Raw genomic sequence first — 69,538 nt, 5'->3', positions numbered from 1 at the left:
TGCCAAATCTAATTGTCTAAGGTATAAAAAAGGTTGAGAAACAATAAGCTCATCAAAAGGTGGTGTCTGGATATCCCAAATATGTAGGGCACATGTTTCATATTGAAATTTAAATGTCAAATTTATTTGATATTATCTTAAAAAAAAAAAAAGATTGATAAATCAATTAAATTAATTTTGAAATTGTAATTATATATATAATATGTAATGGTTGACTCTTAGCGAACGACAACTATATCATAAACCACATCTTTGATGGTTGTGAGAATTTATTTCAGATATTAACATAACCACGAATAGATTTTACTAGTTTTGTTAGGTAGGTGACACCATCAAGTATTTAGTACCATCGTTTACTTAAGTGAAGTGATATAATTAGTTGTTCATTCTTTTTTTGAAAATTGTAAAGCTCAACCCTATTTTTTGCATGAGAGAGTACTGTTGTAAAATTGAATATTGAATGAGACACAACATAATTATTAAATCAATAAATCAAACGTTGAAATGCATTTTTTTCATTAAAAGCAATCATTTAGTATTATTATATTATAATTAATTAATTAAAATTTAACATTGTGTAAATTTTATAAAAAAAAATTTATGTAGATTTCACATTTTTCAATGGTAAATTTTTATATAACTTTTTAATTATGATTGATTAATTATAAGATTATAATAAAAAAATTGTAAATGATTTTTTTATTATTATTCTTAATGAATAATGACCAATAATTCTTAATAAATATTAGATTTGATAATTTCAAACACGATACGATGATATAATATGAAAATAACACGGTTTAAATTTTTAGTAAAAATCATAAATAAGTTTAATAAAACAAAAAAACATATATTTTATCTTTTTAATATTAATAGGAATTATAATATATATTTTTTATATAAAATATAATATAATTATATAAATTATTAATATTTTATATAAAAAGAGAGATGGATTGGAGAGAGAGAGAGAGGAAATGAAACAAACTCCCGTGATTAACACTCAAAAGATCTATTTGGACTAATTATGTCGTAATTCAAAGAGGTTTGGCCCACAATCACAAGACATGGATTAATGAATGCCATCACAACTTCGTCAACAACACAGCAGAAGCCCAACCGGCCATTTATGTCTAGGAATAAAATCGTTTACCTACCTTTTTTTCCTCTAAAAAAAAAAAAAAAACAAAAATTTTGAGCGAACGAATGACATGACTGATCAACCCCTGGATTTCCATCATAAAAACCAATAAGGAAAAGATTTAAAAGAAATCCAAAAATCATCATTTTCGTTGATTTCGAATAAATTTTAATAGACACGAACCTATATCACGACATATATAAAGTCCCAATCATAAAATGGCATAGAGTGTCCATCATGTTTAATTGTATGATTTAGTAGATTTTTGTTTGTTGCAATTAGATGGAAAACATCTTTCAAGTGAAAAATGTCAATTGATTCAAAATGTTTTTAATTATGTTTCAAAATTTCCATCAAATTTGACCTTTAAAGAGATGTTCAAGAAAATCACACATAACATGTTGGTTTTTTTTTTTTGTAAATTGGTGCATGTGATGTAAGAACATTAAAGGGCAAGTAATTATCCTTATGATAATCCTTTATTCACATATATATATATCTTATAGTAGTTACCATTATCAAATTTTATTTGCATAAAATCATGTTTGATGACCTATTTTATTTTGATGTCGAATTATTTTCATTACATTAGAGTCTCATTTGATCCGAAAAAATATTATAATAATTTTTTAAGTTCAAATATGATTTTAATATTATCATGTTTTGACTGCTTTCGATTTGATCTTAACTTAAAAGAAAAATATTTTTAATCGAATGATTATTAAAATTAAATAATTTTTTTTATAAAAAATTTTTTAGTTGCACATATATATTTAATAATTAGTTTAATAATCAATTGGGATAATATAATTTTAATTTGGGTTTAATTATAGTAAGAAGACGGCCAGCAAATTGGCAGCTAGTTTTTTTTTTTTTTTTTTTCTGGACATTAGCTTTTGCAATGGGAAAGGTAGATACAGAGAAAAAATGTGACCAAAAAAGAAAAAGACAAATCTAGCAAATTTAGTTAATTTGTCGAAAAAGTTTCCTTAGAATTCGTGAAAAAGTTGATTGCCACCAAACTGAGGGCAATTTCGTCAAGTAAATATAAGAAAAGGGTAGTTCCGTTATTTTGATGGAAAACGCGGGGGTGAGAGTTAAGTTGCGGTCTGTTTTTTGGAAGCCCAAGATTCGTGGACGCAGATCGGCATAGGGATTTGAGATTTGATTTGCTAAGTCGAAAACAAAAAGGTGTACGGACATTCCTGGATTTCTAAGTCGAATTTACTAGATTAGGCTTCAGATGGTTTCGAATGACCTCTATAATCCTCTATCAATACCACGACGATATGTCGTCATTCATCATCCACTTTCTCGTAAAATAACAACTACGCGATTCCAATGAGCTTTCACTCTTTTCTTCTTTTTATTTATTTATATTTTATTTTTTATAATTCATGTATTTCATAATTTTTTTATATTTGTAATTGTCCAAAATAAATTTTAATGGTTGAAATTAAAATTTTATCATTTTACTAACATATATATTTTTTAATTTTAATTATAAGAATATTCAATTATAATTCATAATTTTATAAAAAAATTATCATTTAATCTAATATGATTATATTTTTTTTAATTTTGAGAAGAAAATACATCAAGTGCTAAATTTAACAAGTTAATTATATTTTGCTGGTTAAACCCAATATAAGATTGCACTTTGATATGTGAGATGTTAATTAGTTGAATTTTAATTTAACATAATGAAAGTAAAATTATTTACCTAAGAATTTATGGGATTATCAATTTACTATTAATTAATTTTCGATTAAAATCTCTATTATTTTCTCTTTTCGATAATAGGATCAAAATCGAGAGCTGACATAAATAGTAAAAGTGAATGCTTGATGCATTACTATTTAAGTTTGAATTATTTTACAGTTAGTTATTTGTTAATAAGTGATTTGTAAATTTAAAAAATTTATAAGTAAAAATTCAATAAATCCGTAATTTTTAATTAAATCGATGATTTATCTTGATCTTAAATATGAAGTAATTTTTTTTGCTTTTAAACTTTTTTGGATAACAAAAATTAGGGTCAAAATTTAATGCACTGAAAAAATGAAAATTAGACAGCAAGGTTACTTCAGCTGCTTCAACTAATTTGTCATTTATATCCTAATGAAAATTGTTTTTTAATTTTATTCCTTGAAATTAAGGTAAGATTTTCGAGAAATTCATATATTTAAAATATTAAAAAAATTTAATTCAAATATATAATTATTTGTTATATTTTGACAACCATGTCATTAATATTTATTTATTTATTTTTACTCATAATCTCAAAATAGACAATCATTTATATAAATAATTAAATCATCACTCATGAAGTATCAAATAAAATCAATAAAAAACATATTTCATTAATTTGAGTATCAAAATACATTATAAAATCTTAATTTCAGTATTTATCTTTTTTCTAACAGATTCGAAAGATTTATTAATTTAATTCACAACAAGTTTTACTCTCATCAAATTTAGAAATACTTCGAAAATATGTATTCTTGATTTGTTTAAAAATTGAATTCATTTTTTTAAAATATAGACAAATAATAGTCACCAAACAAAAACATTTAATGGCAAGATTTTATAAAGAGACAGCTATCAAATTGCAATTTTGATTATGGCGACTTGTTTGATGTTGATTTGTATAAATCAAGCCCCACCTACTTGTTTTAATTTGGTGAATGAATTAATGGACAAATTTCCATATATTTGAACCACTTTAATTTCATTTTTCTCTATAAAAAATTCTCTTCAATCTTTTTCTTGGCCTGCAAAACTGTCTTTCACAAATTTGGCAATTCTGTTTCACATCTTTTTCCGGGAAACTTCACGTGGAAATAACTTTAGCAAAGTCATTGTGGATTATATATCAAATTATTAAGGACCTCAATGATTTGTTAGGACTAAATAGTATATTGATTTTAATTACTACTATAATTTTACAATAATAATAATAAAAAAAACAACCCAGATCAATGAATCAGGACTTAAATGATAAAAGTAAAATAAAATTTAGGTAAAGATCAAAATTAATGTCAAAAGTCATGGTTAAATCAATCGTTTATCATGCACTTTTTACAAGGAAAAAAAAAAAGGCCAACACAAAGTGATTAATTTGAATTTGGTAATTTACTGAAAATTTATTTGTAAATTATGCTATAATGTTATAAATTTATAAATTAAGCTAACCTAAAGTCTCTTATTTTTTAATAAAATTTAATTTAATTGATTCATATAATTATTTATAAAAAATAATATTTAAAAATTTTAAAATTTAAATTAATTTTTTCGGATAAATCTAAAATTATATTTTTACGTAAATTTAATGTATATAAAATTTCACTTTTAAAATATTCTCTACAAAAATCAAAATTTAATTAAGGAGAAAAAGCAATTCTTCATCCTTAGGAGCTGAACTAATTTAATTAAATTGTTTAGGACATAGTAGTTACTAATTATGTAAAGTGATGTAACTCAATTGTCCTGACAATAGCCCAATTTTCATGGCATCTACCATATATTTTGAGTCCTTTTCCTCAGGCACATCCTTTTGATGAAAGTTGAAAAATGAAATCATTGAAATGTGACCCAAAAAATCAAAGATTACCCACAAAAAAAGAAAGAAAATCAATCCGAGTCAATCAAACTTTGGTGGAACATGTGGGTTTCACCGTGCATATAAAACCTTGGTGGGACCCTAAACATTAAGGTAGCTAAATCTTCCCACAAGTTAAGACATTAGAAAGCTTCACACATTTTCCATGAAAATGACAAATGCAAAAGTATTTAAAGGGACCACAATTAGGATTAAGGTCTAACCTATGACAAAATATGAATAAAAATTTTATATTTGATATATTATCCGTATATAAATTTTATATATTATTAATAAATCGGATGATAATATTTTATTAATAAATAAATATACAAAAATTTTATATTTTTAAAAAATTTAATTATTAATAAAATGATATGATCTGATTTGTTGATAACATATAAAATTTATATATTGATATTTATTAAATATAATCATGAAAAAGTTGTAAAATAGGATCTTTAAAATCATTGCAATTTACAAACTTAATTGACTCGCAACCCATTGTATTCGTTTGTTGTTGATATATAAAGTTTTTATTTCTTGATTAATAGGTTGATGATGACTGGCCACATTTATCACATCCCATCTGTCCTTGAATTGTTATGGCAACCAACCACGTAATTGATTGGAAGAAAAACAACTCAACCCTTTATTCTCAACGAGAAAACTTAAGTTAGAATTCTTTAGGTGTAGATTATGAATTAAAAAAAAGATTTAATAAAAATTTTAATAAAAAATTTAAATCGATAAATTGATAAAATTTATTGTAAACATTAATAATATGTAAAAAATTATTTATAATTTAAATTTGATAACAAATTTTAATGATAAAATTTATATCAATTTTTTTACTAAAAATATTTATTTAAAAAATCAAAATTTATTAAAATTTTTTTAAATTTTACACACTTGATCTATATAACAAAAATTTTCAATCTATCACTTTTGATTTTTATTTTTTATTTAATAATTTATAGTAAAAAAATTTATGAACTTTATGAATTTCACCTAAAAATTTTCATTTAAATCTTTTTTTATTCCTATTACCTCTTATATATATATATATATATATTTGAAACTATTATGATTTAATTTTTGAAATACATTGTAATTTAATTGTATTTCTAATGATTTAATAGATTTATTTCTTAGATACATTGACAGAATTACTATGTTATCAAACTTTCCCTTCTTCATGATCATTAAAATATTGAAGAATTTTTTTTTTCAAAAAACAATTGAAGACCAATCATCCATGATTATGGTTTAAATACAAATGAATTTGTACTCTATATCTCTTTAAAGGCGGTGTTGGTGACCTGGTATATATCCACAATTTATTTATTAATACTATATAGTAATTTTTGGTCCAAATATTTATAAAAAAATTTGAAAGAAAATGGCATTAATTATCACTTGCAATTTGGATTAATTATCAATTGCAACGACAATTCATACCCTAAGAAGAACCAAGAAATTGTGTTAAACAAAAGTCAAATAGACAACTTTTTTTCTTAAAAAAGTTAATAAAGAAAAACTCTGTAATATATATATATATATATATATATATATATATAATAGAAAACACTTATTGAATAGGTGTATTTTTGTCATTATATTTATCTTACGAATGACAACGAATTTAGTCAGAAAAGATTTTTGTTCACCTCGAATCTGACCTAACTTTATACCTTTAATACCCAAACACATCTCAACTCAACTCATTTTATTTTTTTTTAAATATATGAACTAATCAAATCCGATATTATATAAAATTGTATTTGACTTTAAAATTAATAATATATAATTTTTAATATAAAAATATTATTTTTTAATATAAATATAAATAATATTAAATAAATAATTAAAAAATATATGAGGTCGAGTCAGGACATAGTGGGTTTACAAAAAATTAAACTCTAACCTGATCTCAAATTTTAAAACTATTATCCGACTTAAAATTTAATTTTAAAAAAAATTGATATTAGACATCAAGTCAAGTCAAAATCCTTCGAGTTGGGGGGTTGGGTTGACATATCTAATTTTTCTCCTCCATTAAGCACGTTAACTTATCTCGAAAAAATTTGTATAAGAAATTCATTTTTGGACAAATTATTTAATATAATTTGTATAAATTATAAATATATATAATATTTGAGATTCAATCTTCAAGGCTTCGCAAAATTCTTCTCCTTTATCTTCTAGATTACGAAATCCTTTTTGTATAAAAAAATTATTAAATCAAGGGGCTAGAGAAAAAAAAAGTCAGTGAAATATTTGAAAATATTTCAAACTCCTTTTAACATTGATCTTATAGTCAAAGACCAAACCTAATAAAGAGTTGAAGCTTCCATACTTCATTCTTTTATTTGTGGTTTTGATGAGCAAAATTTCATGTAAATTAGAACAATGTTCTTGTAATTTTGAACACCAAACATTAACATTGAAATATCTGTTTAATCCTTTATGCGACACATTATTATTTTACATATAAAATCTACATATTTGTGTCATCATATAAACAATTTTATTTACCCTTAACGATCTTATGGTAAATCACTCAAATTTGACATTTGGCATACCATTTGTTTTCTTATATATTACTTATTTTTCATATATACAATCTAAATTTGACCAATTCTTCAATTCCTCAAATTATATCTAACGTATTATATTTTATTGAAATTTATATTTGTGATAAATATCAATAAAAAATTATCGAGAAAATTTAAATTTATATGAATTTTTTATTTTTTATATGTATTAATATTATTATACGTAAAAAATATATATTTTAATTTTAAATTTATTAAATATTATATAACTTAATTAAATTACGTTTTCAATGTGAAATCATAGTTATATTTAGAACCACTTAAATGAAAAAAAAATCCAAGAAATAATCAAAGAGTTTTTGTTTTTGCAAACATTCTAGAGATTGAGTCTCTCTTTTATTGGCCACATCCCATGATAATATGAAAGATGTCCTGCAAACGCGCCACGTGTTAGGACTACAACTCTTAAAATTTTTTATTTAAATAATAATAAGTCTCAATAAGTAGTAAAATTAGTTAAATAATACCCACAAACTAGCCTTCCGCTGTTAAGAGGATCCAACCAATCAAAATCAACAACAACTACAATGTACGGTCGTAATCCTAATCGAAATAAACCTATTCTCGTAATTATGTCTCATTCTGAAGGCCATTTATTTAATCTCCTAAAGTTCAAGAAACCTCATCCTTCGCAAAATGTCAGAGTGCCCCACTTCTTGTCTGCTGTATTAACCAATTAATCACTGCTTAAAAAGGGAAATCTTCAAATGTAATTAGCGTTAATTAATTACCAACACTCATTTGATGAGCACTTTTTGTTTTTCATAAAAGAGTAAATTTAATAATTTAATATTGGTGTAATGTTTATTTCAAACTAAATACGGGTAAAATATAAAAATATTATATTATAATTTATATCGATATATTAAATATAAATATTATTTTATTTTATTAAATTTATTTATAATTTTTATTAAAATTTTAAATTATATCATTTTTTAATTTATTATATATTTTTGTTTTGTATTATTATATTATATTTAAAGTTACCATGTTTATCAAATATGTCACAATTTGATCATTAGTAAATATATTACATACGATAAAATTTGAACTCGAATTTATTAAATATTATATTTTAAAATTAATTATATGAATTAATTAAATTAAATGTATTAAAATATTTTGTTCCATCTTTTCAAACTTTCTTGTCATACTAATATTAAATGTTAAATTTTTTGTTTTAGTAACTAAGGGTGAGAACAAAATTAAGAAAACTGAAAACCGAATGGAAACTATAGTTTGTTTTGGTTCAGATTGATTTTTTTAATCAATTCGAATATTAAATATATTATGTTTGAATCGAATTTTGAATCGAAAGGTGAAAAATTAAAAAAAATTAATTTATATATTTTTTAGTTTTTATATATTTAATTTTTATAAAATAAAAATAATAATTTTATATTAAAATTTATTTAAATATATTAAAATTATATATATTAAAAAAATAAAAAATAAATAAACTGAATAAAATTGAATCGATAAAATTCGATTAGATTTGAAAACATTAAACTGAATTTGATCTAATAGAAGCTGTTCTTGATAAATTAAATTAATAAAATAATTAATTTTTATACATAAAATAAAAATATTTATTCTTTTAAACATTTCAATTTGCTTTTTTCTTCTTTTAACTTGTAATAAGATGCATTTATGTTTGTTTGACTGTAATAGATAGTTGAATTCAACCGCAACGCGAATACAAACAACATTAACGTTGCGGTTGTAATTAAAAATCTAGATTACGATGTTTTAATCTTAAATTAAGGTTTAACAAAGAACGGGTATTTTTGCTAAATATCTGAACCAAAATCAAGGGAGATGGAGAGAATCTAGAAATGCCCATTTATTTAGTTCCTTAAAAACCAAAGGAAAAAAGAAAAAATATAAAATATCTTGAGAAATAAAAGAAATGTGAAGAAAACCAGAGAATAAAAAGAGACCGGATGTTGACAAATTTCATGTCACTGTTCATAGAAGAAGGTCGTTTGTTTGTGTGAAGATTTCTTATCTGGGATCTCTCTCTCTTTCTTTCTCTCTCTAACACCACCCCAAAGCAAAGCAACAGACGTTTGCTTTTTCTTCTCAACCTTCTCTCTCTATAAACGAAAATAAAAATTACAACTTTAACAATATTGTATTGTTTTTTTTGAGAGAGAGAGAGAGAGGGAGAAAAGAGTGGCCCAGTAGATCGAAATCTCCTGCTTTTTGTTCTTCGACCTGATGATGATCTAAGCTCCTTTAATGGTGTTACAAAAGCACCCACTTGGTTGTTTTGGCTGTATTTGTTACTGTAATTTTTTTTTGTTGTTGTAAAGCTTTAGTTTTTGTTGATACCCTGGGGAGGTTTGGGAGCTGTGAATTATCTATGATGGGGAAGTATAGCAACTAAATCCATGGGAGAATCTTCAAGGAGAGGTGATTAGAGGATGTGGGTCTGAGGTAAAATTGTGTTCCTTTTCACTTTCTGGTAATTTGACTTATAGATAATTTATTTTATTTATTATCTTATGATTTGGTTAACTAGATTTTCTTTTCTTTTCTTTATTTATTTTTTTAGTTTGATAAATTCTGCGGTTATAGTGGCTTTGTAATCGAGTTAATTAAACCAATAATCTTAACTGGAGTTTTTTTTTTTTTTTTGCCTCATTTATTTTTGATTTTTTCTTTTAGCTTATACTTTGTGGTTTCTGGACTGAGGTTGATGTTAAGTTTGATTTGATGGATGATCATAGGTTTTGTAATGAAATGTTCAGCTGTTAATATTTGCTAATATGTCATATTAATTTAGGTATTATTTATGAGGGATCTATTCTATTAATTTTTCTTACCAATCTAGCATCAAATTGTCCCATTTCTTCATAAATGGATTTTGCTTTCTTGATCATAGGGTTCCTAACTTTCCTGCTTTATCGGCTCCTTTTTCTGCAAAATTCTATCTTTATCTGGAAATTTTCAACATGTATGAAGTAGGTGTGGTGATTAATTGATGATGTTGTGGCTTACATTATACTTCTAAATTTTGGTTTTATGTGTCTGCTTTTGGTGGCATTAGTTAAGAATTTTTGATATGCTATTTTGCTATAGATGATAGGGCACAATTTTTTTACATTTTAGCTTAAACAATGCATAGGAACCTTTTAGCGTATGGAGACATTCTACCAAAAAAAAAAAGTTGTGATGATTCCTTGGTTTAATGGGTATCTTTACAGAATTATTGCTCCTAGCTTCTTAGTTGATGAGACTGCTGTTATGGCACACACCATTTAAAGAGCGAATAGCATCAATGAGGGTTGTTGTCTTCAATATTGTGATTTTCTGGTAGCAAGGCAAAACTCAGCCATATTTGGTGACTGTGTCCTTTATTCTTGTGATGGTTTCTGTATTCCCTGGAGTTGCTGTTGAATTCACACTTCAACCTGGAATATGACCTGGACCTTCAACTATATGACATGTTAAAATTTGTTCAATATTACTAGTCATTTTTATGCGAAATATAAATGGATCATTCAATAATTTTTGTTGCTTTAGCAAGTTAGTTTTTTTCTTCAGGTTGCAACTATTGTGATTATTCAATTATCCTTGAAGTTTTTTATTTTTTAAATTATTTTTGTCAAGTCACTGACAGTGAAGCAGTCAACTGATTTTTTTCTCTTTGAAGTTAAAGGTGGTTTGAAGTTCCTGCTTCTTGGCTTTCTCCTTTCTTGCTGCAATTAGATTTTGTCAATGAAATAATCCATGGTATATGCTTTATTCATGAATTTTTGCGTAGGGTGGTTTTAGAGAAATTGATATTATGACACCAAATGTCCCTTTATCTTTCTTTAAACTCTTTGGTACCTGGGATAAATCATAAATCATGAATATTTGCGTAGGGTAGGTTTGAACAATGTTTGAATCTAAAACAATCTTTCTTTAAACAGGCAACATCTTGAGTTGATCCCTTGTCACGACTACCATAATCAATGCCACCCTTTGTAGGCTTCTTGTAGATGTTATAGTATTTGATCGTGTGTCACCTTAACATCCTGGAAACCTGAGGTTTATGTTGATTCCACTGGTGCATGCAAATGACTAATAATTGCTTGTGATTCATGTTATTTTTGTTTTTTTGGGGTTCAGGCAGGATAGGATCCCTGGATTAGCAGTGTAAAGGTGCCCTCTTTTGTTCCAATGACTATCTTCCAAGGTTTTTAACAAAATGCATCTTTGTTAGAGAAATTTTCTCACATTTTTAAAAATTCTTTTATACTTAGAGAATTTATAGAAAATTTTACTCTTTTGATATATATATGTGTAACCATCATCTACGGTTTGTCTGGTTTGATTAATAATGTGAATGGATAACATTGCAAGTAATTTCCTTAGGCGAATAACTATTAAGATTTGTGTAGTTATGATTGTTTATCTTATGTCAAATTACTTAGACTTGTTTATTGATTCAGGAATGGGAATAAAAGTGCAGCCTAAAAGTTTTCTGCCTGGATATTACTCAATGAGGGATCTCGATGACGATTCTAACAGTTGTAGCTGGCCACTTTATTATGGAGATAAATCCTTGACAAATGGTCAGTATTACAAGAGCTTTTCCCCAGGGGCCTTTGCAGATACATATCCTGGGTTTGACAAGGACATATTGAAGCGAACAATGCTTCAGCATGAGGCAATATTTAAGAATCAGGTAATGAGGTCTCTACTGTTTGTATGCCTGTATTTAATTTAGCTTTATATGGTCTTCACCTGGCATGTTTCAATGAAGTTGATTGTTGCTTGTTTATATACCCCACTTTGTTTTGTAGATAGTTAAGAATCTGAGTTCTCTGTCTTTATCCAGGTGTCCGAGCTTCATCGTTTGTACAGAATACAAAGGGACTTGATGGATGAAATAAAAAAGAAAGAATTACAAAAAAATTGGATCCCTATTGAGCCATCTTTGTCATCAAGCCCGTTAGCCTCACAAATTACAACTGAAGATGCTCACAAATGGCATATTCGCAGCTTCCCTGTGGGTAGCTCTGTTTGTGCTAGACCATCAATATCTGGTGTTGAACATAGTCATTCTCCCTTAAGTTCTGTGAAGGGAAGTAGCGGCCAAGCTGGTCCCTTTCTGTCGCAAAATGGAGTTAATTCAAAGGATGTTGAGGTGCTAGATTGCCGACCCACAAAAGTGAGAAGGAAAATGTTTGATCTTCAACTGCCGGCCGATGAGTACATTGATACTGAAGAAGCAGAGCGGTCAAGTTGTCTGCCAAATGGAAATGGGAAAATTGGGCCTACAAGTGGTGCGAAGCAATTTCATGGTGATGTAGGGAAGACTGGTTGCCTAGGTGATGCTTCAAGATCCAATTCATGTTTGAGGGGAAAAAATAGCTTGGCTGACTTGAATGAGCCTGTTCAGATTGAAGAAACCAATGGTTCTCTATATTCTGACTTTCTAGGCCACGGCCCCTATCATGGAGGCCATGAACTGCTTGCTAAACCAAAGAAAGAGCTTCTTGATTTGCCAAAAGACATTTCTGCGAATTCACATCACCAAAGTGATAATAGGTCCATAAATAATATACATGTGAAGAACAATGGAAATGCTAGAGGATTCTTTTCCCATGTGCTTGAAGCAGGTAATGCTCATTTGTGAACTACTGAACTTGCATTATTTCCTTTTTTTTAAAATTCTTTTCATTTGCTACCTGTCAGGTCTTGTATTATATTCTTTGGCTTTGGCTGATTGGCATTAGTCTAGTTTCTTTGCCACATCTTGTCCAGATGATAATGGATAACAACATTTTTATTTTTATGATTGAGTGTGCTTGTAGTCAGTGGACAAAATAAATTATGTGGTGTTGTCTCTTTTTTTTTTTTTGGCACTAGACAAAAAAAAACTGATATTTGGACTGTCCTATCGTAATTTTACATGTAGTTTTGATTATTCTCATGTGAATATTATCTTGGTTTGCAGGGCATGGTAAAAGCAACTTAAAATCTATTTCTCAAGGTTTTCAGCCAGAGAAGTTGCCTGTATCTTCTCAGCAAGTACAGGTTCTTTTTGACAAGGGTCATGATCCTCCAACATTTTCGCTAACTGATCAAAGCAAGGCAGATCTCTCAAGAGAGAGAATGCTTCACAGTTTAGAAGTTTCTGAAAGTAGGGAAATATTATCCAATATCGGCCATCCAGAGTCAACCATGACTTCCAATGTACCTAGTTTGAATCCATTTGCTTTTTGTGATCCTATAAAGCCATGGTCTCATTCAGTTTCTTCTTGGGAAAAACCTTCTAGTAGCTTAAGCCACAAGTCAATGTCAGTTAAGACTCACCCAATTTTGAATTCATCTGGTTCTTTTAGTAAGAGTTCTGTGATAGCACCCCAGAGCAATGGGAGTTTTGGAGAGAAGTGGCAGATGAGTAGCAATTCTAGACTTAACCCAGGTTTTGAAAGTGAATTGCCCAATCGAAATGGTTTTGATTATGGATCCTCATCGGGGTCCAAGGAACCTGCAATTCGATTTCCTTCCACCAGTTATGATTATCTGAACTGTAGTAATGATAGTAAGGGGGTCTTTGAGCACTTCACCATTCATGGTTCAACTGACCCCTACAACTGCAGAAATAGTGCTGATATGAAGTTTACAAGTGATGTGAATTTGAATGCTGTGCTTTCAAAGAGTTCATCTAATGAGCCAGTTTTGCAACAAGGTCCTCAAATAGATGGAGGAAGAAAGCATGAGGACAATCTTCCAGGGCTGCCATGGCTACGAGCCAAGCCCGCTTATAAGAATGAGGCCACTAGTGCAGGTAGGGATTTGAATGTTGGAGAGTTGAGCTTCTCTCAGTCTTCTCCAAAGCAGTCAACCAATAAAAATGAGACTGGTAATGGTTTCAGTCAAATATTTACACAGAATGTGAAGTCAGATTCATTCTCCAATAATGTCAATGCCAGCAGGAGTGAAATAAGTGAATGCCTGCACAATAAAAAGATTCTAGGGATTCCCATTTTTGAAAAGCAGTATGCTTCTAAGAATGAGTCTTCTTTTACCTCCCCATATGCATCTGTTCCTCAACCATCTGAAGGTGAAGCAGAAAATAAGGGGAGAAATAGGTTACTTGATATTAACTTACCTTGTGATATGACTGTTCCTGACGAGATTCAAGACATTGTTGCAGAGAATTCTGCCCTAGAGAAGGAAGCAGACACAAAGTTATCTAGTTTGAGACATCAAATTGACTTGAACTCCTGTGTTGATGAGGATGAAGGTTCTTTTGTACCCTCTGTTCTGAGCACCAGCATGAAGATGACTGGAGGGATAGATTTGGAAGCTCCACTTGTTCCTGAGCTTGAGGATGTCATTCATGGAGAAGAATTACTTGAAAAGGCGTGTGAATTACCTTTGCAATCAGCACAAAGCAAAGATGACTGCCTGCAGGATGAACTTATCAAGAGTGCAGCTGAGGCAATAGTTGCCATCTCATCATCTGGTCAGTACAGCCTTTTGGATGATGTAAATTGCAATTCATCTGAAACTTCTCAGATAGATCCCTTTAATTGGTTTGTCGAGACAATTTCATCTTTTTGCGAGGATCTTGAGATCCAGCTCGGGCATCTTTTGAGAGGTAAAGCTGGGGATCAAGATGAATCTTCCTCAGAAGAGATTGATTACTTTGAATCAATGATTTTGAAATTAGCAGAAATGAAGGAAGAGGATTATATGCCCAAGCCTCTGGTTCCTGAAAACTTTAAAGTGGAGGAAACAGGAACTACCTCTTCGTTAACAACTCGAACGCGAAAGGGCCAGGGAAGGCGAGGAAGGCAGCGGAGGGACTTCCAAAGGGACATCCTTCCAGGCCTTGCTTCCCTATCAAGACATGAGGTAACAGAAGATCTTCAGACATTTGGAGGGCTTATGAGAGCAATGGGACATTCGTGGCATTCAGGATTAATGAGAAGAAACTTAACCAGAAGTGGGTCTGGCAGGGGGAGGCGACGGTCAGTAACTAGCTCATCTCCTTCTTTGGTAGCCGCCACAACTTGCACGCCATTGACGCAGCAGCTTAATAATATTGAAGTGGGGCTGGAGGATAGAAGCCTTACCGGATGGGGGAAGACAACTAGACGGCCTCGCAGGCAAAGATGTCCCGCAGGTAATCCTCCATCTCTTGCATTAACCTAATTACCAAAACAGGCTTTAATGAATTAATTGAGGAGTACTATAGAGGGAACTAGGTCATTGTTGCTTCATGTCTTCGATAAGTGAGGTTATCATGATCCGTGGGGATTGCCTTTGTACATTTCTTATCTTGAAATTTGGCTACACTTGATTGTCTGTCTTTGAGTGGTTACGGACAACTTGTATTATCCATAAATAATGTTGCATGATTTCTTCCAAGCTTGTGAATTTAGTGAAACCATGAGAGCTCTCCCCGTGTTTTAGGGCTGATTCTAACAATGCCTGTACTTGCGGTTGTTGCCTTGTCTGGTTAATATTTTGCTAAATGTCTGGAAATGTAATACTATTACACACAATGCATATAAAACCAGATTGGGATCCAGAAACACAAGTTACAAGCTTCCTTTTACCGTGACAATGTAACCTATGCAAAGGCAAATGGAAAATGTATACATCCACTTTTAATAATGTAACGGCCGACGTGACCGTTATGGTTATGACCAGGATGGAATGCCTCAACAATTCGTTCAAGAAGACGATAACAACTGAGAAGATAAAGAGGGAACTAAAATTTCAAGTCATTATATATCAACAGTCTTAGAAATGTTGGATTCCCGGGCAATTTGACAATGAGATGTTCACAGGGAATGAAAAAGGTGAAAACCCAAAAACAAATAAATTCCTAACTTTAGGATTTGGGGTGGATTTATCGGTTGAGAAAAAATAAAATTTGATAATTTAAAATATAATATGATAATACGACATGAATATAATATAAAAATAATAAAATTTAAAAATTTAGCAATAATCATATATAAGATTAATAAAATAAAAATTTTTTATATTTTTTGTATTAATATGAATTATAATATATAATTTTTGTATAAAATATAATATAAATATTTTAATATTTTATATGATAAAAATATATAAATTGTCAAATAAAAAAAATGAAGAAAACAAATAGTATGTTTTATGTGAAGGTTACAAAAGAAAAAAGAAAGGACAAGCCTGACTAAACCAGGTGGGCTGGAATGAAATTATATATATATATATATATATATATATATTTATAGATTCTTCTAAGTTTACACAAAAAGAGGATATAATGTGTGGCTTGTCTGTTGTAATGTTTGGCTCCGAATTCCAATGCAGCAGTTGGGCTGTCTTATTGCAGAAACATGGGCATGACTTTCAGCTAAAACTTGTCCCACATGTTGTTTCTTTTAGTTGCACCACCACTCAACTCTCAACCCAACATTTTTTGATGTTTCTGTCTTGAAATATTTTTCAAATCCCATTTTTCTAAAAAAAAAAAAAAGAGAGAAAGAGGGAAAGAGAGTGGAGATCACGCGAGGAAAGGGAGCGTGGAGAGGGAATGGAGAAGATCTAACTTTTGTTCCCACCTTATGACAGCAGAAAGCAGAAGCGTCCCAGTCATTGTCTGACTTGATTTGTCGTACAATCTCTGTGGTCATAGTCAAAATACCCATTGCTTGCCTAACCTTTAGATACTCTCTGACCCAATCATTCTTCACCTATCAATTTCAATATAATTTTTTATTATATTTTATCACCTAAGTCTCAGTGCTACTCTTCCCATGATGTCATGGTTACGGTACGTGATTTGTATAGCATTTTTTTTTAATTTTCATATTTTGTATTATATTTATTTTTTTTATATTTAATAGATATATTTAAATTTATTTATATTTAGTAAATATTTAATGAATATAAATAATTTTCGTATTTTAATTTTTTGAAAAAGTAAAAATTAAAATTTGTTTTTTTTTTTAATTTTGTATATTTATATAATTTTTTATAAATATATATTAAAAATATTTTTAAATAAAATATATTAAATTAAATTAAATTTTTATATTTTTAATAAAAATTTTATTTACTAAATATATATAAATAAATAAAAGATATAGATATAAATATGAGACAAATATTATATTACTTATTCTTATACTCAATAAAAAATTTAAAATTATACTCATTTTCATCTTTAAAATTTAATACTTATCCTTATTTTCATTAGAGCAAAAATCGAATTTTCCATCGATATGGATAAAGTTGATATATTTATTATTTATTTATTTATTTATTATTTTTATTTTCAGGTTTTACTTACTTTCTATTTATAATTTGGCCTCTCGTATTTTCTTTTATTTATTTTTTTCAAAGAAAGGTACCATTTTTTAGATTAATATTTGAGAAATTATTTTATTTATACTATAATTTTTGCTCTATGATCATGATTAATAAGGTAATACACGCTTTTTGTGATATATTAAAAAATAAAAAATATAACAATCTCTTAAATCTGATTGTGAAATTAAAAAATTTATATTATCAGTGTATAAAAATATATAAAAATATAAACTTTTAATATTTATATATAATTAGTAGACATTTTTAAATTTCAAGAGTAATATAAAAAATGCTTTTACATAATTTAATTATTATATTAATTTATCAACTTTTCAAAATATAACTAACAAAACAAAAAATCAATTCTTTAAAATTCTTCTTATAAAATTAAAAAAATTTCTTTCACAATAAGATAATAATAGATCCACTTGTTTGTTTATTACTTCTTTATCATTAAACCCTTTCTAGTTTTTAACTTTGTTTATTGGTCTGATCATGACCATGACCAATAATGATTTTCTAAAGCATAAGCTGACTTTAACTATGGGGGATCCACAAACAAATTTGATAAACAAAATCATGTCCAATAATCTAGTACTTCCAAACATTATATTATTATTAAAATTTCCTTTGTCTTTATCAAATGGCAGTGCATAAGAGTTGTTTAAATTTGACCTTATTTTTTGATTCTTTATTCTTTTTATACTTCATTTTTAGTGTCATAGACTATATTTAAAGATCATAGTGGGTAGTCGACTCATAAATTTGGCTTAACTTTAACACAAACTCATAATAAATTCTATTAATTAATTCGATTTTGGTAACGAGAGCTATAATTATATTATTTAAAGTTATCATATTACGTAAATTATTATTTTGATTTATTAATGTTAATTTTATTTATACCCAATGAAAAATCGAATGAGAATTGAGACGAATATTAAATTATAGGTATAGGAATAGAGATAAATATAATTATAAAAATTTTATTGGATACAGAGATGATGACGAATAATATAATATTTATCTCATACCTAGACTCTATATATATATATTTAGTTAATAAACTTATTATTAAATAATATAAATTATTATTTTAGATTAATTACAATTAATATATTTTTATTGAAAAATATATATTAATATATATTTATAAAAAAATCTAAATATATAAGATAAAAATAAAAAAATATATTTTTTTATTTTTATCTTTTTAAAAAGATATTGATATGAGAATTACCCATACTCATTAAATCCATATAGGGATAGAGATAGGAATAAAGTTAAAATACTTGTTGGGTATGAGTATGAGTATGAAAATAGAAATGTGTATAAAATAAAATTCTAGAGATAAGGTTGGAGAATACTTTACCTTTTCTATACTCTAATCATTGACATCCCTATTTTGATGGATTGAAATTCATCAAATTAATTATTAGTTATTATATTTAACATAAAATATTATTATAAAATAATAATTTAACTAATATTACTTGTGAGTAAAATTCTAATTTTACTCTCTAATTACCTATATGCATAAAAATAAAAAAAGAAAAAAGCTTAAACCCATTAAAATTATTTTTTCTTTAATTTTTACTTTCATTTATACTCTATAAATATTAAAAATTGAAAAAAAAAAAAAACGAAAAGGATTCCAATTGCTGCTAAAGGGCAAAAGAGGAAACATAAACTGGATTGCGTGTCCGACCAAACATACCTTTACACCGACAAAATGGTGTCAAAGACAATCCTTTTGAGAGAAACAAATAAATTGCGTAAGTCTCGGAGTTACTTTGAAAAGAACAACCGAATCATTACTGAAAAAACCAAACCACGTTACAAAATGGCGGGATGGTTTAACCAGAAAGCTTTAAACTTGAATAAAAATGGTGATAAAGCTTCTCACTCAAGTTTTCAGTTTCTCTTAACAAGAGAAAATCTTAACCTTCAATGGATGTCTTTCTTACACTAATGACAACCCTTCGATGGATATGTCTCAAGCTTCAGTGCAATTAATTTCTTCAAACCCGTGTTTTGCTCTCCTGGGTTTCTGCAAAAATATCGATTCTCTCAAGAAAGTCCACTCCTTGTTCATAATAAATGGCCTCAAAGGCGATCTTTTATGCGACACCAAATTGGTTTAGCCTGTATGGATCATATGGCCATGTTTAATCTCATCCTTGAATCCGTCGAAATCAATAATAGTTCATCCTTATCCTCGTATGCTTTCACTATAAATAACTATAATGTTACTATAGCAGGAACCGTAATCAGTGAGTGGTGAAAACCAATTCATGCCAGAAAATTTCTGATTTCAGTAAAAGGTTTAATGGATGATATCTCCAACTGATCAGAAAGTATCATTTTTACTCTAGGAAAGGCAAAAAGAAGGAAAGAGATATACTATGGCTATAATACATGAAATCAGTGTCATACGCTTGCTTCATGGTTGTTCTGGCAAGGAATGTGATGTTTCTCCGGAGACACCAATGATACGTTTGAAGCAAACTGCTATGGACATCAGGCCTCATTTGTTCATGCAATGCGTCCACCTTCATCACCTTCTGGATCAAGGGGAATTTCATGCCGGGGCCTGTTGTACTTTTCACGCAACTGCTTGATAGGAATGAAATCTCCAGCTGCATCCATCCCGTAAAATAGAAAAGAAACATAGGGATGATCGAACCTTCTCTGCACATGGATATCAGAAGTCAGATTGAGTCAAAGAGGATAAATCAAGTATCTCGTTTCATAATTACATTCCACTCACCAAGTCTGGTTGCTCTGGGGCTAAAAGATTCTCCTCAGGAACTGCAGCACAGAAAAACATGTATTGAGTTCACCAGTGCAGTAGCCAGACGACTTGCAAAAAATTACTAAAATACAAACATCTGTCATAAATTTTGCTTTTAGAGGTAAGAACTAAGCGAAAAGACTGAAGAGAACTGCAGTTCCAAATGCTGATGTGATCAAATTAAAAAGCGATGACAATGGATATAATACCAATACTGAAATGGTTTACCATATGTCACTAGTAGATTGGGGTCTGCATATACATCAACCAAGACCTGGTGAACAACAGAGAACCTCATTAGAAATATATGATTAAATTGACCCCCACCCTGCTCTCCCTCTTTCAGTGGCAGATGATAATCTCCCTCATTAGAAATATTACATTGCAGAATTGCCTACAGTGTCTTGACCTTAAACCGCTTGAAAGCATGTTCTTCCTTCTCACCATAATTTATGAGGTTCTTATTTAGTTGACTATGTAAGAAATAATGTGAATAATAATATTGACTTTTTTTTTTACTGAAACATTTAAACAAAGGTTCTTTCATTTTTCTGTTTTCATTTTGAAAAAAAAAATCCTCCTGCTATTAAAAGAATACATCACGTGAATATTAATTGTGGATATCAAATACATCCTCAAATGCTGGAATGACCTCAGTAAGGGCACTATCCACTCACAGACCCCAAAGGAAATAGGCTTTCCACGGGGATGATTGTAGCAAAGGCTAACTGGTTATGTGATTATTAGTCAAAAAAGAAAAGCAATGAAGGCCATGTGTATAAGCTCCAAAATTTGGATGATCATCGACTAGGATATAGGCAAGGGAAGTTAGGTCATTATAGAGTTTGATATATCTCTTCCTTGTGCAGTATAATCTAAAGGAAGCACACCTATGACCTGCTTGGATTTTGCTGATCCAAATGTTTATGGTTTCTGTACAGAAATTATGTATACATTACGTTCTATAGGTTTCTGTGTCATATTAATGTGGTCACAACAAAGCAAAAAGAAGTCCATTGCAAAATGAAAGAGGCTTCACGGAAGAGGAGCAGATCAAAGGTCATCCATTAGGTTCCTTGCATTAAATGAACAAATGTAATAACCAATATATAAAATATAAGGAAGATTATACCAACCCACTCCAGAAGAAATACAAAAGTAGTACTAATCAAACCTGATAAAATGGCTGACTAGGACCGCTAGACAACTTTTCAACCTGTGCAGCTTCCATCCATGAACTTGATTCACAACACACTGGATCCATCCCACAAACTACGGCTCGATAACCTGAATAAGATAAACAGGCAGGGGAAGACAGTAAAAAAGAGGACAAGAACCTCATATTAGTGCTTGTCACTGGAAATCCAGACAGATGTAAGGCTCTACAGTGTTGTCCTCCCTTCCGTTCATCCCATCTCTCTCACTCTCTCTGTCTTTACAAATAAGAGGTGGGGGGGGGGGGGGACTGAACGAGTACAAAAGCAGTAGCATATTGCTATCATGAGAAACAGTATCAATTTACAGAGTGAAACAGGAATTATTTAATGAAAAAGGCAAAGAAGTCAATTCCCAGTACTACCATCTGCATTTTATGGTAGCATTCACGGAGGATGAAGGACAAGAACAACAAAAAGGAGGAAAAAGAAAAGAAGGTCGAAATAATGTAGTGGAAATCATATTTACCAAAAATTTTATGCTGAACTTTCTGTCCCAAACGAAATGCATATTGTGCATTTTCATGTGCCAATGCTTTTGCAGATGCAGCCAAAGATTCTGCCTCGAGTTTGGAAATGTCATTCCGTAATTGAGCTGCCAAAGCATAATTCTCATTCTCAATTGCATTCTGCAGTTCTGCGCTGCAATGAAACAAATAGAATCAATAGTCCAAAGGACCCCAAATGAATCAAGAGAATAAATCATAAAGAAAATCAGTCAACAGTAACACTTTCTCTCAAAACTCAATTATCTGCACTCCAAAATGTGCATAAGATAAGTGTAGGACTCACCGTAGACGCACAAGACTTATAGCCTTATCTTGGGCTTCACTCTTTGATGATAAACCTCTTTTTGCATCTTGCTGCTTAAGGATTTCTGCTTCAACCTTCAGAGCAAAATACTTGTTAATAAACACGCTGCATACGCATTTGCCAACTCTATTCATCATGAAGAAACTTGGATGCACATGATGGCAATCGAGGATACATAAATTCATGATGTTATGATATTGTCACATGAAGGTTCTATAAAATTGATCCTCTGCAGCAACCATACAGTTTCTTAAGTCAATTATAGTACACAAAGAACTGATGCATGCAGTGGGCAAAAATAAAAGTAAAAGATTCTGCCAAACCAATAATTTCTTTAACAGTTGATCGCCATGCTTAAAAAAGAATCCAGCAATTTGTTATAGAGATAAGATGTGGGATCTCTAACCTCAGTAAGCTTGCTTCTAAGTTGCTGTGCAATTTCATATTCTTCCAAATTCAAAGCACGCTGCAAATCCACAAAACACAACATAAGTGGGAACACCTGTCCATGTAATAAAAAGGTAAAAAGCCATATCCTAGATAAAAGGAAGCTGTCATCAAACCTGTACTTGAGTAGCCAAATCTAGCTGGAAAAAGAAAATCAGTATATCCTCATTAGCAGTCTCACTACGCTCTGAGCTTGCATCCAACGCCTGATCACCTCCTCTAAATGGCCACCCGGCTTTAACCCCCAAATTCCTTTTCTTTAACAAATTGGGTTTGCCATTAAAGTAAAAACTTGGTACATACCCATGCCAGAGAGCTTGTATACCAATCCCAGATTTCATATGGGCTTTTCCAGTTATCTCAAAATGCCTCCTTCCCACTACCTCTGTTCCATAAACAGCCGTGTTTCCGGAGGTTGTTAAGGCACTACTCCATGAAAGGGTCTGCACCATTTTTCTTTTCCAGGAAAAAGAATTTTCCTTTTTTTGATGGAAAAAATAAAATTCCTTATTTAATTTCGTCCTCACGAAATTAAGATTCTCATCTTATGAAAAAAGAGAGTACATTAGTTTCAGGCTTTCACAGAGTGGATGGAGCGAGAGAGGTAGGAAATGGCAAAAATTAAAATTAAAGAGGAAATAAAGGAAAATATCAAAATTTAGATGGGTCAAAAATCAAAACCATATGCAATCTGGATGAGGGGATTGCGTATGTTATTCAACGTAGTCCTGACACGTGGAATGTTTGTGGGTCGATAGGGCCGTAGCCTACTTGGGCCCAGTCCTATCGTATCTGTTTTTTTTGCTTGCGGCGTTAGTTTTCTCTGTCGTTTCTCCCTTTGCAGTGAGCACTGCACCCCCGAAAGGCGAAGGCATCGCCGAAAAACATAAGACGATAGCCTGGCGTGTAAATAATTCATCAGTAGTCATAAATTATTTAGGTTTAACTCCCATAAAATTCATATTTAATATGGTACTTGTCAAGTAAATTTTGAAATCGCGTAATTTAATTTATCGAATAAATTAAATTTAAATTTTTAAATATTTAATTTAAGTAATTCATAAATCTAAAATTTTAAATTTTAATATATTTTTATTATTTTAATTAAAAAATTATTATTTTACTTTAATTTTAATATATTTTTATTATTTTAATTAAAAAATTATTATTTTACTTTTATATATATTGGAATTTGAATTTAAATATATGATCAAATTTAAAATTAAATATAAAAATTAAACTTATTTTTATTAAACAATTTTAATTGAATAAATTTGATTGACTTGATTTTTATTTTAAATTGAATTCAAATTTAAAATTTAAAATTTAAAATTTAATTTAATTTAAATCAAATTTCGAACAATAATTTTTAAACAAATTTGAAATTGCCATTATATCATAATTAAATTCAAATTTAAAAATTAAAAATTAATTTAATTTAAACCAGATTTCGAACAATAATTTTGAAACAAATCTGAAATTCCCGTTATATCGATTTCAATTTCAAAACCTTAACGGGAGTCTGAACTCTCACGAGCATTCAAATCAAATTTTATTTCGATTTAAACGTGTTAATGACTCGGTGAACTTTGCAGAGCAAATGTATGCGCTTGTGAGAAAGAGAAAGACATCGTTACAGAGTCAACAGCACAGTTCGACTAGAAGCTCAGATCACCCAGAAATATTATTAATAAATATTTAAGATGATACCAGAGAAATAAAATTACTTTCCCCATCATAAAACAAACATACCCTTGCTCAATAAATTAAGAATAGCTATTTCTACACCATGAGCAACCACCAAATAAAACCCCCATCTGCTTACAAAATACGGTTGATGCGAAATCAAACCAAGAATCAATGGCTTTTATCAATTGATGGAACCATATATTTTATTTCTACGGTCGATGATATACGTATTTCGTCCTGGGATCCACAATAAGACCCTTTCCACCATTCACTTCTAAATCGTGCCTGCAATAATCATATCAACAAACAGGTTAGTCATGAAAACAGTTGAACAATCCAATTGCATCCTTGACACGGTTGTTAGGATTAAATAATTATAACACCGCAGAAGAATGCCCCTTGCCTATAGGTTAGAAATGATGGCATGTTTTGTTTGAAATAATAAAAAGATTAAACTAGATCACTCAACTGAAACACAAAATCGGGAATGGTCAACTGCTCACGAGGAACGTATCTGAATAGCTGCAGAAGCCTATCGAAATATACCACTTTCTTCCACACCTGTAGGGAAATTCCAAGAACATCGAGTTACATCAAGATTCCTGAACAGTAAAATGATTCTTCAATGAGAAATAATTGAGACATACCACATTGTCCACGAACATTTGCAGAGCAAAAATTGCAGCTTTCAAGTGTAAGGTAGGATGAAGAACATATATTGCCTGTACAGCACAAGAAAGAGGATCAAGAAACTACAACTGTATATGAAAGTTCAAATTTGACGGAATATTTATTGCTGCGTACTTGCAGATTACGTTGGTGCTTCCGACCAAGTATTTGTTGTAATCTTCTCATCCATCCTAAGTCTGGTTGGCTGGTTATTCCAGAAACAAAAAAAAAAAAAATGTAACATGAGCAGGGAACAAAAAGAAAATTCACACTCAAATTGACTGTTCTGGAAATGCATCAATACAAAGACAGCATAATGGTGCTGTACCAAGACTGGTTTGTATTAATTATAACAGAAATTTCCAAATCTAGATTCTATTTTCCAAAGACAAAGGCATAACCTTTTGTTTGTTTTCATTACTTCTTTGATCATGCAATTGCTTATGAACGCTCATCTGTTATTTCTGTAAGTGTCTGGGAATTGCTCTAATATCATAAAATTTTATATGAAATTTCAGAGAATGACTCGTATGAGAAACTTGAAGATTAACCAGCCATCATAAATGTCAAGGAAATTATTAAAATCACATGCAGTTATACAGCAAGTTCAAATTTTCAATAGCATCACACGGTTTCTTACCCCCAATAGTGGTTGGCTTCCTATCTGTTCTAATATATGTTAATCTTTGATGATCAGATCAAAATCAACGATCCCACCAGGAAGAGCATCATAGCCAATAGCTATGCTACTGATATCACAAAGGAAATGGGCATCCAGAATTCATTGTTTAAAATGTGATGGTTATGAGCTAATAACAAATAACTGAAAATAATGTTATCAGAAAAAACAGGTCAAAAAGCTTTCAGCTAAAGAATTTAGACATTTAACCAAACCCACCATGGTAAATTCCTTAAAGTGCATCAAATTAAACCAAAATTCTCATAACCATACAATACTTACATTTGTAAAGAAGCTGCAGAGTGAAAGTATACAATAGTATAAGGCTTTTTTATCAAGGGTTCAAATTCCTGAAATTAATAATCAAAAAATGATTTCAGCTCAAAAGCCATTTTTCAATAAAAGAATAGTGTTAAGTGTCCATAACCACAAAGCTTTTCCCAAAATCAAGCAGTTTAAATGATGAGTAGTCAATGAGACTATGTCTGGAAACTTTATAGGTCCAATTGAAGCAACTAGTAAGCTAATACCTTTACAACATAGAGAACAAAACGTTCAAGCTCAAGACATCGCAGCAGAAAATGTGCTCCAACAACAACCATAACAGGGCGACCTTCACTGTCCACTCCCCCGCGGTAACTGACATAATACAAATAAAACTAACTAAACATTATACTCAGTCTCAGACCAGGACCAATATAAAAAATATATGAAATTGATGAGTTCCATAGTATAAATAAAACATGGTCCCACGTATAGTTAGTAAAGCCAACAAATAAAAATGGGACATTAAGAAAAAAGGCAGGGGAAAGTAAACAGTCTGAATATTCAGCGGTTTGTTTATTATCATAAGTGCTTCCAGTAACATTGATTGTGAAGAACACAAGTTATTAAATGAAAACGTAAAAGTTTAATCAATCCCACAAATAATAACATATAATAAAGAGGAATGCTAACTCAAGATGGAAAAAATGAAAAGAGATCTGCGTGATACACTTACACAATTTTCATCTCAGCAATTTCAGAAAGATTAAGAGAATTTGCCTTAGTGAGGTATCTGGAGTGAAGTGAGTATTCTTCAGCAGCAGATAATGGAGGCCCACCAAGGTCACCAAATCCAAACATCTTAGCACAATTCCAACCACCTTGTGCTTGAGCAGTTTTTTCCCATTGTTCCTGCCGTTTCTGATCTGGATCTTTGATCAAGGACATGAAAGCGGGATCCAAATATGTATCCAGATAACTTGAGTTCCTGAAAGGATAGCAATCATCCAATAAGGTCATTCAATGACTTGAAATTCAAATACGCCGTGATCATTTATCATAATAAATAAGAAACACGATAATTGGAAGAGAATAAATAAAAGGTGCCATGGAAAACTCAGAGAAGTAAGTTTGTTACACTTCCAGGCTATGGAATAAAAACTACTCTGGTTATAGGTTAAACTCACTATCACGAGGAAATGGTTGAAAGAAATCCAAAGCAAAGTGCAGCTTTATTACACCATGAAAACTACTTAGTTAATTGGATATATTAACCAATTAACTTTTTGGGAAAAAGAGCATATGAAACCAACATATGCACAAGGTTGTGATATAGATACACCTAATTTCCAAATATTTGCACATAATAATACATTTTTGGATCAATCTATAATCAAGAAGAGAATATAAAAACGTAGGGAAATATAAAAGATTTTTCTCATGAAATAGTGTTAACTGACCTTCGTACCAAACCTACATCACTAACAGGGAGTTCGACTGGAGCTTGGGGAGGCTTTGGGGTTGTCTTTTTGGGCAATGGCTTTATTCTGATTTTACGCTCATCAATGATAGTCTCACCATTCTCATCCCCAACATCAGCAGGAAGCTTAAATATGGCCACCTCCTCCTCATGCTTATCTCGAGGAAAGTAAAGAGGAAGCAATCTACAATTTACAATATTAAATGAGAAGACACCTTAAGTCCATAACATTTATTTTAAGCAAAAGAAAAATAACCATCAAATAAAGCAAGCCATCTTTGCAAGGTAGCAGAATCGAATAATAATAGTATAATACCTCTTATAGATCTCAGTATCAGATGATGTGCTAGTACAGAAAACAACAGCAGTGATTTTATCTTTCTGCTTTTCAAGGAATCGCCGAACGGTCCCTGAAGAACAGGAAAAAGTTTGAACCCAGAAACATTCGACCTCCAAAACAGTTTCAATAACATATTAATATGAAACACAGGCATGTAAATGAAACACAGAGTTTTTTTAAGAGCTTTAGCCCTTGTAGAAACCATGCATCAGTGACGAAAATATCATGTATGTCAATTAAAAGAATTTTTAAAAAGTAATGAAGATTCCACAAAAGTCAATGGCTCCAACCACATTATACTTCCCAAGCACATGAAAGAGTCAACTTAGGAAAATTAGAGGCACAACTGGCATCAATCCAGTGCACATATTCAAAATATAACATCTTGTACTATTATTTTTCTTGTTCATTTGATAAGAAAAGCATTTCAAAATTTCCTTGAATTTTTATTCACCACTTTTTGGAATAACAGCATCATATAATGAAATAAAAATTGCAAAATGTAATACCAAAAAAAAATTACTTTGGAATTCCAGATATTTACTTCGGAAAACATCAACAGAATCAGACAAAGAGCTGTAACACGTAGGAAAATTTCTCACTTATAGCCACATGTGCTGCTGGTTCACGGGGATAGTTTTTAGCCTCTGTGTATATACAGCCCATAGCAATACTGCATTCATACATGTCAAGGATATTAAATATCTTACTCCATAAAACAACAGAATAGATGAACAAATTCAAGAAATACATTATATAGCATCCGCAATACACAAACCTCCTAAGACCATTGTCAATGAGAAGTTCAAGGCAAGATCGATAGCTATGACTCAAAGCATTCTCTGCAGCAGTATGATATTTCACTGCATACTTGGGACCAACAGTATGGATAACTCTCCTAACAATATGATACATAAACCATCAGTTTTCAATCGTGACAAAATTTCATGACTAAAATTTAACCTATAACAGTTTTGCTGCAAACTGAATCAAATGTAATACTTAAATTCCAAATTGAAAAATATACCAAGCAAGTTAGTATGGCTGCTCAAATGCGAGCTCTGAACCACAGCTCATGCAGCATGATCACAAAACTGACCCATGCATGATCAAAACAAAATAATGACATCATGCTATAAATGATGAACTAAAGAAAAACAAAGGCATGTGAAAATATTATGTGGGAAAGTGTCACATTTCGTATTTATACACAAATGCATTATCAGTCTGATTTCTTGAGAACGTCATTGAAGTGCAGCAGATGCAAATGTCTGATAATATCCTTGTAAAAACATCATCTTATACACTCTCAAGTTGTACAAGAATGTGGGCATACACACCTAGCAGGAAGATCATATGCATTAGTAACCTTGGCCATCCCTGTTCTGCATCCACCCTATCCATAAAAGCCACATTAAGTCATTCTTGCTTCAGGTTTACTTATTCCCAAGAACTTGCTTCAGAATCACAAAGCTTGTCATACACTAAAGAATAGATTAGAACAGAATTATCATAATGGTGCATCATATCATGAAGTGCATCCATGGAAACACTTCCCATATCATTTCTTCCTGATTAATATTTAGCATACCAGTGTTGCACATTCTTCTGCAAGACCAGGTCCAGCTGCTGCATGCAAACCTTGACTACTGTTTGCTTCATCCAAGTTCTGCAACCAAGCATGCAAAGAACGTATCAGAATATTTACATCTTTAACTAATCAAATGTTGGGTGAGGAACTTTGATCCTTAAAGGGATCAATGCACATGCAGGTCAATTTTGCATATCTAAGTGATAATGAATCAAGCCTCCTTAAAAAGCAATCCTTTTTTTAAAAAATTATTTCTCAATCATCATGTAGCAATTCAGTACAATTCCATGTTGCTAACAGACTTTTTCTCATCATTTCGCTTCCATATTGGCTTCACCATATAACATACATGCGTCAGTGCAAAAATGCAAGGTTCTCGAAATCCAAGGTTAAAGCAATGCATGTTCTTCAAAATATTTTGCATCTTAACGGATGATAGGATAGGGAAAACCTAGTGCTTACCTCATTTGCAGAATTAACAACAGCATCAACCTCAAGGTTCCACGGCTGTCCCCTCCACAAGTATATCTTTGAGTTTATTTCATGATCAACAGGAAACCTCGATACCATCCCATTGATACTACTCTCCTCCCCAGGAGACGTTAAAGGGTCAGGGAAATACGAATTTGAAAATGAAGGATCTTCATTCTCATACTCCAAAGACGACCTATACTCCACATCATTCCATCGTGGGACTTGATCCAAGGTCACAACAGAGTCCACATTGTCGGTTGGGACTCCCCCTCTGGTTGTGACTGTAGACACTGTCCGATACATTGTAAAAGCTCCCAATCAGAGTCCCTAACAGTAGCGAACCCATAGTCCTTTAGGAGCTCAAAATTTAACAACCCAAAAGAAGCAATGAACTATATGATGGAAAAAAAAAAGGGTAATTCAAACGATCCCCACCTGAAAATAACAAATTTATCACAACAAAACCTATATTTTGATTAAAAAAAAAGAGAGCTTTATCAATGATCATCGAAAAATCACCAACACCCACCTTTCAAAAAACCCCCAATTATCGAAACATCCTCATTTGAAACCATGAAAAAACAGGAATAAGCAAGACATCCGCGATTCCTTATCCGAAATTAAATAAATTTTAATAAAAAACAGCAACAACTACCAAATTAAAGCTAAAAAATTAAGCAATTTCGCGTTGGAAAACCTAAACTCGGAAATTTTCGTATAAAATTAAACAATTGACCAGGTCCAAACCAAATTAAAATTTGAAGAAACCAATCACAACTTAGAATTCGATTCATGTAAATAGAAACGTACCTGAAATTGAGAAACTGGGGAATCAAAATTGATTTTTAATTTAATTTGGGGTTTTGGTTTTATTTATTTATTTATTTATGTCGAAATTACAACTATTTTTGCAGGGCCGATTACCTAGCAGTAGCTGAGCTCGTTTTGGGAAGAAATGGATTTGAGTGAAAAAGAAACAAAATTTTTCTTTGTCTTTTTGTATTAGTTTGTCTCTTGATGTCAGTGGCCCTCTAATTTTCGATATATTCCGTTTAAGTCCCTTCCTTTTATAATTCTATACTATGAAGTTCTCTTTTTTTTTTTTTTTGTATACTTGAGGATGTATGAATCTCGGTATATTCCGTTTAAGTCCCTTCCATTTATAATCATTGCTATGAAGTTCAAGTTTGTTTGATACTCGAGGATGTAAGAATTTCGTGTAAGTATCGTGAAATAAAATTTGATCCTATTAATGATATTAAATTCAAGTGACTGAAATTAATAGTTCAATATTCAATTGTATGTCATATGCTTATGATGCTATGAAGTTCAATATCCTTAAACTTCATGCATAAAAACAATTTGGTGGCCGACAAATAATTTAGAATGTTTATACTCTTATATTTTATAGTCATAAGTTCGATATAAACATAATCCACGTATGAATTTGTACAAATTTTGTATTTATGGTATAATATTTGATTAATTAGCATTGTTTTGTTGTCTTTTGGTTGGGATTACAAGCATAAAAAAGCTTATTCAAGAACTATTTCTTTCCATTGGAATGGAAAACTTGAAGCTAAACATGCTCACAAAAGATTGAGACAAGCAGTTAGTCAATCATGACCATTTCAATTCAAGTATGATTTTCAAACTTTCATCTGCCCTCAATGTCATACCAATTGTTTGATTTATGGATTTGAGAAATGAGGAATTTTGTTTAGACCAAAATCAGTAAAATGGCTGTCTTGCATGTTTGACTAAGCAAGTATGATATGAAAATCCTCCATTCATTTTGCTCCAGCCTTTTCCTTCAACATTGCAATGAACTTTTCTTTGTCTTCAGGAGACATTGCCTCTACTGAACAATCCCCTACTCCCCATTCCGCTCCACGTATGCAGTACTTGTCTTGAAGTTCTTGCTTGTTCCTGGAAATTTTCACATTGCAGGAAACATCACAATTCACAATTGAATCTAAAGTCGAGCAATTTTGACCTGAATTATGGTAGTGAAAGTGAATTACTTTTCTTTGTTCTGCTTTGATCGCTCTAACAGCTGCTTAAGCAAGGGAGTTGACTTGAATCTTGCATCAGCTTCAGCGTACTTCTTCTGGTTTTCTTCTGCAGACACAAACGCCACCTCAAAGCTAGAATTTAGAGCACAAATCTTAAAGAACTACAGTGAGAATGATAATCAAACCATTGAAGCGATTTAGAAAGTCAATTTGAGGTAATTGAGGACCAGGAACTGATTCTATTCCAGAGAATCCTGATAGAAGTCCAGCTTTAGCTGCAAAAACAAAAACAATAAATGCTCTAGTGATCATTTTTAATTATACCTTGAATTTCAACAACTATCAAGTTCACTTCTTATGGAATTTGAAGGAGACACAGCATTGCAGTGTCAGCCATTAATCTCAGGCCATGAAAGAAATAGCTCGAAGTTGACAGGCCAAATTGATGACCATAGCACATCCAATCCAGCAAACAATTTTATTAATAAAAACTTAAAAATGGAAAAAAAAGAAAGATAACCCAACTTACCAAACTGGTAAACGAAATAGTTAGTGCACTCAATTTGAAGCCATGAAACAAAAACAAGAGAGCCTGATTCTATTCTATCGATCTACCTGGAATTGGAGAGAGAAGAATAGTAACTGAAGCAGCAACAGGTACAAGAGACTTGCGTAGCACCTGGCAGTCTAATGGTAAACAACAACGTGAAGAAGAAGAAGAAGAAGAACTAGTTTTCAGGTTTTTAAAGGAACTAGTGGAGATCTTTTTATCAAGGTAAATGGGGAGAGAGGAAGCTGTTGAGCAAATCATTGTTGGGATGTTAGGGCCTCTCTCTCTTTGAGATGAAGAATCTTAGGAGAGATAAGAGGAGGGGAAGAAACAACGAGCGGTTGATATTAATTTTAAGTCTGTAACTGGTAATGACATTATCTTTAGCTTAGGATTAGTTAAGTAGTATGTATTAGGCTATTAGATTTATCTGTAATTGCAATTGGCAAACTTTATTTCGTCAATTAAAACTGCCATTAAATTTGCCTAGTTAAGTAATACAAGAGATGGTTACTTTATCTCTTACCTATTTCCATTTTTATAATAATTTTAATTCAATTATAAAATTTTTTTGATAACAAAAAAAATCAGGATTTAAATTTGGAATTAAAATTTTAGATTCTTTGGATACTATCTCTTAAAGGTAACTGTATAAACAAATGTTGAGATTCAATTATACAAATCTGATTACTATGTAATTCCTTTACCTAACATATTTTGCATGTGTTTACAACAATAAATTTCTAATTTTTTTCTTAGATTTTAATTACAATCACTAAAAAAAAAAATGCGTTCATTTACTCTGTAATTGGTGCAGGATCTCGTCTCACAAAAAAAAAAAAAAACAGGGTTCAAATATTTTTTGTCAAATAAAAAAATTCATTTGCATAAAGAATTTTGCAGATTTTTTACCAATTTCCCTATACCTATGGGCTTTGAAGATTTGGCTATTTGCAGTACACAGAATTTGTTAATACCCATGTTCTAACAACGTAACAAAGTACCACTGACAATTTGACATGATTTTGGGGCTTATGAATCTAGTCCAGTACCTCCTGAGCTTCTTCTTTGCTAACAAAGGCCTCAGGCTTAGAGCTTCAAGCCCATACCAATGTCGCAACTTCTTTGCCTATGATACGATGAAGTATTAGCTTTTAGTTCAAGTTTTGCGAAGTTTTGTCTATGGTGTTTTAGGTGTTGGTGAGAAGAGCAATGATATAGAGGTCATATGATGGATGGTCTGTACCTCCTATAAAAAAGTACAGTTAGAGGCATAGGAATTAGTTTTTCAAGAAGTATTTCGATGTTAAAGTCACTTTAAGTATTTAAGATTTGGTGAAGAGAGTCAATTGCGAGGAGTATTCAAGAAATTTAACGGGAAAAAAATTATTGGTTCATGCCGTAACTGAACTTTATTTTTTTATCTTATATATGAGAAGAATAATGGTAATATTATCAAAACAGTAAATAATTAATGATAAATTTACGTAAAATTTGAAGAAAGATTAAACAAGTGAGTATGAGTTTTATTTAATAATCTCAGATCAACATAAATTATATTTAATGATTTCAAATAAATTAAAAATCAATGAATCTATTAAGTGGTGATATCTTAATAAAACGTTAACGAAGATACTTAGACAAATGCTTTCTTGAGAAGGGCACACCCGCTTCGTGGCGGAGAGTTTAGATGTCATCCCTTTCTTGTGTAACATAACAGTCGGGCGTGTACCGACTTAACAATCATAGTGACTAACCTTGTAGATAGTTACAACAAGTTTTAAACACCAATCCACAGGGCATCTAAAGTTTTTCCTCTGATAAACCAAGTTAAACCAGACTATGTACTTACCATTGAGCTTTTAACCAGAGATCAGATCAGAAAACAAATAACTTGTACAAGTTTTGTTCGTGTAACAACATGTAAAGAACAATGATTTTTCTTCAACTCATTTGTCCAACGATCACTCCAAGAGGACTTAAATTTAGCTGTTGAAAAATGTTTAAAACTTCATCTAACTAGCATTTGGTTTACTTGGTTATTAATCTAAACGCAGTAAATGCTAAATAGAGCAGCTGCCACCAATCAGCTAATTAATTATGCCATTCTGTTGTTCTTCCGGCTCTGGAAAAGTCTCTTCAACATATTCTCGCAACTTCCACCAACCCCTACAGCCTGTCTAGCCTCTTCACTGATTCTTGCAGCTTCCAACTTCAACATTTTACTCTCCATCAGCTCTTTAATTCTGTCCCCAATCTCCTCTCCCTTCACCAAAACATCCAAACCCCATCCCCCACTCTTCACGCCCAGCCCCCATCCACCTCCTTCTATCACCTCTGCATTGATCATCTGGTCCCCATGTTGTGGCCATCCCAGCATAGGATTCCATGCCAAGCTGCCTCCACCACTGAGTTCCATCCGCAGTGGCTTATGAATCCACCATCAGCCTTGTGACTTAGTATCTCCCACTGATTCACCTATTCTTTTATGACCAATCCATTGTTCTTAATCTTCTTCATTAGCTGGTGCCCGAGAATCTCATCCAAACTCTCTTCTTCTTCTTTGTCAACTACCTTACTCTTCACTACCCACACGAATTTATATCCACTCAACACTAGCCCATTGCCTAACTCTCTTATTTGCTCTTTTGACAATGGTGTCCTGCTGCCAAAGCTGACATAAACTACCGACCCTTCCTTTTGGCACTCAAGCCACTTCAATGGTGCAAAAGCAGATTGCCCCTCGAACTCTAAGGGGAGAAAAGGTCCAACAGGCAACACTGGAGGCAATCTTTCTATAACTTTTGCACCAGTTAGCATCCCCAGAGATTGCTTTTCGAGCCCTTCAAAAGAGTTGATCAACACCCCGTTGACATTCTTGATACTTTGACTATTGTCTGAGAAATTTCTTCTAAAGAAACTGTTTGAGTCTAGAAGTGTTGGGGGAAGTGACGACGTGGGGATTGGTGAATCAAGGCCTGGAATTCTAATTTCATCCCAAACTGGGAAGAACCATCTTCGGACTTGGACACAGCAATCGAAGGGAAGCGTGCGAAAATGGAGAACATCCTGGCTGATGTTGTGAAAAGAACATAGTTAGGGAGACATAGATTAGTGGTGACTGGAATGACAGAGGACATCAAGGTCATATCAGTGACGATAAATGAGAGGGGTGGAGAAAGCGATGAGATGAGAGGATCGAGGAGGTGTGCTGATCAAAGAATAGTTTCCCACTGGAGGTAAAAAGGGTCATTACAATTGGCAGTTAACGGATCAAGGGGGAGGAGTGTAAGCTTCTTGTCAGTAACCTGAGGAAAGGCTGAGAGGAAACGAGAGATAAGTTGAGATTCAGCAAAGGAGACTATTGGGTGCGTAGTGATTAAAGTGACTTGACATTGATGGTGGATAAGAGAGGCAGCAAGTCGAAGGAAAGGTAGCAGATGACCCATGCCAGAGCTAGGGAGGAGAGCAACATGAAGATCAGAGTTTGACATGCTAACTAAGCCTGGAATATGCAAAGCTGAAGCCTGGATGAGTAGAGAAAATAGGTGAGGATCGTTTTGTTATGGTGTGGTTTGGTACTTGGAGAAGAAAACCTGTCTCAATTTAACAAATTATCAGGTCACCAAATATAGAGGATTGGTTAGGGATCGGCTCCTTAATTTTCTACTCCTCGTCGTTGGCTAAACAGTGGTATAGCCAACTTACCTTCTTGGGTAGAATTTATCAATGACTGGAAGCCATTGCAACAAAAATGGTTGGTCAAGTATTAACTCGTGCAGGGCCTGCCCCTGCCCTGAAGTCGTTGACAGGGAAATAAAAAGAAAGTATAGCATGTGCTCATACCTACCAAAAAAGTAAATATAAAAGTCCAAAAGAATAAATTACAGAGAACCGAACCCTCAATAGCAAAAGCCATTCCTGGCACAAGCAAAATAAAAAAAATAGAAGAATAATGGAGTACATGCCAGACTGCAAGTATGTTACAATAATTTAACCTTGATTTGAAATAGAATACACATGGCCCAAATTTTGAAATTCTGAAATGCTGGGCTTTCGGCCATGTCTACAACCTTGATAAACCAGGGTCCCTCCATAGTCTATTTTGTTGCCAAATTATATATATATTTTTCATCATGAAGATAAAATTTTAATATAAATACTAATAAAAAAAGATTTAATTTCAAACAAGTTCTTGATGTCCCTAAAATATTTTTAACCACTAGGCTAAAGGTTAGAGACGCCAATTACATTATACATGTAACATTAACAACTATGCAGAGAAGATGCTAATTATCAGAAAAATGAGTCCATGAGCTCACTCAGACTTCTTCCAGCTTTGCAACAGCTTCTTCAACGTATCCTGGCAACTTCCATCAACCCCAACAGCTTTCTTTGCCTCTTGACTGATTCTTGCAGCTTCCAGTTTTAACGATTCACTCGACATCAGGTCTTTAATTTTGTCTCCGATTTCCTCTCCCTTCAACACAACATCCTCGCCCCACTTCCAACTCTTCACACACAGGCCCAATCCAATCGCTTCAATCACCTCTACATTAATCCTCTGATCACCAAACATACGTTGTGGCCATGCCAGCAAAGGCACTCCATACAAGGCAGCTTCCACCACTGAATTCCATCCGCAATGGCTCACGAACCCACCAACAGCCTTGTGACTTAGTATTTCCCATTGATTCACCCATTCTTTTACAACCAAACCACTGTTACTACTCGTAATCCTCTGCATTAGATCATGTCCCAGTATCTCATCCAAACCGTCTTCTTCCTCTTTGTCAACTATCTTAGTCTTCACCACCCACAAGAATTTACACCCACTCAATACTAGCCCCATTCCTAACTCTCTTATTTGCTCCTTTGACGTGGCTGTCCTACTTCCAAAGCTAACATATACCACTGACCCTTCCTTTTGTTCCTCTAGCCACTTTAAAGCGGCAGGAGATTCTTGACCCTCGAACTCACAGGGCAAAAGAGGTCCAACGGCAAACACTGGTGGCAATTCTTCAAGTACTTTTGCACCAGTAAGCGTATGGAGAGATTGTTCTTCTAGCTCTTCAAATGTGTTAATCAAAACCCCGTTGACTTTAGAGATTGTCTGACTGTTGTCTGAAAAAATTTTGGCAAATAGAGTATTTGAGTTTAAAAGTAGTGGAGATAATGACGATCTGGGTATTGGTGGAATGCCAGGAATTTCAATTACGTTGCCAAATTGAAAAGAACCATGATCCACAGCAATTGAAGGCAAGTACGCCAAAAGGGAGAACATTCGGGCTGATGATGTGAAGAGCATATAGTTAGGGAGACACAGATTTGCTGTGATTGGAATGACGGACGACATCAAGACTATATCAGTGATAATCAGTGAGAGAGGTGAAGATAGCGAGGAGATGAGAGGAGAGAGAAGGTGTGCTGACCGGCGAATAGTTTCCCAATGGAGCGCAAAAGGGTCGGTACAATCGGCTGTTGCTGGATCAAGAGGGAGGAGAGTAAACCTCTTCTCGGTAACTTGAGGAAAGGCAGAGAGGAAACGAGAGATGAGTTGAGATTCAGCAAAGGAGACAACGGGATCTAAGGTGATCAAAGTGAGTTGACAATGGCAGTGGACAAGGGAGGCAGCAAGACGAAGAAAAGGTATCAGATGACCCATTCCAGAACTGGGGAGAAGAGCTACATGATGATGAGAGTGGATACCATCGGAGTTTGACATGTGGATAGTACGGAGATGCAACAGCTGTAGCGTAGATTAGCGGAGAGACTGAGAGAGTTGGTGTTAATAATTGTCTACCAACGTGGGATTTTTATAGGGGCTCGTGTACCTCGATCCTCTACTCCAAGGACACTAGAAAATAGCCAACAAACTTTCCTCAGTCACAACAGCATGAATGGTAGTAATATACTATTATCTTGCACAGCCTTGAGTAGTTGGAAGAGCGACCAGCACGTTAAGGATCTGCTCAGAGACAGTTTCAACTTTCAAGCAAAAAGAAAAAGATACAAAAATTCATACAAAACCGGTAAACATAGCAAGCTAGGTCAACTCCAGCACCCCATTTTCTCTCCATGAACTCCAGCACCCTAAAGGCATGTCATAAATAGGTCAAAGCCAGCAGCAGGGCACTATGAAAGGAGTAGAAAATCTAGTTGAAATAGGCAATACATTGGTCCTTCACCTAATAAACTATGCAACAACTCCTCTTTCATTGCTCCAATAGGTTCTCCACATGGAGAGATAAACAATTATCTGTGGATTTTTCCAGGAAAACATTTTTTAATGAGCAGAGACACTCCAGCCACTTGCCTATAGTCAGATTCATCCTTCAAGCATGGCCTTGGCAGCATCGATCAGTATTGGTCTAAAATCATTTGAAGCTTGGCCAAGAACAGTACATCCTTCCTTGTCCTCTATGTCCACATCCGCTCCATGTCTTATTAGAAGGAGGGCTACCTGTCAACCAAATAAAAACAAGTTGACTAAGAAAATCCCACAGTCCACAAAATTTCATAAGACGTTTCCCGCCATTACTATAGTAGCTTAAAACTGAATGGTCTAGACTGTCCATTACTTGCAATTATATCAAACGTGAAAGCAATGATAAGAAAATGAAAAATAGAAGAGGTTAGCCAGCAAGAATGGGGAGAATAGTCGGCAATCCTTAAACTTTGTTTCTCAAGGCTCAAAGAGAGTACCTCCTTGTTATGACAAATGACTGCATTCATGAGAGGAGTTTGACCAGCTCTGTCAGTAGCATCAACTTCTGCTCCTTCCTCGATTAAGAGTTCACATAATGCCGAGTTTCCTGTGCTAGCCGCCCTATGCAACGGGGTGCATCCGACCTGCATTGAATCATGTTATCAACAGATGAAACAGAAATTAAAATGAAAAATACTGCATGAGGAATGGAAAAGGAGAATAAAAAATACAACGCCTATATAAGAAAAAACGATATGTGAGTGAAGTTACAAGCCTTGTCCTTCGAATTAATCTTTGCACCATGAGAGATCAGAAGTTCAGCAATCTTCATCCATCCCTTGCTAGCAGCATAATGAAGAGCCGTTCGGCCACCATCATTTTTCAAATTAACATTCGCTCCTTCACAAAAGTAAATAAAAAATAAAAATAAATAGCATCAGCCGAATGAAAAATTTGTTCACTTGAGATAACAATCACATCAAGAACCCCACTTATGCTCAATTAACATCCTCGATAAAGAAATTTACAGCATAACAAATTTTTTCCTTAAACCAGCTAGAAGATTCTGAGCCAACAGATATATGCACAAGTCAATTCAATATAACTTGAAGGAATTTCTGCATTATCTCTATGCCTTGCAAAGAAGTGATAAAAAGGTAAATATCGGGAAGATGAGTGAATGTAGCAGTGAGGGCGAGACTTAACTGTGTACATTAAGAAAGAAATGAGAGTCAAGTAATAAGTCAAGGGAGTATAAATCCAGTGGTGGAAGAAATTGGGAAGCATGATGGGAATGAACAAGTCAGTCAATGCGGCAAATGGTGGTGATCAAGGAACTCAAAGCTGGTTCGGTGAAGTCATTGGTGGTGTTCAGAGTGTTTTGGTGAAGATGCTGGTGTCAATGGAAGTGAAACTTTTAAGCTTTGGGAGTTGTTGATTGCAACATGCTCTGTTGCAAAAAGGAAAGCCCTAAACCAAAAAGAACAGAATTGAAGATCTAGTATGACTTATGAGTGCCGCAGAAGGTTTCCAAAATATTTGAACTAGTTGCAGTTTTATTTTTCTTTACCTTGCTAAAGGTCCCATTACAGCCTATATATTTACATAATTACAACTACCCTACTTATATGCTCAATTAACACCCTTGATAACCAAATTAACAGCATAACTTTTCCATAAACTCAGCTAGAAGATTCTTAACCAATTTAAGTAAATATATGCACAAGTCAATTCGAAACAACAGAAGTTCTACATTAGAATCAATGTGAAAAGTCAGAATTGAACAAAGTTCTAACCTTTGCTCAACAGAATTTCTATAATTTCCAAATTACCAATACTCGCGGCAGAGTGAATCGGAGCCCAGCCTTCTTCATCGGAACTATTCACAACTGATTCATCAGCAACGGCTGAGAGTATTTTGACCACCTAATGCAAATTGATTCCTTTCACATTAACAAATCTTATCCAAAAAAAGAAAACTTAGGAGATGGAGAGAAGGACGGAGTTACCTCGGGGCGGGCGGAGGAGACGGCGACGTGGAGAAGAGATCGACCGTCTTCATTCCGGAGTTGAAGAGACTTGGAGAGGTGGTCTTCCGAGAGGGATTTGAATATGGAAGAATCGCCAGTCTCCGCCGCTTTGAAGAGATCTCTTTCTTTAATTTGGAGATCTTCTGATTTCTTTGGAGGATCGGTTTCCATTGTCTACGGTAGGATTTCACGGTCGAATTGCTGATTTACGGTTTGCGATGGTTTTGGGGATTTTTTGATTCGGTGCGCGGTGTGCCTGTTAGTGACTGTGACTCACAGCACGTCAGTTAATTTTTCATAATCGTAGTATTAAAAGTTAGAAAGGAAAAAAATTAATTAATTTATTTAATCTAATAATTTTAAACCCTATATGAAAATGTCATATAAAAATAATATTAAAAATATGAAAATAACATAATTTAAAATTTTGGACAAAGCATATATTTGTTTGATAAAATTAAAAAATTTTATTTATATTTTAATTTAATATAAAATAAATAAAATACATGGATTATTATATTTATTTTAGACATATAATAAAAAATATATAATGATCTTATAATTTCATATTTAAAAGAAAATCATATCTGAATATATCACCAGGAGAGAAAAATAATCCAGTTAAACAGTTAGTCGGTTTGAAGGGGTAGTGAAACGACGACGTTTAATGTGGTTCACGCTTTGTCCAGGTTGTACCGGACTATGAGGTGAATTACCCCTAGTCGGCTACGTTGGGGAAAGAGAGAGAGACAGAGAAAGAAAACGCCCAAATCCTTTCTTTTCTTTCTCATTGGATCTCTTCTCTGCTTCCAAACGGACCCACCTTTCCTTTGTCTTCAAATTCAGCCAACTTTCAAGGTAAATTTCCTTCCTTTTTTTTCCATCCTTATGAATCTGTAAAACTTTATGATTCCAATCTATGTCCTTTTTTTTTTTCATTTTTCAAGATGTGGGGTTTTGCTTCTAATGCCATTTCAAGCATTGGGTTGAGGAGTTCAAAAGAGGGTCGAGCTTGTTCCGAGTGTTCAGACGATGAGGTGTGCTCCAATGGTAGTAGAGATGAGGGATTGGAATGTCCGATTTGTTGGGAATCTTTCAACATTGTTGAAAATGTGCCTTATGTCTTATGGTGTGGTCATACCCTTTGCCAAAATTGTATCTTGGGGCTCCAACCTGCTGTTTTGAAACTCCCCACTCAGCATATAAAGATACCTATGTTCATTTCTTGCCCATGGTGCCATTTGCTATCGCTCCGCCTTGTTTATAACGGGAACCTCAAGTTCCCTCGCAAGAATTTCTTCGTTCTGTGGATGATCGAGAGCTTGAATGGGGATAGGAATGGCTTTGTCTGGAGAACATCATCTGAGGAGCATCAACCCATTGGCTTTCCTAGATGTAATCTAATGCTTGGGAATCAAGCTATCAATGGTGTCGTTAGGAGAGGGTCATATACTCATCGTTCTGAACAAATTAGGTCTCCAGATTATGGTGGCAGAAATAATGTGGAGAGGCATCATTTCTCACTTCATAAATCGTTGTATTTCTTCATTCACTTTGTGTTCAAGTTTCCTTTGGTCATCATATTACTTCTGATTGTCTTCTTTGCAATACCGGGGAGTGCTGTTATCTTATTACTCTATTTGCTAGTGACAGTTGTTTTTGCCGTCCCATCTTTGTTGGTGCTGTACTTTGCATTCCCTATGTTGGATAGGCTGGTAAGAGAAATAACCTCATGAGATGTTATTTTATCACTTCAAAGTTCTGAGAGATATATGGTTCTAAATGACTTCAATCTCCAAATGAATTCAACTAATGGTGTAATCTGACATCATCCTTCTTCCAATACTCACTCCACTGCTTTATTTGGCATTTGGTAACTTCATTGCTGGTAATGGGAGTTTTTAATATGCTGAAGCTTTTAGAAATTCTATTGTTTTCATGATGGAGTGTGACTTCAAAATGTCTCAAAGGCTTGTTTTAGCAATTGTGATTGTGTCCTTGATTAGATGCCATTAAAGTGGCTGCTCACCTGTTGTACAAGCTTGAGTTCCCAAAATAATATAAGTGCAGTTAATTGTGGTGGTTATTTCTTCTCTCTATCTCTCTCTTATTTATTGTCATAATTTTTCTGCATTTTGATAAAAGATAGTTCTTTGTTTTTGCTACTTTCAATTGTTGCAAGCTTGGTTGCTTAATTTTCTACCCTTTGAGAATTACTGTGACTCATTGCAGCTTTTGTCATTGTGGTGTATGCGTTACTTCCTATTATAAGTTTAACTGAGATCTTTAACTATACCAGAGTGCACAAATGGCCTTGTTTTTGGTTTAGTCTTCATTTTGATGGTGGTTTCAAAGGAAAGGGGGGAGGGGGTGTCCCGGCTTTTTACTTGGGCTCATATCCAGTACTTTCATCTTATGAACAATTGAAATGGTTCATCTCTCTAATTATTATCTTCCGCATTTTCTGCATTGGATCCTGGCCTGGTATTTAGTAATGAACTTTGTTCTTGTTCTTAAGAATTCTTAGATATTTTCCTATAGTGGCTACAGTTGATAGTGGTCAGTAACAGATAGGCCAGTAGTTGCTTCCATCCTTGTTTCCTTGACAGTCAGAGTAGATGATTGGTGCCTTTTTTATGGAAAAACATACAAATTTTATCAGATAATATTGTTCATAAGTGCATTTAGTTAGCCTGAGATAGGAAGACGACTCTGGGAGAATTTAGTAATGCTTGCTTTATTAACTGTATCGATTATGCCTATTCATTATCTTGTAGAAAGTTGACTATGTGATCTAGAGGTGAGTAATTGTTATAGCTTGGCTTGGGTTGCAGTCTTAGTCATCATTTTATTCTTGTTCATCATGTGGAGATCTTTTCATTTACCAAAAATAAAAGTTTAACGTAGAAACATTGTGGTCAAATTCAGTATGGAGGGTCCCAATATTAGTTTATTATTTGGTTACAATTTTATGTTATAATGTGCACAATCTATGCTATTAACTGAGGTTTCAAATTCTTTGCATGTTCTTTTGATCCTTTTATATTTCACAGTTCCAAGATAATTCTTTCTTGTTATTCATTAGTGATGGCGGGAGGTGTTTAGATGGTTGTAAATTTGGACAATTTAATGAGCTTATTTTCTCTTGTCCACTTTTTTTTTTTACTTTTAGATTTATAATTTCCTTTGTATAATAACTTGTGCTATATGAGAATTTCCATGAAAGATTGGATTTTCATTCATGCTTCTGCAGCAATTAAATTTTGGATTACCTTCAATCTTTGAGATTATTCAAATTCCTTCATAATCAAAGAGAAAACAAATTCTGCAATTTATCACCATATTCTAAGCATTATAAATCTATAATTTGATTTTGAGTAACAGAGTCTTGTCCAAGGACAATGGGGTACATTTTCCTGCATCAGCTGCTATATGGCTTCATTTTTTCATACTAAACAACAGTCGTTAGAAATATTAGTAAAACTACTTGAGGTTCTTGAAGCAACTTCTCATTGAAACAAGTGTTAAATCATTCAAATAATGGTGACTCTATTTGTGATTGGCATCCTTTTGTTAGTCGCAGCATTATGAAAATAATCTTCCCATATGTGACTTCAAACTCATGACACTAGATTATTAGTTATGTTCAACAGCAGAAGCATGTCCTTGGAACCTCTCCTGTTGTTCTAATTATATTTGCCTTTTCCTTTGCTTTAAGCTCATCATTTCTTTGCCTTGCCTCTGCCTGTGATCTTGCTCCATCTGCAGCTTTTTTGATATAGTCCATCTCATCCCTAAATTTTGTTAAGGCTCGTTCTCTCTTTTGCTGCAATTCGCTCTGCTGCTCCATGAAATAGGCTGTTAGTTTCTAAGAACTAGTTTGAATTAAGAGAAGTAAAACAATTCTAACCTCTGCTTTTGCCAGCTTGTTTCCAGCTTTCTTCTTCTTCTTTTCCTCCCAGGCAAGTATAGTGTTATTTAATTTCTCATACCTGTAATCTATCTGTTAATGAAGAAGATGATATAATACTAACAGAAAGACCTGTAATCTATCTGTTAGTGAAGAAGATGATATAATACTAATTGCTTGTTGAATTGAAGATGGACTTTTTATGTTGGCATTGCATTTGTTGTTTTAATGCCGTAGAGTTACTTTCTGGCTTTAATAAATTGCTATTAACTGGTTAATACTATAAGATACTATGTAATAAGCTGCCAATGAATGATTACCGTTCTTTGATCCTGGCCATCTCAGCCTTCTCCCAAGCCTCTGCTTTTGTCAGCTCTGTCTCTGGCCTTCCTGCACTCTGTCTTTTGGCATCTATCCCCAGAGCCACAGGCTTAATGGTAGGAGGCTGTTCAGGTCTGGTTGCTGCTGCTCCTGTTTTAAAGGCGGGATGATCAGGTTTTGGTGCTGCCCTTTCAGGTTTTATGCGAGGGAGATCGAGCTTTGGTGCTGCACTGTCAGGTTGTGGTGCTGCACTTTCTGGTTGACTGGAATGCAAATCAGGTTTTTGGGAACTTCTGAGTTTTGTACTGCTAGCGCTGCCTATATGATCAGCAAAAGTAAGAGATTTTTTAAATGATGGAGCAGGTCTAGTAACCTGTTCATCCGTGGCATCATTTACTGACATTTTGTTCTCTGCACTTTCCGAACCTTTCGTCAAACTTTCACTTGTTAATTTCTTTTGGTTAAGCAGCAGCAGCAAGAAGAAATATTTAATACTTTGTTACATGGATATCTGGATTCTATTTCTCATGCTTTGCATCTTTACCTGAGAATCTTCTGGATACAGCGCCAGGTTTCAATATTGAAATGGTTGTATCTTCCTTTCTGCTCTTATCCTTGATCAAAGAGGGCTCAAGACCTGCACTGGTCTTTTTTTGATCTTGGATGCTTTGTTCTGCAATCAAGTTAATGACATATGTGGCAGCTGCAACTCCAACTACTTCTTCTGTTTTATGGTTAGAATCATGATTCCAACTCATCATTTTGCCAGAAAATTGTTTTTGAAACCAGTTCTGGGTTCTCTCCTCTGCAAAATCCAAAATTAAGGTATGTTATTGTTGCTTCAACTTTTTATTTCCTACTCTCTAGAATGGTAATGAAGGAGAAATGCACTTATTGGTACAAAAAGAGTATAGTTTCTATGTTCTTTCATTTTATTCTCATCAATATGGGATCGAAAACTTGGGAAGAAAGCATTAGTGTTACTTTTGCAACCTCCTTTGAAAGATTGAGTTTTTTTGTGGTGGTATCCTTTCTAATACAGCTTGACCCTTCTGTTCTTCCTTGTTGGGTGCCGGAAAATGTTCCCCTGGCATAAGCAATCAGGCAAATAGCAGCAGATTTCTAAGGACATCAACATCTTATACACAGTGAAAAGAAAGTTGCCTGAAAACATATATATATATATATTAATCTTCTGTCGCTCAAGTTTGTCTACACAGCTTTATGCCTTTCATTGTGGATTCAGTTCTATACACATTAGTGCAATGCCTGTATTTGGGGGAATTCAATCAGCTATTGGTCTTCATAAACAATGTTGAAAGTTGCATGTACATTATTTGTATTCTACCTTCAAATGGAAAAGAGTTAACTTCCATAGAAATAAATAGCACAATTTTTTTATAAACCGATATTAATGGTAATTTGCTAACAAATTAGATTCTAAAATGAGCATTTACTTAATAAATTTGGCTAACATTAGATCTTAAATTAGCATTTAGGCAAAAAGTTGGAGAAATATGCCAATGTATTCTATAATGTTGCCTGAGATAATATAATTACCTCTGTGATCAGCTTGCTGCTTAAACTATGAAATTCCAATTTCCTCTATCAAAGAGAAAATAGAATTATCTCATCTGCTACATCAAATTTTCCATGGTTTCAGATTACTCTCCTGAACCAAATCTAATTTCTTAAGCAATGATTTGGTGATAATAATTTATAAAGCCTAGAGAAAGGAAGAATTGCTATGGTTGGCAATAGGCAAAGACAAGCAAACAGGGTTTGATTATATGCTTTGCATGCAAAGGTTGGTTAGGATATTCTTATTGTGCAATTGGTCGAGAAACGTTATTCTTTATCTTCATGCTTTTGGTTTTATACAAATCGAATGATTTATATTTTATTCTGTAATCTTTTAAACAGCTTTAAGGCTTCTTTCCCCTAAAGTTTTCAGAAGAATCTTGTTTCCTTTATAATAAGAATAACAATAAATTTAACCAAATTCCAAAGGTTTAAACATTGTCTAAAAGAATTAATAAGCAAAAGGTAATAAATATGGAAATGATAACTAAGCACAAGTTGGGGCATGGAAGTCTCTGATAGTTACAAAGACGATTGAATGAGCTGCAACAGTGATCGGAGAGGAAGCATCAACAAGCTTCGGATTCATTGCAGGAATGTCCAATGAATCTGTCAGCTTCAATGGAGTTCCATTAAATAACACAACATCACTTTGGATATTTCCATCTTTGGGAGTCAAATGGTACTCTTCTTTCTTCTGGTAGCCTTTGAAATCAGCATTAGGCCTCACAGCATTTGTAGATTCTAAATTACGTCTGACAGCATACAAATTTTCATCATTTGAAAGGGTGACATCGAGAGAACAATGTTTTGACAAGTTGATCAAAGCGAGACAAATCCCAGGCTGCCCAACCAAAATAATAATTATAATAATAATAATAACAATTATCCAATGTTTTTAGTGAGAAAAGGAAATCAAAAGCGTGGAAACAGATTCTTTTTCTTACCTTTTTCTTTGCACAATGAATATACAACCAAATTTGGAGTAACATCCTGACTAACAGCGAGTACCTTACTTCCCATAAACCGGTGCCATAAAAGTGCACTGGCAGAACAAATCAAGCAGAAGAAATGTTAATGCAACAAAATTTACAACCAGAACGATGAAATAGCTAGAGATTTAGCAGGAAATTGACCCATAATAATCAGGATTGGGAATAAATGTTGTAGTATTGAGGAAAGCATAGTTTCCACCAATGAAAGCTTATCTACAATAAACCTTTTGATTGTAGGTTGACGTCATCCCCAACTGGTCTATATACCTGTTTAAAGTTAGAAGTTTAATCACCAATTGTTAATCTACATAGACAAATTTAGTGGCTGAGAGAAATAAGAAGAAAAAAGTTACCAAAATCCATTGGCAAAGGTATGGGATACATGTTTGTCACCGCTGTTATAAGCTCCACCTGATTCAGAAACCCATCCTGGTGACCATGGTGCAAACTTATTGACAGCATTTGAAACATCTTTAAATGTTTGAGCAATTCGGCTAAGGTAAAATGGATCTTGAATCCTGGTAATCAGGTCTGAATCATTACCCGCATTGCATCATTCAAATTAAAAAAAAAAAAAAAATCAATACTTTTCAGGAAAACATTGAACTAAGACATCTATATATATTCCAGATCCAAGGTTGTAGATGTGGTGTGTAGTTCCATCAAGAACTCCTTGTCCAGTGACTAGCAGGAAGGTATTAAACCATTCCTCCTCATAACAGCCACCAGGAGCTAAAACCTTTGGTTGAGTTTTAGGATCAGGATACAACTCTTTCACCAAATTCTTGAGTGCTATAACATCTTTGGCATATTGTTCAGCCTCAACCCTTGCACCTACCCCAGATCCACCGAGTTCATTTCCTGACAACATAAGTTGATCAAATTTTGGACCAAAAGTATATGTAAAAATCAATCTTATATAAAGCTTCAGGTACTAATCTTAGTTACAAAATTCATATGAATCAATTTTGTATCCTTTGAAAATAGTATACTTCATCAGATCTCGAGTATTTTCTGATTGCCAATCACCAATCCAAAGAGTCTTCTCAGTTTTAGACTTTGTTCTTCCGATGAAAGCATTCAAGCCAAATGTAAGCTTTGCACTAAAAGTGTGAAGTTAATAGGGATCATAGTTAATGTTTCGAAAATTAAAAACCAATACCAGTGGTTAAAGACTTTGAAGTATATGCCCGGTTCGACTGAACAAGTTATTCAACTCATCCCATCTCTCAGTGGAAAGGCACCCTTCGGAGAATCCAAATAAACCATCTTCTTTTTTCTTGATAGGGGGGCAGTCCTAACTTTTCCAGCTTTGCTAGAATCTTGTTTTGCAAATCCATAATGTCAAAAAAAAAAAAATCAAATTATATGTAAAATACATAGTTTTTGTATACTCAAATATGTTAAAGAATAATTCATTACCAGATTGAAAATTCCAGCCTTTCCCCAAGGACATTGATCATAGTTACATTTGTCAGAAGGCCACAAATCCAATGTCACACATACGAAGTTATCATCTGTTTTAGCAATTAAAGTTGCTCCTTTAATAACAACTTTCACATTTTGTGCAACTGAAAATGACAACCATGAGAGAACGATTATGGAACAGACAATGCTTTTGAAATCCATAATTGCAGAATCTAAAAATTACAAAGAAGAAGTGGTGATAATGGAATTTGCTTAATCACATATATATATATATATATATATATATATATATAGATATATTAGAAGTGGGTTAAAAAGTGATAAGAACAAATAACTCATTATCTTTGGGGAAAAAAAACCCAGATTATCCTGTAGTTTTCAAGGGATAAAGTATCAGTAAAAAACTATATGATAATCAGTTTGATCAATTTGATTGACAAGAAAAGGAAAAAGTTAATCAGTTTGTTGTCAGGAGAGTATGTGCTTGATAGTATTATTATGTTTATCACTCTGCGTATCAGTTTAAAACTATATCATAATCAGTTTGATTGAACAAAAAATGAAAAAGTTAATCCATTTTTTATCAAGAGAGTATGTTTATGACTCTGTCTTGGGTTTGTTTTTGGACTCTGACAGGCAAAGCTTAAAAAAAGTAAGCTCCAAAAAATGCTACTGCTTTCATTGAGAGTCTAACTCAAGGCCTCCTACCGAGCGATTAAAGCATTTATTAATGGTGGATAAATTTTAAAATTTATTAAAATTTAGAAAAGGCCAAGGCGAAATCCAAAAAACAGTGATAGAAGTGTCCAAGCTTTGCTTTTCTAGTAGACAAAACTAAGCTGCTCGACAAGCTCATGTCAAGCAGTAGCAAGAGATGCCTAAAACTGTTGGAGAAATGCAAGAACATGAACCAGCTAAAGCTAGCTCGTGCACAGGCAGTCACATGTGGTCTTGGCACCAACAACTTTGCTTTAAGCAGGCTCGTAGCTTTCTGTGCAAACCCAAATCATGGAAGCCTTACCTATGCCTGGAACCTCTTCCAAAACATTCAGAGCCCCACAATTTGTATCTGCAACACCATGATCAAAACTTTCTTTCTCAAAGGTGAAATCTTTAAAAGCATCCAGTTTTACACTAACATGTTGAATAATGGAATGTACCCTGATAGTTATGCTTTGCCTTATGTGTTAAAAGCTTGTGCAAAGTTACAATATTTTTACTTGGGAGAACTGGTTTATGGTCATTGCTTGAAACTGGGTTTTGCGTTTGATATTTTTGTGGGTAATGCTTTGATTTCTATGTACTGTGGATTTGATAATATGGAAGTAGCAAGGTACATTTTTGAAGAGATTCCTGTACTAGATGTTGTTTCATGGACAGTTATGATTTGTTGGGCATGGGCAAATGGCTGACATTGACACTGCAAGATTGCTTTTTGATGAGGCTCCAGTGAAGGATAGAGGAATTTGGGGTGCTATGATATCTGGATATGGAAAAAATAATTGTTTTAGAGAGGGTCTTTATATGTTCAGGCTAATGCAAATGAGTGATATAGAGCCTGATGAGGCTATATTTGTGAATATTCTTTGTGCCTGTGGTCATTTAGATGCTTTAGATACTGGAATTTGGATTCATAAATATCTGGATCAACAAAAGTTTCCAATGAGTCTTCGTTTGAGTACTGTCTTGTAGATATGCATGCAAAATGTGGGAATTTGGACATGGCTAAAATGTTGTTTGATGAAATGCAGCAAAGAGATGTTGTAAGCCGGAATGTAATGATTTCTGGGATGGCAATGCATGGGGACGGAGAAAGTGCACTTGAACTGTTTAGGAAAATGGAGAAGGATGGAGTCAGTCCTGATGACGTTACTTTTATTGCTGTTTTTAGTGCTTGTAGTTATTCTGGCATGGCGTTTGAAGGTCTAAGGGTGCTGGATAGGATGCGTAATGTGTACAACATTAAGCCTAAAAGTGAACATTTTGGCTGTATGATTGACCTACTTACCCGAAGCGGGCTCTTTGAAGAAGCAAATCAAATAATTAACAGACTACCGGATTCAAGCAATCCCTCTGATGAAGCCATTGCCTGGAGACCATTGCGGAGTCCCTGCTGTAGTTATGGACAAACCAAACAGGCTGAGGTAGCTGCTGAGAAACTCATGGAGCTAGAAGATCATAGTGGGGTATATGTTTTGCTCTCAAATCTGTATCCAGCGTCAGGGAAACATTACGAGGCCAAAAGAATAAAACAGATGATGAAAAGCCGAGGGGTGAACAAGGTACCAGGTTGCTGTTCTGTCAAGATCAATGGGATAGTTCATTAGTTTATTGCTGGGGACGAAACTCACCTACAAATGGAGGAAATACACTTTACTTTGGACAAGTTAGACAAGCAATTGGATTATGCTGGGGAAATCATATTCGGCTGATTAACAGGAACACCAGTTTCTTCTGGGCAGACCATGTAACTGGCAAACAACTTGTTATATCATGTAGTTTTTCATGTCCATTTTTGAATTTTGTAATCATGCACCTTAGATTTGCATCTTTGTCAACATTTGTATAGCTTGTTGTCATTTCTGAGCTCTTCTGAGTTCAACTTTGGTGACGTGAGCCTGCAATTTCTATAATAGGACAAGTTCAGATGCTCCCCCGTTGCTAGTAGCTTCTTGTTAAACAAACCAGAAGCCTGCACTTTTATTGTCACTTTGTTGTGATGACAGTGCTTCTTCTATCTGTTTGCATCCTATCAAAATCCCCCCAACCCCCATTTTTTCTTTTTTTTTGAAAAAAAATTGTACATCAGTAGATGCTGAAACTTGGGTATCGAAATATGTTGATTCAGAATCAACCTTCAATTCCTGAATAACCTAAATATTTACAATGTGACACTTTAATCTCATGTAAGAAGATTGTGAGGATTTGTTATGCTATATATAAAAAGATATAAATTTATATTTGTGAGGGACATGGTAAAATTATAAGATTTTTTATTAAAATAAATAATATATAGCAAACTGAATATAGATATTTATAAATTGTATTAAAACAGTCATTAATTATACGAAAGTTAGGTATCATAAAGTCGAAATTATTTTCAAAATTTTAATATCTAATATGACTCAAATTTTGTAATTTTATTTGAGTTTTATATTGAGTTTCACGAAGAAATTAAATTTTATAAAAAAGTTTATGATACTTTAATAAGAAATAAAAATTTATTATAATATATATAAATTTATATTTATATTTTAAAAATATATTTTATAAAATAAAATTTTAAAATTTTAAATTAAAATAAATAATATCTTTCAAATTAAGTTATCGATACACTTGTCCTTAAAGCCAGTCATTCACTAATGGCAAGAGAAGCTGGAGACAAGAAAAAGTGGGTAAAACTTAAGATTTCCATTGTCAGAGAATTTGATGAACCAGCGTCTTGGCAAATACAATCCAAGTTAAAAGGTAAAATTTGTCAAGTTGAAATCCGGGTTCACAGATTTTTGGTTGAAACTGTGTCGGAAGTAATTCAGCTTTATCTTTCATCAGTTATTTTATTTTATTTTTTAATTGCTTGATACGGAGAACTGTGGGCCCGGTTTCTTACATGCTTTTAACTGCAGCAGTTTGTTGGGATTCCCAGCGGCTATTTTGTCGGTTTGGTTTTTGTTTACTCCTTTCTGACAAGTAAGTCAGTTCGAGGAATTTAGTTTAAAAAAAAATTAATTGTTATTTTTATTAGTATTTGTTTTAGTCATTATCCATTTTAAATTAAAATTTTCATTTTTTAACTCTTTGTTTTTGTTTTTGTTTTTTTTTACCACCAATTTTGGGAAGAAAAACAAACTAACAAAAATCAAATAATAATTTCAAAACATAAAATGAAATTTTCTATCTTTCATTTTTTTAATATATATTATTTTGTATTTATAAGGGCAACACTAGGATGACAATCTAATCCATTTTCGATGGATTTCGATATGATCCGATTATGACCCGATCTTATGAGATTAATTTTTTTTTTTGAAATTTAGATTTCGGATCGAATCGAATAAGGTTAAGAAACAATCAGATTCAGATCAAATTCAGGTTTAAGGCAAATCCTATCTGATCCGATATTATATAAAAAATTATTTTTTAATTAATTTTTTAAATTTTTATTTATATATATTTATATAATGATATTTATAAATATTTATATTTAAAAAATAAATATTTCATTAATTTTGAGTCGGATCGGATACGATTTATATAGTATCAAGTCGAGTTTCAGGTTCGGGTATGAAAAAATAAAAAAAATTTCGGATAAAATCGAATTTGAAGTGAACAAAACCCATCCCGAACCCGACTCGATGTCAACTCTAGACAGCATAACCTTTTTCACATTTTTTTCCTTTTGTGTTTCTATATTTTGTTTATTATAAAAAGCGAAAAATAACAATATTTTTTTTATCTTGACAATTTGTTGGGATTTCAATTCTTACAAAATTTTTATTTTCAAATTACGATTTTTTTATATAAAAAAATTGTATATTACAATAATATTGTGTGTTGGTACATCTGATAAAGATTAAGGTTAATTTTATAGATGCTTTTTCTTTTTAATTTTTGTTTTTTATAAAAAATAAAAAACCTGCTAAATGAAATCTTAAAAATATAACTTTTGAATTGATTTTTTTTTCTTTTGCATTATGAATTGAAAGGTTTGAACTAAGATTGATGATCTTTTAGATTTAGATATTAAGATTTGGGCTTCGTTTGGAATCAATCGGACCTCTAATGGGCAATCAACTACTATAAAACTTCGTGTCAACTGAATCTTGCACCTTTTTGGATGTTAAAACATTTAGTGTATTTTGTGATTTTTAGCCATTGAGGAGTAAACCTCCAGTGGCTAACAATGGCCAACTGGCCACTTTTTTTTTATTTTATTTTTACCTTTTACATAATTTTATAATTATTAAAATATCTTTTTTTAATAATTTTTCTTATTTCATTTTTATTTAGAAATAATAAATAATTTTATTAATGTAATATAATAAAAATATTATTTGATATATTATTATTTATCAATAAATATAAACATAATTTTTTAATTATTTATTAATTTTATAAATGTTAAATCATTTAAAATTTTTATTGCGTATAAATTTTATTTTAGTATCCTTAATAAATATTTTTTTCACTACAATTCACCTCACTGTTATAGTTGTTTTTACATCTAAACATATATATTATCACTGATTTTAATTTCGTTGCTATAATAATTAATTTTACCTTCATTACTATTTTTAATCTCATCAAAATTAATCTTATTACCCTTCCAAATGAGCTCTTAAAAGAGAGAGACTAAAATATTTTACTACTTATAATTAAGCTAAATGAAAAAATTAGCATGATAATGCTAATCAACCTAGCCTTTTTCAATTTTCCACATTCATTAATTTCCTACATCAAAAGAACTTTTTCCAGCCATTATCCACCTTATTTATTAACCCAATTAAAAATCAATCTTTATATATATTTTCACAAATGAAGTCAAGACTTTCGAAAAATCGAATCCCAACTTTATAAAAATTAATTTCTTGATAAAAAAAGTGAACCATTTAAATAGAATTTCACATTCAAAATCAATTTATAGCCTTATAATGTGACTAAAGACTCTAGATTAGTAGATTAATAATGTTTGGCTGATCATGATAGGGGATAGTAGTTGGAAATCAATAGCTAATTCAACCAAAAGAACAATGAGAGAAAAAAAAAATAGTAACAAGTAAATTATTGATGCTAACAGTAAAAAAAGCAAACTTTCACAAGAAAAATTTATAGCATATATGGTCATAGATTCAACCCCGTTGCCTGTTTTTCAACACAAGGCTACATCAACATATTTAATGCAAAACGCTAAAAATATCTCTCCCTTCACGGTTCGAAAGTCAATTAATGAAACTCATGGGTTTCTCTTGAAATTCAACTCCCCCACCACTTCTGGGATCCTTCTTCCTCCTTTGAACCATAGATTATAGTGATTAAGAAACAGCGACGGTACGCCAATTCCTTGCTTGTTTTTGCTGCCTTCAGTACTGTCTCTTTTCGTCACCAAAAGTTATAGGATAGAACTACAAAAACAAGTATGGAAATAGCAATCGTCGTTAAAGAAACAGTGTAAAAAACAGAACAAGAAATTAGCTAATGTCTAATACTAATAAAATTTGAGAAGGGCTGGCTGTATATAAACTCCATGCATGAAAGGTAACAAGAATTGCAAAGAAAGCAAAATCTTGGCTAAAATATAGGTACTAGATAGAAAAGACGGTGTGTATGGACAGAATGGTGGGTAATTCAGAGACGTAATGAGTTAAGCTCTTCAGTTGTGAAGAGGGTTGGGCCCTGAGGGGACAAGTCTCTTCTCCACACCATATCTTGGATCAATTTCATTGACTTGGGATGGTGGTGGCAATGATGGCAAGACAGGTTGCAATTTGTGGATTCTTTCAAGCTGAAAACACAAAGAACGTTGCTGTGCGCCAGAGAAAGAATCACAAGAACCGAACTTGGAGTCATGTAGCTGGCGATGGAGCTGGTGGTTTCTTGGAGAAGTTCGTGTCAGAGTTTGGGTGGAGGGTTGGAGGAGGAGGAGAAGCATGAAGATCAAAAGGCTGTACCAAGACATGGCGATTGGGATTTTTCTTCTCTGCTTTGCTGGTTTCGTGACAGACTTAAAAAGGGATTGTCCTGAGATGAGAGACGCAAAGATGGCGATGGAAGGGAGTGCTTAAATGCAAGGCAAGACAAACCTGAAGGGATATAATTTGACAAAGGAAAACAAATAATCTATAGCTATAGGGAGGCAATTTTCATTATTTCTCATCAAATCAATCACGTATTTTTGTAGGTGTACGGCCACATAACTAAGATACCGCACAAGTTTTTAACCCATCAGCCCTGTGAATCTACTAACTTATCCCATTCCAACCATTGCAAAAGTTATCAGAAAAGTAGCCCTGTAAAACAGTAACTATCAGACAGGGTTTTAAAGCTTTCCTGATAGTTTTTTCAAGCCTGTTGCTGACAATCCGAGGCCTTTGGTGCAATTGCAGACATAATAAATGTTTTTTTTTTTTGCTATTTATTACAGGAAGGTAGAAATATGGAGCAAACAGAATCTGAACTTTCATTGATTGTCCACTCCCAGTCTTTTTATCTTCTGCAAATCCCTGTTCCATTTTTTCAGCCAGAACCCAACTACAGCAGAGGAATAGTATAAATAACAATCTGAACGTGTACCAAAAAACTTGGCTTAATCGATCAAAGGGTGCAACCATTACCAAATATCTTGGCTAAATTGCTCATCATGTAGTAATCAATGGGTACCATTGATGACAAGATATTCGAAGTTTATTGGGTGATTATACTTGTAAAAGAAATTATAAGAACTATGCTTTGTTATTGAATGTGTTCTTTTAGAAAACAACCTAATTCCCACCTTAATTTTCACTATTCATTTTATTTAGATTTTCTTTTTTTTTTTAAGTATTTGAGATTGCTTGACTCCAGCAATCCATCAACCCCAATCACATTTTATTTAGATTTTTTTTGTGTGACAATTTGATGATACATGTTTATTATTCTATATCAATTCATTTTTAAAATAATATTTCATATCATTCTCAACCCTCAATCCATTCTATTTTAGGAGAATAAATAGGATAAAAATGGGTCAAATATATAATTAGTCATCCAACTACACGAATGTCTTTAAAATGATTGCATAATTATTAATTTTTAAAATTTAATTATAAATATTTTTTATCATTTAAATATTAATTTTTAATAATGCGTTGATGTAAAAATTATATATTAACGATTGTGTTCACGTGATATTATCATATCACATGATATTTTATGTGACATATAATTAAGTAAAAAATATTTAATAATATAATATGATGTTTGATAGTTAACATAATAATGTTACATTAGTATGTCGATAAATATTAACGATTAAGTGATAAAAAAATATTTATTAAAATTAAAGTTATTAAATAAAAAATTTTAATAATTTAATAATTATTTTAAAAACACAATTCTAATTAAATGACTAATAATATATTTTATTGTAACATATATGATGTAATATAGTAATTATTAATTTGAAAGGCTAAAATATTTTAAGTGAGTTAAATAGGTGAGATCTTTTTTTAAAAGAAAAGTTAAAATATATATTTAAAAAAAAAAAATTATTCAACGCCCATACTTCAGTTTTTCCTTCTTACAGCTATCCTCATCGTTTCTCTGCCATCATCGGCCATGATCCTGCTTTTCTTCTTCCTTCTTTCTCTTCTCTCCCAAACCCAATCCAAACTCATCCTCTCTGTAACTCCAAAAATCCTGTCCAAATCTGGCGACCAGGTTCTCATCCGATGGTCCGGTATCGAGTCACCATCGAAGCTCGACTGGCTCGGTCTCTACTCACCCCCCGACTCAACCCACGACAACTTCATCGGTTACAAATTCCTTTCCTCTTCCCCAAATTGGGAATCAGGGTCGGGATCCATTTCTCTACCTCTCACCTCCCTCCGCTCTAACTACTCCTTCCGAATCTTCCGCTGGACCGAATCCGAGGTCAACCCGGACCTCCACGATCAGGATCATAATCCTCTCCCGGTTACACATCATTTGTTGGTGGAGTCGGAGAGGGTGGGGTTCGAGTCGGGTCGTGGACCGGAGCAGATCCACTTGGCGTTGACTGGTCGGGAAGGGGAGATGCGGGTGATGTTCGTAGCGGAGGACCCTGCGGAGAGGCACGTGAGGTATGGGGAGAGGGAAGGAGAGTGGGAAGGTGGCGTGGCGGTGGCAAGTGCGGTGAGGTATGAGAGGGAAGACATGTGTCATGGCCCAGCTAATGAGAGCGTTGGCTGGAGAGATCCTGGTTGGATATTTGACGCGGTTATGAAGGGTTTAAAGGGTGGGATCAAATACTATTATCAGGTAAATTTGGTAATTTTTTGGGATTTTTAACTATTTGTTTTTATGTTGCTCTTTCTGATTAACAGTTTTTTTAGCAGTTTTGTAATCTGGATCATGTTGATTAACTATTGATATCTGTGTTTCTGTTTTAATAATTCTTGTTATTACACGTGTCAAACCTGACATGAAGCAATGATACGAAAACACGAATTACCATGTCTAACTATATTTTGACATGAAACAGGACATGAAAACATGAATTCACAAATTACCATGTCTAACTATATTTTCTTGGTGATTATAGCATTGATAATCAGTTATGGTATTTTACTTTTGGTAATAAAAAAGCAGGCATATTTGTTGCTACATTTGGAAATGTTCAACTAGATTCTGCTGTGACTAAAAAGGGTTCATTTTTCAATAGCTAAATATAGTGTTTGAAAATGGCTGTGGGAAAATACTGAGCTGCTCGTATTGGTGGATTACATTGTTTTGTTGGCTGTTGCATTACCATAAGATTTGCTTTGTTTTTCATTTCTTTGCCATTTAGTGGCTTGTATAGGGAGTTCACTTTTCATCACTAGGTTTGAGTTTGAACATTGATCTAGTGCTTTTGGTAAGTGGCTAGTTACCGCCAAGTCTAGTGCTTTGAGTTTGACAGTTGCATAGAATTATCCATTCAAGTTAATTCATGTCTATGTTACGTGTGATTCATATATTTATCTTGTTAATTTCTATTATGTTGTATCGTCGTTACTTGTTGGGAATTAGCAAAAGTGCAAAACCCTTTTTCACTTGAACACATAGTGCACTCTCAATTCAACTTTAGGTTAGATGGTCACTTGCATTACCCTGTTTTGCACCTTCTAAGAAAGAACAACTATTCTATCATAGGTTGGAAGCGAGTCTAAAGGTTGGAGCAGTACACGCAGCTTTGTCTCTTGGGACACAAGTTTAAACGAAACAACAGCCTTCCTATTTGGAGACATGGGAACTGCTACACCATACTTAACCTTTAGTCGTACACAAGATGAAAGCATATCAACCATTAAGTGGATCCTACGTGACATTGAAGCTATTGGAGACAAGCCTATTTTCATTTCTCATATTGGGGATATCAGCTATGCAAGAGGCTACTCATGGTTGTGGGATGAATTTTTCAACTTAATTGAGCCTGTTGCCTCCAAGGTGCCATATCATGTGTGCATTGGTAATCATGAATATGATTGGCCTTCACAGCCTTGGAAACCTGAGTGGTCCAATACAATTTATGGAACAGATGGCGGTGGTGAATGTGGGGTGCCATACAGCCTTAGATTCAATATGCCTGGCAACTCTTCAGAACCAACTGGAACCCTTGCTCCAGCTACACGAAACCTTTACTACTCATTTGATATGGGGCCAGTTCATTTTGTTTACATGTCAACTGAAACCAATTTCCTCCCTGGAAGCAGCCAATATAATTTTCTGAAGCATGATCTAGAGTCAGTTGATCGGACAAAGACCCCTTTTGTTGTAGTTCAAGGGCATAGACCAATGTACACTACAAGCTATGAAAGTAGAGATGCCCCATTGAGGGAGAGAATGCTTGAGCATTTGGAACCTTTGTTCGTGAAAAACAATGTGACCCTTGCATTATGGGGCCATGTCCACCGGTACGAGAGGTTTTGTCCACTGAAGAACTTTACGTGTGGAAGCATGGGGCTAAAGTGGGAAGGCTGGGAGGCATTACCTGTCCATGTTGTGATTGGGATGGCTGGACAAGACTGGCAACCAACTTGGGAACCTAGACCAGACCATCCACATGATCCAGTCTTCCCACAACCCAAGAGGTCTTTGTACCGCACGGGTGAGTTTGGGTACACTAGATTGGTTGCTACAAAAGAGAAGCTTATACTTTCTTTCGTAGGAAACCATGATGGGGAGGTGCATGACATGGTTGAGATTTTAGCATCTGGGCAAGTTATTAATGGTGGTGACAGTGACAGTGGTAAAGTTGGTGCAGCCCTTAAGGATGAGGTGATGCAGTACTCATTTTCACGTTATGTCTGGGGTGGTAGTGTCTTGGTGCTCGGCGGTTTTGTTGGCTATGTTCTTGGTTTTGTTTCGCGTGCTAGGAATCGAGCTGCCTCAGGAAGGGGCTGGACTTCCTTGAAAAGTGAGGAGATATGAAATACAAGACGAAAGATTATGTGTGAAGGGCACCATGAAGAAAATTCTTGTATCATTCCATTTATACCAATTGAGTAGATCAGTAATGACAAATGTATGGTCCGGATGGGAGAGAAAATGGAAAAAGAAATGTTAAAACTTCATACAGTTATGTGAAGCAAATTTGGTAAGCTATGCAACCTCTCACTTGGCAAGCAAATGACGTGCACGTTGGTTGGCACCTTTCACTCGAGAGTTCAGTTAATCCACATCATCTTGGAGATGATCAAGAGCTTTATTTTGTCTGCAATTACCAAATCATTTAACAATAATATGAGACAGGGTATGTAACTGAGAATGGGTGGAAATTACATTAAAATGCAGATTTTGAAGCAGTGTAGAAGTTAACAAGTACATGGACATAATAAGAGCGAGACAACAGACCTTTCAAGTTCAGATCCCATCTCGGCAGCCATGCAGTTTAGATCACCCAAGATATTACTTAGATCTGAAAGTGCATCATCTTGCTTTGCCTTCTCAAGCTGGAGTTAGATAACCAATTAATATCACTGCAATAGCGGAATTTTACCAAAATTTGTACGCACAAGATAGTACTAACCTCAACTTTCTGTATGGCATTAGTTGGTTCAGGAGGAGGTGTCCTACTTCCCGGCTGAGCTTTAGGTACAGGGGCCAGACCCAACTTTTCTCTCTGCTTCTTGTGGTTTTCACTTTTATTAGATGACTTGTTTGCCAAAGCAATGCATGAAACAATCAAATCATTGTAAAATCCAATTGACATCCATCCAAACATTTCTATATTTCAGTTTAGCATCCATGCTAAAGCAAAAGAGTTTAAATAATTATTACACTAAGGAACTGAAGAAATTGCATTAGAAGAAAACCTGAGGTGATAACAGGCCCCTTAATTTCTCGTGTCTTCTTTGGCTTCCATGGCTTAGAGAACATGCCACCTAAACCGTTCAAAAGCTTCTCACCCTGATATTTGCAAAGTTTATAGAATCTAGTTAAAATCAATTTACATGTTGATCAGATTGCTTTGCTTCATTTCGATTTCCAAAATGATCCTGCAACAAACAGGCTATAAGTTTCAAATGTTTTCATTATTTTAACTATAGTCTCCTCCTCTCCTGCCGATCTGTACAGGCTATATAGAACTTACCCGATTCAAATCCTTATCCATCTCAACTGCCATGATGTGGGTCCTTTCAATTTGCTGTCCTTGCTGATGCAAAGTATCAAGTGTCCTTGTAGCATCCTCCCTGATGTTCTCAGCGATCTTCAAGCAGTTATTAATACTATTTGTTGTATCCTAAGCCTTGTAGAAAGCATAATTCTCCAGGTCTTCCATAGTCTGGCTCTGGAGTCCTCCAGAGTCGCGGAAATCATTCTTGTATCTATCTCTATCTCGTGCTGGTGATGGCCTAGTGGATGCTGAAGTTTGCTTTCTTCTTTCATTCCATGGTCATCATCATTCAAATCGGGGATTAAGAGCACAGGCTTAGAAAAGTTCTTCTAGCAGGTGTAATACTGTTCTTGTTGCTATCTTCAGTGTCTGAATCAAATGGACTGGAACCAGAACCACAAGCAGCTGGTGGGTCCACTGACTTCTGCCTGGCTCTCATAAATCCAAACATTTTGTCAAAGAGTAAAATTGTCTGGTTAGGAATCTAAAATCCAAGGAAGGAAAATGACAGGAACACCTTGAAAGTTGATTCTTCAACAAATGGTACCGAGAAACCAAGCAATTGTTTTATAGAAGCAGGTGATTCTCAACAAACAAAAAGAAGATATATTTTTGTAACCTTCAATTAACATCAACACAATGAGCCCAAAAACATGACAATTGGCATACCTATCTGGGATATCTTTCATGGGAAATGCAAATTCCTACACATTTCCATTTACAAGGAATAAGATTATACAATAAAGAAGACCCAGAACTCAACTATATCACATTCAAAGAAATTCAAGCAAAAAAAAAAAAAACAAATACAAGCAAATTAAACAACAGGGTACCTGGGATAACTTGGAATTGAACATATATGAAGGGAAAAAAATTGATACACAAACCCAAGGAGGAAACCAAAAAGAATTGGATTTGTGTGTAAAGGGAGGATTTTTTGGAAATGGGGAGAATGATAGAGGGAGACAGTTTTTTTTTTGGGGATCAAACAGATGGGAAGAGCCCCAGAAAAGGAGAGCAAATCCCTTTGCAATAACCTCCAAAAGTACAGGAAGTCTATTTTATTTAGACCGTTAGAGTTTGAATTTCTGTTGCATTGTGGTTTTCTTATATGCTTTCTAATTTTAGACATTGTTCTTACATTGGGTACCAAGCCCAAGCAGCGGAGAGGGATTGGGTTTTGACTTGGGTGGGTTACCAACAATGGTTTAATCATGAAGCTCAAGTACAAGACCTTTATATCAACCATCATGACATGAAAAACTTTTCATTAAAAGAATAAAAAGAAAGATAATTTTCCAAGATAATTACTATAGGTCCAACAGTTGTGTGATTTGAGAAAAAACAAGTGAAAGTTATTTGCAATATCTTCTCTTCTTGTGGTTTGATCTGTTACACAGTTTGTGCCAGACCCATCGTTTGAAGAAGTGAAGGCCATATGTCAGAAGTGGTGTTTTTGGTCCCTACAGCTACGAGGAACTGATTGGATCCTTTGGAAGGAAATGAAGGTTATGGTTGTGCTGATTATTTCCTTGTTGGAAAAGATTTTTCCAGTTACATTGATTGCCAAGAGAAGATTTTTTCAGTGTGCTGATCATGTTGTTGGATTAAAAGCCTCCAATCCAATCACAGCGAAAATAAAATAAAATAATAAATTAAATACACAAGAGACAGGTTCGATCCAATCAATCTACATTCATGGATGAGAAATAATATCCATTAATTGTAGAGAATTACAAACATACATCAAATCATCAACCTCACTTAACAATCAATACTCACAAGACATTCTCAATCTCCTCTAATCTTATGGAGTATTCTCAACCCAAATAAACACAAACACAAACCCAAATCCTTGTGCACATTTTTAACATAATCAAACACATACTTATATGCTCTTATACATCATACCTATATGGACTATCTTAGTCTCTTCTAGTCTACTCACAAACAAACATACTCATAAGACGTAGAGCTCCAATACTCCTATAGGATGTCTATCCCACAAAACCCTACAACTCTCTTACATTTTTTTCTCATACTAAACCTTGTAAAGACTTCACATATTTATAACTATACAAACTTACCCATTAAAAATCTCTTTCCTCTTAGAATTCTTCTTCTGTAAATCAAAATTGCTTATTAAGAATCTCTTTCCTTTTAGAATTCTTCTCTTACAAGTTAAACTTATTTATTAAGAATCATCTTTCTCCTAGAATTATTCTTGTCCATCAAGCAATATCTAACAAATCTTAAATAAATCTATAACAAATCCCAAACAAATCTCTTATGAGATTTGAGTCAATATTTTCAATAATCTCCAACTTGACTCAAATTCTATCAATCATCTATCTTCATGCTAAACGTGCTTAACTCCACCTGCAATGAAAGTCTCACAATCATCTTCTCTTCTCTTGTGTCTTCACGCTTCATACAAATCAATTCTCAATCTTCAAAACTTAAACTCGAACTCTTCTTTTGAATCGAGCTCTTATGGATTTACTTCTTCTCATGTCTCAAATCATGCACTTCCCACATATTAAACCTTTAGCTCTTCTCACATCTCGAACTTTCAGCTTTTCTACGTCTCGAACCTTCGGCTTTTTTCACATCTTGAATTTTCAACTCTTTTCACGTTTCGAACCTTTAGCTCTGATACCACTTGTTAGGAAACACTATAGCTCTGATATTATTTGTTGGGCTAAAAGCCTTCAATCTAATCACACCAGCGGAAGTAAAATCAAACAATAAATCAAACACACAAAAAATAATAATTTAACGTGATTCGGTCCAATCAACTTACGTCTACGGATGAGAAACAAGATCCTTTAGTTGTAGAGAATTACAAACATACATCAAATCATAAACCTCACTTAACAATCAATACTCATAAGACACTCTCAATTTCTTCTAGTCTTATAGAGTATTCTCAACCCAAACAAATACAAACTCAAACCCTTGTGTATCTTTTCAATATAACCAAACACATACCCATATGCTCCCATATATCATATTTATGTGGACTTTCTCAGTCTCCTCTAGTCCACTCACAAACAAATATACATATCCATAAGTTGTAGAGCTCTAATATTTTTATGAGGTGTCTATCCCATAAAATCCTACAACTCTCTTACATCTTTTTGTCATATCAAACTTTGTAGAGACTTCACTTATTTATAACTATATAAATTTACCAATTAAGAATCTTTTTTCTCTTAAAATTTTTTTATTGTAAGTCAAACATGCCTATTAAGAATCATTTTCCTTTTAGAATTTTTCTCTTGCAATTTTTTTTTGTAAGTCAAACTTATCTATTAAGAATTATATTTCTTTTAGAATTCTTTTTTTACAAGTCTTTTTGTTTATCAAATAATATCTAACAAATCTCAAATAAATCTCTAATAAATCTCAAATAAATTTCTTATGAGATTTGAGTAAATATTCTCAAAACATGAGTACACTTTTTGTTGCCTCATAAAACATCAGTACCCGACATATCTGAGCCAATAATGCAAATCTGTTGAGCAGGATTTGCCAAAAAGGAAAAAAAACCAAGTGGGGGTGTTAATGGGTATTTTGGATCTAAAAGGTAAATTGCTCATCTCTCTACAGGTTGTCGATAAATAATTAAAGGTATTGTTTACTTTTGAATAAATCTAGTATATACAATATCAAAATTATATCATTATTTCTGCCTCACAGATTTCTCATATTTTATTTATAAATAGAGCAATCTAACTATTATTAAAGGGATCTCATTTGTTTCTTACATTTTTATTTTGTCTTTTCTTTTAACTATCGAGTTCTAACCTCTGACTTAAAACTCAAAGTGCAAACGTAAAAAATATTTTTTACCTTTGCCTTAACTGCTTACTTTCTTTTTTTGAGGTTTTAAACTTTTGATCCTCAGTTCAGAGCTCCGCACGAACACAAAATTCAGTTTTGAAGTTTCCCAGCTAGTTCAATTATTGCCTAATGTATATGATCTGCTTAAGGTTAATCTATATATGAGTGATCTTTATACAAAGCCCCTTTATCTCAATAGTTCCAAATTGCACAGTTTCAACAATTCTAGCTGGCTCATAATTTTTTTTTTTTTTTTGTGTTCTTTATACTACGTTATATCTACGACGGATAGAGGCTTTTCTGTGATAGATTTGTCCGTCATTGTTGCTCTAAAATCAAGTAGAAATATACTGTAATTAGTGCTCAAACGCAAACATAAAAATGCGTTCCTTTACAATGCAAGCATAATACAACCACAACCATGCAATTGTAAGAGTTATTGTAGGAATCAAATCATCCTCATTCTCTTTCCTAAGATTCATATTGCGGATTATAGGAGAGTGCAAAAATTACATAAAGATGAGAATGCGAGATGGTATTGCTATGTAAAGCATGTAAGATAATAGTCCATCATCATATGTACTTATATAAATATAGCTAACAGTCCTAATTTAGTTCATTTTTTAACAGAGATGGACAAAAATGTCGATTTTGAACACAGCTGGCTCATACAAGTTCCACAGTGACCGTACTATTCATGAATATGCTAGGGACACATTGAGGATTGATCCTGTTGTGCTGCCATGATTGCTATCTGTTCTATCCTGGTGAACGGCAAGTTTAGCCATCTACATATCCACCTTTCTCTCCCTCTTCATTTGTACAACTAAGTACTTCTATAAGTATAGCAGTATAGAGCCGATAACCAACATTATACTTATATAGGATTAAATGATCACCATATAGGAATTAGGAACCAGAGCTAATGGAAAGCCTGGAATTTAGATCTGCCAAAATATTTGCAGACAGTTGGTTACTATAATTTACAGAGAGATAGATTCTTATCAAGGTTCAATAAATGCCTCTTCCTTTCCTGCAGCAAGGTGAAGTTATAGATTCTATTACCTTTTTTTTAGCAGCTAAACCAAATGTGAAATATTGTGCCAGAATTATCCAAAATCTGAAGATATTGGAAACTTCTCCGGCAGGTTAACATCATTGGAACTACATGTTCTAGTGATATATATATATTTATGAAAGGTCTTCATGGGCATCAACTATATCTTTATATAACATCATTAACCCAATTTTCTTTTAAAGGCTTTGCTCATTAATTAAATTCCAATTACCAATCTCCTCATCCAAACATTCAACAATTAAAAAGGTCTTACTTTTTATTTGATATCTTTACATTCAGATGCTTCATGAGAATCTCCTTTTAAATTAGATAACGTATGATGTGGACTAAAGCCTGTTGATTTGCTTCATCCAACAATTCTAACCGCAAAAACCATGTGCAAACTTTGAAGATGATACCATTATATATATATATATATATATACACGCTTCCATAAGCTTTTTTGTCATGTTCTCTACTTTTATTGTGAAAGTTAATCTCAGGATGCCCTTTAAAGTTCTCTGAGAACCCTAGCTAGGAAAAGATTTTGTGTTAGCCATTAAAGTGGGATACTGGGATTGAATTCAAGTGTCTTCACATTCCGGTAATTGTATATAATAATAACTCCTTTTGAAAAGTTGCTTTCGAGCTCATCTTCTCAATGTCAGATTGACATGAATAATAGTCACCTATGACCTAGAGTCTCTAAAAGTCTCGGCAACTCAACCAACACAACTTTTTTTAGCAGATAAAAAGCGCAGATTGCTTTCTTTAATTATTTGCTTTATAACTTTAATGTTCCAAAATATTTCCTCTCACTCCTTTCCCTCCCTTTCCTCTCTCTGTCTCCTTTTCAATATTAGGTTAGGTATGACTCCATATTCGGTCCATTTCCACTCCAAGAAATTAAGCATGCAGAAGAAAGTAAATTCAGTCAAGGGTGGCGGAGTGATATAATGATTGCATCTACTTCAAGCATGAAACTGTTTTCGGGCTTTATTGAGAATCTCAACTTTGAGAAGCATTTGACCTTAAACCAGTGGGTGCAGTTTGAGCTCTTGATCCCACTCGAAGATATGATTTGATAAATTTTGATCAAGCTACGTACCAATACATATGTTCATCCTGGTCAAGCCTGTTGTTACAAGGAACTTACTCTATTGGTAAAGGGATTGACTCCTTTGCATAAGATCCCCTTATCTCATCCTATCTTTCTCTTGTTCATATTCAATCATCATAGACATGGAGGATTAAGTAATTGCACTTTGCATATAAAATATAAACCTCAAGAATTATAGAAACATGTAGTTACCTATTTAGTTTTTCCTATCCATGGACAAAATCAAAGAGGAAAACAAGGCGGACTGAACTGGTTTAACCAAGGCTCTTTGCTTGAAATGCAAGAGACAGTACCTTTCATGCACTGTGGAATATTATGTTTAATTCTCTGCAGACTTATCAGTAGCACTTGCAAAAATTCCTTCACTTGCCTTAGCGTGAGCAGTTGGGATTCTGTGTAATAAATTTCTTTTGTATTTTTGCAGCAATTTGGGGACTCCAATGAATGTCACTTTCATATATACTTGAGAGCTTCCTTTGCTTTTCTTTGCTTTGCTTTCTCTCATAGTCATGGTTGGTTCAACTATCATGGCCTTGCTATTTGGCTACCCCTCACTATCTGTAATGATGATTATGATATGCTAATAAGAGAAAAATATTTATTCAGATTCAATGCTTCTGGTTTTGGTATAATACCCACATGGCCCACTTTTGCTTCATTGTATCATAGGATTGCTTCATTTAATTGGATGGATATCCGATTTTTGTCACGTAATCATATTATTTTAAGATAACACCTTTAAATCTCTTTTCAACAATTATTCAAATAAAATTTTATTTAATTTTATTTAAGTAATAAAAAATGTTAATCATTATCTATAAATTTTTTCTTAGTATTTTAATTTTAACTATCAAGCATATATGTTTTCCAACGAAATTTTAAATATTTTGAATTAGAAATGCTAAAATATATATTTAATGAAAAATCCTCATAATTAATGACCATTATCGAAAATAAATTGTTGGTAAATTAAATTAAATTTAATACATAATGTAAATTTAAATCATGATCCCAACTATTTCTATGTGAACTGCAAAATTGACTTATAAAAGTGGAATATTTTAATAAATATATTATACTTTCCATTAATTTGTTAGTTAGCAGCATAACTCAATTAATTATTAATATTGTTTTAAATTTTAGATTGATTTAATAATTCAAAATATGATATGATGATACGATATAAAAATAATACTAATAAAAAATATAAAAGTGATGTAGTTTAAAATTTTAATAAAAATTATAAATAAATTTACAAAATAAAATATATATTTTATATTTTTATATTAACACAAATTATAATACATAATTTTTATATAAAATACGATACAAATATATAAACTATTAATATTTTACACTATATCAATATTCAAATTCCCAAATTAACATTATTAGAAAGATTGTCGGCACATAAACTTCTTTATTATGTAGGCAGAATATATATATATATATATATATATATATATATATATAACTCAAGCATCTGTAATAAGATTAGGGTTGTGACGACTGTCATTTCATGAAAGCGAGGGTGAACCAAGAATAGGAAAGGAAAGGCAGATTGGTCCACTCATATATATAAATATTACTTTGAAAAATTCTGATCATGATCAGCTCTTTCAGGTCAGTCAGCATCCACTGGCTATAATCTGCAACGTGATTGGCAAACTACTAGGATGAGATAAAAGTGGTCCTCATCAAAACTTGACTGTGACGGCAGGTGCCTGCAGGCTTAGATTACCTGCAAACCCTGTTATGTTTACACTTTACCAGCAAGATTTATCCTGGAATGGATTCATATAAAAATAAAATAAAAATCAGTAGACAAGATTGTCTCTAACTGTAATCAATCAATTTTTTTTTTTTTCACAAAACCAGGGTGAAATTTCTTGTTTTTGCCATCCATTGACAGAAAACTCGAAGAATCCTGGAAATTCAGTTTTGATTCATTATCCACTATAGGTGAAATCAGTGTAATATGAATCGAAATTTAATTTATATAATTATTTTTT

The 69,538-nt window shown here is 33.0% G+C and overlaps 9 protein-coding genes and 4 pseudogenes across 13 annotated transcripts; 4 read left to right on the top strand and 9 right to left on the bottom strand.

Moving 5' to 3' along the window:
- The first annotated feature begins 9,502 nt into the window (after positions 1-9,502).
- Positions 9,503-15,743, top strand: LOC111287469 (uncharacterized). Its single transcript, XM_022878058.2, has 4 exons — positions 9,503-9,802; positions 11,806-12,041; positions 12,195-12,978; positions 13,317-15,743. Exons 2-4 carry the CDS (start codon positions 11,808-11,810, stop codon positions 15,524-15,526), a joined length of 3,228 nt encoding a protein of 1,075 aa, XP_022733793.1. The 5' UTR covers positions 9,503-9,802; positions 11,806-11,807; the 3' UTR covers positions 15,527-15,743.
- Positions 15,744-19,975: 4,232 nt separating this feature from the next.
- On the bottom strand, positions 19,976-23,617 carry LOC111288612 (uvrB/uvrC motif-containing protein). Its single transcript, XM_022879571.2, has 8 exons — positions 23,065-23,617; positions 22,908-22,967; positions 22,481-22,575; positions 22,158-22,330; positions 21,649-21,761; positions 20,703-20,748; positions 20,451-20,491; positions 19,976-20,371 (listed from the first exon to the last, which is right to left on the bottom strand). The coding sequence occupies exons 1-8, from the start codon at positions 23,398-23,400 to the stop codon at positions 20,216-20,218; spliced, it is 1,020 nt and encodes a 339-aa protein (XP_022735306.1). The 5' UTR covers positions 23,401-23,617; the 3' UTR covers positions 19,976-20,215.
- A 984-nt stretch (positions 23,618-24,601) lies between these two features.
- LOC111288026 (uncharacterized) lies at positions 24,602-31,174 on the bottom strand. Of its 3 annotated transcripts, XR_016341832.1 has the most exons (16): positions 30,945-31,174; positions 30,123-30,461; positions 29,661-29,738; positions 29,410-29,465; positions 28,848-28,967; positions 28,672-28,742; positions 28,046-28,139; positions 27,710-27,913; positions 26,986-27,237; positions 26,516-26,624; positions 26,268-26,335; positions 25,947-26,055; positions 25,442-25,511; positions 25,285-25,359; positions 25,107-25,198; positions 24,602-24,922 (listed from the first exon to the last, which is right to left on the bottom strand). XR_016341832.1 is itself a non-coding variant. In XM_022878772.2 (15 exons), the coding sequence occupies exons 2-15, from the start codon at positions 30,435-30,437 to the stop codon at positions 24,847-24,849; spliced, it is 1,680 nt and encodes a 559-aa protein (XP_022734507.1). In that variant the 5' UTR covers positions 30,438-30,461; positions 30,945-31,174; the 3' UTR covers positions 24,602-24,846. The 3 variants fall into 3 exon arrangements, 2 of the variants coding, with proteins under 2 accessions (XP_022734507.1, XP_089616245.1); XM_022878772.2 differs by lacking the exon at positions 25,947-26,055; XM_089760119.1 differs by lacking the exon at positions 25,947-26,055 and having other exon boundaries at positions 24,602-24,925; positions 25,109-25,198.
- A 559-nt stretch (positions 31,175-31,733) lies between these two features.
- On the bottom strand, positions 31,734-33,049 carry LOC111288285 (uncharacterized). Its single transcript, XM_022879107.2, has 4 exons — positions 32,765-33,049; positions 32,335-32,424; positions 32,159-32,255; positions 31,734-32,063 (listed from the first exon to the last, which is right to left on the bottom strand). Exons 1-4 carry the CDS (start codon positions 32,958-32,960, stop codon positions 31,925-31,927), a joined length of 522 nt encoding a protein of 173 aa, XP_022734842.1. The 5' UTR covers positions 32,961-33,049; the 3' UTR covers positions 31,734-31,924.
- A 421-nt stretch (positions 33,050-33,470) lies between these two features.
- Positions 33,471-36,730, bottom strand: LOC111289066 (UDP-glycosyltransferase 708G1-like; annotated as a pseudogene).
- A 132-nt stretch (positions 36,731-36,862) lies between these two features.
- On the bottom strand, positions 36,863-38,228 carry LOC111288214 (UDP-glycosyltransferase 708G1 pseudogene; annotated as a pseudogene). Its single transcript, XR_016341831.1, has 2 exons — positions 38,132-38,228; positions 36,863-38,030 (listed from the first exon to the last, which is right to left on the bottom strand). The product of XR_016341831.1 is annotated as a UDP-glycosyltransferase 708G1 pseudogene (transcript).
- A 431-nt stretch (positions 38,229-38,659) lies between these two features.
- On the bottom strand, positions 38,660-41,236 carry LOC111288215 (Ankyrin repeat family protein). The gene is made up of 5 exons (XM_022879004.2): positions 40,917-41,236; positions 40,704-40,833; positions 39,683-39,807; positions 39,405-39,551; positions 38,660-39,162 (listed from the first exon to the last, which is right to left on the bottom strand). Exons 1-5 carry the CDS (start codon positions 41,106-41,108, stop codon positions 39,028-39,030), a joined length of 729 nt encoding a protein of 242 aa, XP_022734739.1. The 5' UTR covers positions 41,109-41,236; the 3' UTR covers positions 38,660-39,027.
- A 340-nt stretch (positions 41,237-41,576) lies between these two features.
- On the top strand, positions 41,577-43,023 carry LOC111288140 (RING/U-box superfamily protein). The gene is made up of 2 exons (XM_022878911.2): positions 41,577-41,795; positions 41,885-43,023. The coding sequence occupies exon 2, from the start codon at positions 41,885-41,887 to the stop codon at positions 42,671-42,673; it is 789 nt and encodes a 262-aa protein (XP_022734646.1). The 5' UTR covers positions 41,577-41,795; the 3' UTR covers positions 42,674-43,023.
- A 1,560-nt stretch (positions 43,024-44,583) lies between these two features.
- On the bottom strand, positions 44,584-46,192 carry LOC149519389 (uncharacterized). The gene is made up of 4 exons (XM_089760275.1): positions 45,713-46,192; positions 45,168-45,594; positions 44,848-44,929; positions 44,584-44,778 (listed from the first exon to the last, which is right to left on the bottom strand). The coding sequence occupies exons 1-4, from the start codon at positions 45,927-45,929 to the stop codon at positions 44,584-44,586; spliced, it is 921 nt and encodes a 306-aa protein (XP_089616401.1). The 5' UTR covers positions 45,930-46,192.
- Positions 46,193-49,856: 3,664 nt separating this feature from the next.
- On the top strand, positions 49,857-52,079 carry LOC111288318 (pentatricopeptide repeat-containing protein At1g08070, chloroplastic pseudogene; annotated as a pseudogene).
- Positions 52,080-54,961: 2,882 nt separating this feature from the next.
- On the bottom strand, positions 54,962-56,328 carry LOC111288467 (CLAVATA3/ESR (CLE)-related protein 10-like). Its single transcript, XM_022879371.2, has one exon. It carries the CDS (start codon positions 55,846-55,848, stop codon positions 55,543-55,545), a length of 306 nt encoding a protein of 101 aa, XP_022735106.1. The 5' UTR covers positions 55,849-56,328; the 3' UTR covers positions 54,962-55,542.
- Positions 56,329-57,424: 1,096 nt separating this feature from the next.
- PAP9 (purple acid phosphatase 9) lies at positions 57,425-61,054 on the top strand. The gene is made up of 2 exons (XM_022878522.2): positions 57,425-58,166; positions 59,040-61,054. Exons 1-2 carry the CDS (start codon positions 57,486-57,488, stop codon positions 60,315-60,317), a joined length of 1,959 nt encoding a protein of 652 aa, XP_022734257.1. The 5' UTR covers positions 57,425-57,485; the 3' UTR covers positions 60,318-61,054.
- A 97-nt stretch (positions 61,055-61,151) lies between these two features.
- LOC111287848 (putative SNAP25 homologous protein SNAP30) lies at positions 61,152-62,309 on the bottom strand (annotated as a pseudogene). Its single transcript, XR_016341830.1, has 2 exons — positions 61,480-62,309; positions 61,152-61,295 (listed from the first exon to the last, which is right to left on the bottom strand). The product of XR_016341830.1 is annotated as a putative SNAP25 homologous protein SNAP30 (transcript).
- Positions 62,310-69,538: the final 7,229 nt, after the last annotated feature.

The sequence above is a fragment of the Durio zibethinus genome, chromosome 4 (genome assembly GCF_047325235.1).
Source record: "Durio zibethinus cultivar Kanyao isolate XHJ-2024 chromosome 4, ASM4732523v1, whole genome shotgun sequence".
Lineage (NCBI taxonomy): Eukaryota > Viridiplantae > Streptophyta > Magnoliopsida > Malvales > Malvaceae > Durio > Durio zibethinus.
The sequence above is the reverse complement of the archived record's forward strand: the minus strand, read 5'-3'. Positions and strand labels throughout refer to the sequence as shown.

What these genes read in the sequence shown, in the direction of transcription:
- PAP9 (XM_022878522.2), top strand. Translation starts at nt 57,486, where the DNA reads ATGATCCTGCTTTTCTTCTTCCTTCTTTCTCTTCTCTCCCAAACCCAA. An exon ending in GGATCAAATACTATTATCAG is followed by an intron (nt 58,167 to 59,039) that starts GTAAATTTGGTA and finishes ATTCTATCATAG; the next exon opens with GTTGGAAGCGAGTCTAAAGG.
- LOC111287469 (XM_022878058.2), top strand. Translation starts at nt 11,808, where the DNA reads ATGGGAATAAAAGTGCAGCCTAAAAGTTTTCTGCCTGGATATTACTCA. An exon ending in AGGCAATATTTAAGAATCAG is followed by an intron (nt 12,042 to 12,194) that starts GTAATGAGGTCT and finishes GTCTTTATCCAG; the next exon opens with GTGTCCGAGCTTCATCGTTT. An exon ending in TTCCCATGTGCTTGAAGCAG is followed by an intron (nt 12,979 to 13,316) that starts GTAATGCTCATT and finishes CTTGGTTTGCAG; the next exon opens with GGCATGGTAAAAGCAACTTA.
- LOC149519389 (XM_089760275.1), bottom strand. Translation starts at nt 45,929, where the DNA reads ATGATGAGTTGGAATCATGATTCTAACCATAAAACAGAAGAAGTAGTT. An exon ending in TGTATCCAGAAGATTCTCAG is followed by an intron (nt 45,595 to 45,712) that starts GTAAAGATGCAA and finishes GTTTGACGAAAG; the next exon opens with GTTCGGAAAGTGCAGAGAAC. An exon ending in ATGGCCAGGATCAAAGAACG is followed by an intron (nt 44,930 to 45,167) that starts GTAATCATTCAT and finishes GATAGATTACAG; the next exon opens with GTATGAGAAATTAAATAACA.
- LOC111288467 (XM_022879371.2), bottom strand. Translation starts at nt 55,848, where the DNA reads ATGTCTTGGTACAGCCTTTTGATCTTCATGCTTCTCCTCCTCCTCCAA.
- LOC111288140 (XM_022878911.2), top strand. Translation starts at nt 41,885, where the DNA reads ATGTGGGGTTTTGCTTCTAATGCCATTTCAAGCATTGGGTTGAGGAGT.
- LOC111288215 (XM_022879004.2), bottom strand. Translation starts at nt 41,108, where the DNA reads ATGGAAACCGATCCTCCAAAGAAATCAGAAGATCTCCAAATTAAAGAA. An exon ending in TCTCCTCCGCCCGCCCCGAG is followed by an intron (nt 40,834 to 40,916) that starts GTAACTCCGTCC and finishes AATTTGCATTAG; the next exon opens with GTGGTCAAAATACTCTCAGC. An exon ending in TCATTTGTCATAACAAGGAG is followed by an intron (nt 39,163 to 39,404) that starts GTACTCTCTTTG and finishes TTTGGTTGACAG; the next exon opens with GTAGCCCTCCTTCTAATAAG.
- LOC111288285 (XM_022879107.2), bottom strand. Translation starts at nt 32,960, where the DNA reads ATGATTTGCTCAACAGCTTCCTCTCTCCCCATTTACCTTGATAAAAAG. An exon ending in TCTTCTCTCTCCAATTCCAG is followed by an intron (nt 32,425 to 32,764) that starts GTAGATCGATAG and finishes TTGTTTTTGCAG; the next exon opens with CTAAAGCTGGACTTCTATCA. An exon ending in CTTTCTAAATCGCTTCAATG is followed by an intron (nt 32,256 to 32,334) that starts GTTTGATTATCA and finishes TTGTGTCTGCAG; the next exon opens with AAGAAAACCAGAAGAAGTAC.
- LOC111288026 (XM_089760119.1), bottom strand. Translation starts at nt 30,437, where the DNA reads ATGTATCGGACAGTGTCTACAGTCACAACCAGAGGGGGAGTCCCAACC. An exon ending in GATGTAGGTTTGGTACGAAG is followed by an intron (nt 27,238 to 27,709) that starts GTCAGTTAACAC and finishes CTATCCTTTCAG; the next exon opens with GAACTCAAGTTATCTGGATA. An exon ending in AGCACCAACGTAATCTGCAA is followed by an intron (nt 25,360 to 25,441) that starts GTACGCAGCAAT and finishes TGTGCTGTACAG; the next exon opens with GCAATATATGTTCTTCATCC.
- LOC111288612 (XM_022879571.2), bottom strand. Translation starts at nt 23,400, where the DNA reads ATGGTGCAGACCCTTTCATGGAGTAGTGCCTTAACAACCTCCGGAAAC. An exon ending in CTAGTCAGCCATTTTATCAG is followed by an intron (nt 20,749 to 21,648) that starts GTTTGATTAGTA and finishes GTTGTTCACCAG; the next exon opens with GTCTTGGTTGATGTATATGC. An exon ending in CAATCTACTAGTGACATATG is followed by an intron (nt 20,492 to 20,702) that starts GTAAACCATTTC and finishes TCTGTGCTGCAG; the next exon opens with TTCCTGAGGAGAATCTTTTA.